General features: G+C 50.2%; 1 non-coding gene and 1 pseudogene across 1 annotated transcript; one reads left to right on the top strand and one right to left on the bottom strand.

Moving 5' to 3' along the window:
• Positions 1 to 16,463: 16,463 nt before the first annotated feature.
• On the bottom strand, positions 16,464 to 16,677 carry LOC123089028 (small nucleolar RNA U3). Its single transcript, XR_006442220.1, has one exon. It is a non-coding gene; the product is annotated as a small nucleolar RNA U3 (small nucleolar RNA).
• A 25,640-nt stretch (positions 16,678 to 42,317) lies between these two features.
• Positions 42,318 to 47,128, top strand: LOC123081674 (polyamine oxidase 1-like; annotated as a pseudogene).
• Positions 47,129 to 72,089: the final 24,961 nt, after the last annotated feature.

Raw genomic sequence — 72,089 nt, forward strand, 5'->3', positions numbered from 1 at the left:
CGGTCAGGACTCAGGACTTAAACCATAGCTTTATGGGCATTTACAACACTTTACTGCAGACGTTACCAGTAACGCCCCTCCTTTATGAGCATTGAACCTTGTGTAACGAAGGAGAGCTGGGGTCATGGCACACTCTATATAAGCCACCCCCCCCTCCTCTAGGATAGTGGTTCTCACTTTCTGTAATTCACACACATATATTCAGTCAACCGCCTCAGGGTTCCGAGACGTAGGGTTGTTACTTCCACCGAGAAGGGCCTGAACTCGTAAACTCGTGTGTACAACTCCTCCATAGCTAGGATCTTGCCTCTACATTCCTACTCCCCTATTCTACTATCAGTCTTAGAACCACGACAGTTGGCGCCCACCGTGGGGCAGGTGTCTTAGCGACTTGTTGGAGAAGTTGCAATTTTTCCGATCCCCTTCATCATGGTTCCAGGTGGAGGTTTGGCTGAGGGTCGCGAGATCCGTCTCGGCGCGCTCATGTTTGTCGCCGACGACTCCGCTTGGCTTCAGGAGGCACCACTCGATGCCGACGCGCTCCCCGCCCGCGGGGCGACTCACTTTCGCGCGTGCGTCCGCGGCGTCCTCCTGCGGCAACCGTCGACCCAGTACCAGTCAACTCCAGCAGCTTTCCCCCTTCCTGCGACCCGCCGGAGCAAACGCACCGGTCGGTCGAGGCTTCAGCGGTGGATGAAGCATGCGGTGGCCCGCCAGTCGGCCACCCCTCAAGTCGCGGCGATCGAGCCCGACAAAACTCTCTATGGCCTGTTCGATCTGTCGACTAGCTCCGTAGAGACCGCATCCGAGTGCGACAGCAGCGACCCGGCGACGGAAGTTTTGATGGTCAACGGACCACGCAGCCCTTCTGGCTTCAACCGCGAAGACGGAGGCAACGGGAACGGCGATCCATCGCGCGTTCACGAGGAGTACCGCCCTGAACCCCTTTCCTCGCAGCAGAGGGAGGAACTTCGCCGCTGGAACATGGATGCATTGCATACTCCTATAGTTGGAGAAACGCCTGAAGCCCAGGCCTTGGAGCAGGCGCGCTTGGCCAACCTGGCTGAGCGCACTCGACAGGAGAACCTCCAGCGCGCACTCGACGGTCGCGCTCGACAACGTGCTCCTGAGTCCAGTCGACGCCATCTTTTTCCACCTTCGACTCAGGTATACCGAACACCGATCCAGAATCTAGCAGCTGCTACCCGGATAGCAGAGTCGATCCAACCTTCCCAATCAGAAGCTGGCCGAGGTCTGGTGCAGATCAGAGCCTTGCTCCGGGCAGCGGGAGAGAAGAATACGGTCGTGTCTCAGTCGCGGAATAGGATCCATAGCAGATCCGTGGCCGTAGACACAGTTCAGTCGGCCCATAGCCCGAGATCTCCCCCGAGGTGTGAGGGATGTGGAGATCGGCATGATCAGTACAGAAACCAAGAGTAGTATGATCGCCGTGACGATCGCGATGATCACTGTCGAGTGCCCACGCCTCCTCCAAGGAGTGGGTCATACGTGCCTCGGCCACATGAAGACAGACGCCCTCACAGTGTCGGAAGAGGTATTCCAGTCAACCCCAGGGAGCCAGGCTTTGATGCGAGATCTATTCTCGTGCAGGGCTTGGTCGACAGAAACAGAGCTCACCGAGATGGCCATGACAGAGATCTGCAAACCAGCAACAGGGTGCATGTCTCTAGTCCAGAGTGCTTCAGCAGAGCTATCAGAGCTGCGGTGATTCCCCCCAACTTCAGGTTGGCGTCTGGAGTTAGTAAGTTCACCGGAGAGTCCAAGCCTGACACTTGGCTTGAAGACTACCGAGTGGCTGTCCAGATTGGTGGCGGCAATGATGAAGTGGCCATGAAACACCTTCCTCTGATGTTGGAGGGCTCGGCTAGTGCATGGCTGAATCAGTTAGCGCCTGGCAGCATCTATACTTGGGAAGATCTCGCCCGAGTGTTTGTCAGAACATTTGAGGGCACTTGCAAACGGCCGGCAGGTTTGACAGAATTACAGTGTTGTGTTCAGAAACCGAATGAAACTTTGAGGGATTATATCCAGAGATGGATCACCCTACACCACATGGTAGAAGATGTGTCAGATCATCAGGCAATTTGTGCCTTTAAGGAAGGCGTCAGGTATCGGGAGTTTAATATGAAATTCGGCCGGACAGGAAATATGACTCTGGCTCGGATGATGGAAATTGCCACCAAGTATGCCAATGGTGAAGAAGAAGAGCGACTCCAGAGTGGCAAGCACAAAGCAGTCGCCCATGAAGCCGGAGGAGGAAACTCCGGTCGGAAACAGAAGCGCAAGGCCGAGCCAGCTGCTCCGGGTGAAGCCTTGGCTGTGGTTCAAGGAAAGTTCAAGGGGAAGCCCAAAGGGTCGTGGAACCCCAAGAAAGTAAAAGATCAAGATGGAAATGACGTGTTGGATCTGCTGTGCCATATCCACACCAAAAAAGATGAAGAAGGTAATTTCATTTACCCGAAGCACACCACTCGGCAGTGTTGGCTCCTAATCCAGCAGTTCCGACAGAAACAGCCCAAGGAAAAGGAGAAGGAGGCGGACAAGGCTGAGGATGAGGGAGAGGATGATGATGGTTATCCCCACGTGAATTCCAGTCTGATGATTTTTGCTGACGTTGAGAGCAAAAGTCGATCGAAAGTCATCAACAGGGAAGTGAACATGGTCGCTCCGGTGACACCCAATTACTTAAAGTGGTCGCAGACTGCCATTACATTCGACTAGTCTGATCATCCAGCGCACATCGCCACCCCTGGGAGGCAAGCACTGGTGGTCGACCCGGTGATCGAAGGCACTCGACTGACAAAGGTCCTGATGGACGGTGGCAGTGGCCTGAACATATTGTATGTAGAAACGTTGAAAGGAATGGGCATTCCAATGTCCAGACTCAGCGAAAGCCATATGAGTTTCCATGGGGTCATTCCAGGCAAGAAGGTTGCATCCCTCGGTCAGATTGCACTCGACGTGGTTTTCGGTGATTCCAAAAATTACCGCAAAGAAAAGTTGACGTTTGAAGTTGTGGATTTCCAGAGTGCTTATTATGCAATTCTAGGCAAGCCAGCTTATGCACGATTTATGGCTCGACCATGTTACGTGTACCTCAAACTGAAGATGCCTGGTCCCAGAGGAGTGATCACTATCTCTGGTAACCGGAAGAAGGCAGAAGAATGCTTCCAGAAGGGCTCAAAGATCGCCGATGCCCAGATGGTCGTGGTAGAATTGCAAGAATACCAAAAAAGTGCAGATCCGAGTGACTTGCTGCGAGCCAAGAAGCCAGCCACAGATTGAGCATTCCAGTCGTCTGGTGAAACAAACTCGATTCACATTCACCCGACGGATCCCAATGCAGCTCCGACTCACATTTCAACCACACTCGACTCCAAATAGGAAGAAGTGCTCATCCAGTTCCTCCGTGAGAACTGGGACATCTTTGCATGGAAGCCTTCTGACATGCCGGGTGTTCCCACGGGACTGGTTGAGCATCGTTTGTGAGTCGACCCGAAGGTGAAACCAGTCAAAGAGCATCTTCGACGGTCCGTCGTCTAGAAAAGAAAGGCAATCGGTGAAGAGGTGGCTCGGCTTTTGGCAGCTGAGTTTATTCGAGAGATTTATCACTCCGAGTGGTTAGCCAATGTTGTCATGGTCCCAAAGAAAGACGACTCACTTCGCATGTGTATTGATTTCAAGCATATCAATCGGGCCTGCCCGAAAGATCAATTCCCTCTCCCTCGCATCGATCAGATAGTCGACTCGACTGTAGGGTGCGAGCGTTTGTCCTTTTTGGACGCCTACTCCGGGTACCACCAGATCCGTCTGTACGGACCCGACGAAATAAAGACAGCTTTTATCACCCCATTTGGGTGCTTCTGTTATGTCACAATGCCATTCAGCTTGAAGAATGTCGGAGCCATATTCATGCGGATGATTCAGAAGTGCCTGCTCACTCAGATCAGTCGGAATGTGGAAGCATACATGGATGACATTGTGGTCAAGTCATGTAAAGGTTCCGACCTATTGACTGGCCTTGCTAAAACCTTTGCCAACCTTAGAAGGTATGATATCAAGCTCAATCAATCAAAGTGCACGTTTGGAGTTCCAGGCGGAAAGTTACTCGGTTTTCTTGTTTCCGAATGAGGAATCGATGCTAACACAGAGAAAGTAGGCGCTATACTCCAAATGAAACGCCCTGTGAGTGTGCATGATGTCCAGAAGCTTACTAGTTGCTTGGCCGCCCTAAGTCGATTCATTTCTTGCCTCGGTGAAAAGGCGCTGCCTCTTTACCGATTGATGAAGAAATTAGACAAGTTCGAGTGGACCCCAGAAGCTGATGCAGCGTTTGCAGAGCTAAAAGCCCTACTTTCCACCCAGTCGGTGCTTGCTGCTCCAATCAGCAAAGAGCCTCTACTGCTTTATATAGTAGCCACTGGACAAGTCGTCAGTACAGTACTTACGGTTGAGCGGGAAGAAGAAGGAAAAGCTTATAAGGTTCAACGCCCAGTTTATTATATTTCTGAAGTCCTGACCCCATCAAAGCAGAGATATCCTCATTATCAGAAGCTTGTCTATGGGATTTACATGACCACGAAGAAGGTTGCACACTATTTCTCAGATCACTCTGTTACAGTCGTCAGCGACGCTCCATTGTCAGAGATTCTGCACAACAGAGATGCAACTGGTTGAGTGGCCAAATGGGCGATTGAACTCCTTCCCTTGGATATCAAGTTTGAGGCAAAGAAAGCTATCAAGTCCCAAGCAATAGCAGATTTCCTCGCCGAGTGGATCGAACAGCAACTGCCGACTCAAGTTCACTCTGAGCACTGGACCATGTTCTTTGATGGATCCAAGATGCTGAACGGTTCTGGTGCTGGAGTAGTTCTGGTATCCCCCCGAGGAGACAGGCTCAGATATGTCCTCCAGATTCACTTTGATTCCTCCAACAATGAAGCAGAATATGAAGCACTCATGTATGGGTTGCGCATGGCCATCTCACTCGGCGTCCGTCGCCTCATGGTCTATGGCGACTCAGATTTGGTAGTTAATCAAGTGATGAAGGAGTGGGACGTCAGAAGTCCAGCCATGTCTGGTTATTGCAACGCGGTGAGAAAGCTTGAGAAGAAGTTTGAGGGGTTAGAACTCCACCACATACCCCGACTAAAAAATCAAGCAGTCGACGATTTGGCAAAGATAGGTTACAAGAGAGAAGCCATTCCCAGCAATGTGTTTTTGGAGCATATTCACTTGCCGACAGTTCAGGAAGATCCTTTTACTGAAGAGCCCCCGCAACCTAAGAGCGCCACAGATCCGACTGAAGTCGAGGTCCCAGCCGTGGTCGACCTGATCATGGAGGTTCTAGCCATTACTCCCGACTGGACGGTGCCCTACATTGCATACATCCTCAGGAAAGAACTCCCAGAGGATGAAGAAGAGGCTCGACAGATCGTCCATTGATCCAAGGCCTTTACTGTGATAAGAGGGCAGCTGTTCAAGGAAAGCGTGACTGGACTCAGTCAGAAATGCATAACACCAAAAGAAGGTCGAATGATCCTCAATGACATCCACTCGGGGACCTGTGGTCATCATGCGTCCTCTCGGGCCATCGTGGCTAAAGCATACCGAGCTGGATTCTATTGGCCACGAGCAAATGAAATGGCGAAAGATATAGTCGACAGATGTGAAGGCTGCCAGTTTTACTCCAACATGTCTCACAAGCCAGCGTCAGCCCTGAAGACCATCCCCCTCATCTGGCCCTTTGTTGTTTGGGGACTGGATATGGTTGGACCACTGAGAACTGGCAGGAGCGGCTTCACTCATGTGCTCGTTGCAGTCGACAGGTTTACCAAATGGAACGAAGCTAAACCTATCAAGAACCTTGATGCTAGCACCACTGTCAGTTTTATCAGAGAATTGACATTCAGATATGGAGTCCCACACAGCATCATCACAGACAACGGATCGAACTTCGATTCCGATGAGTTCAGAGCTTTCTGCGCCTCTCAGGGCACTCGAGTCGACTATGCTTCTGTCGCTCACCCGCAGTCGAACGGACAAGCAAAAAGAGCCAATGGCCTAATTCTCAAAGGACTGAAACCCCAACTGATGCGTGATTTCAAACACGCAGCAGGCGCTTGGGTTGATGAACTTTCGTCAGTTCTGTGGGGTTTAAGGAAAACTCCTAATCGGTCAACCGGACGAACTCCTTTCTTCTTAGTCTATGGAGCCGAAGCTGTTCTGCCAAGTGACCTGCTCCACAATGCACCCTGAGTTGAGCTCTTCTCCGAAGAGGAAGCAGAGCAGGCCCGGCAAGATTCAGTCGATCTCTTAGAGGAGGAAAGAGAGATGGCCTTGATCCGCTCAACCATTTATCTGAAGGAAATATGCCCTAGAGGCAATAATAAAGTTATTATTTATTTCCTTATATCATGATAAATGTTTATTATTCATGCTAGAATTGTATTAACCGGAAACATAATACATGTGTGAATACATAGACAAACAGAGTGTCACTAGTATGCGTCTACTTGACTAGCTCGTTAATCAAAGATGGTTATGTTTCCTAACCATGAACAAAGAGTTGTTATTTGATTAACGGGATCACATCATTAGGTGAATGATCTGATTGACATGACCCATTCCATTAGCTTAGCACCCGATCGTTTATTATGTTGCTATTGCTTTCTTCATGACTTATACATGTTCCTATGACTATGAGATTATGCAACTCCCGTTTACCGGAGGAACACTTTGTGTGCTACCAAACGTCACAACGTAACTGGGTGATTATAAAGGAGCTCTACAGGTGTCTCCAAAGGTGAATGTTGGGTTGGCGTATTTCGAGATTATGATTTGTCACTCCGATTGTCGGAGAGGTATCTCTGGGCCCTCTCGGTAATGCACATCACATAAGCCTTGCAAGCATTGCAACTAATGAGTTAGTTGTGAGATGATGTATTACGGAACGAGTAAAGAGACTTGCCGGTAACGAGATTGAACTAGGTATTGAGATACTGACGATCAAATCTCGGGCAAGTAACATACCGATGACAAAGGGAACAACGTATGTTGTTATGCGGTCTGACCGGTAAAGATCTTCGTAGAATATGTAGGAGCCAATATGAGCATCCAGGTTCCGCTATTGGTTATTGACCGGAGACGTGTCTCAGTCATGTCTACATTGTTATCGAACCCGTAGGATCCGCACGCTTAAGGTTTCGATGACAGTTATATTATGAGTTTATGAGTTTTGATGTACCGAAGTTAGTTCGGAGTCCCGGATGTGATCACGGACATGACGAGGAGTCTCGAAATGGTCGAGACATAAAGATTGATATATTGGACGGCTATATTCGGACACCGGAAGTGTTCCGGGTAATTTCGGAGAAAACCGGAGAGCCGGAGGGTTACCGGAACCCCCCTGGGAGAAGTAATGGGCCATATGGGCCTTAGTGGAGAGAGAGGGGCAGCCAAATGTGGGCCGCGCGCCTCCTCCCCCTGGTCCGAATTGGACTAGGAGAGGAGGGGGCGGCGCCCCCCTTTCCTTCTCCCTCCCCACTTCTTTCCCCCTCCTAGTAGGAGTCCTACTCCTACTAGGAGGAGGACTCCTCCTTGGCGCGCCATAGGGGCCGGCCGGCCTCCTTCCCTTGATCCTTTATATACGGGGGCAGGGGGCACCCCTAGACACACAAGTTGATCCACGTGATCATATTCTTAGCCGTGTGCGGTGCCTCCTTCCACCATAATCCTCGATAATATTGTAGCGGTGCTTAGGCGAAGCCCTGCGACGGTAGTACATCAAGATCGTCACCATGCCGTCGTGCTGACGGAACTCTTCCCCGACACTTTGCTGGATCGGAGTCCGGGGATCGTCATCGAGCTGAACGTGTGCTAAAACTCGGAGGTGCCGTAGTTTCGGTGCTTGATCGGTCGGGCCGTGAAGACGTACGACTACATCAACCGTGTTGTGCTAACGCTTCCGCTGTCGGTCTACAAGGGTACGTAGATCACACTCTCCCCTCTTGTTGCTATGCATCACCATGATCTTGCGTGTGCATAGGAATTTTTTTGAAATTACTACGTTCCCCAACAGTGGCATCCGAGCCTAGGTTTTATATGTTGATGTTATATGCACGAGTAGAACACAAGTGAGTTGTGGGTGATATAAGTCATAATGCTTACCAGCATGTCATACTTTGGTTCGGCGGTATTGTTGAACGAAGCGGCCCGGACCGACATTACGCGTACGCTTACGCGAGACCGGTTCTCCTGACGTGCTTTGCACATAGGTGGCTTGTGGGTGACAGTTTCTCCAACTTTAGTTGAACCGAGTGTGGCTACGCCCGGTCCTTGCGAAGGTTAAAAAAGCACCAACTTGACAAACTATCGTTGTGGTTTTGATGCGTAGGTAAGATTGGTTCTTGCTTAAGCCCATAGCAGCCATGTAAAACTTGCAACAACAAAGTAGAGGACGTCTAACTTGTTTTTGCAGGGCATGTTGTGATGTGATATGGTCAAGACATGATGCTAAATTTTATTTTATGAGATGATCATGTTTTGTAACCGAGTTATCGGCAACTGGCAGGAGCCATATGGTTGTCGCTTTATTGTATGCAATGCAATCGCCTGTAATGCTTTACTTTATTAAGCGGTAGCGATAGTCGTGGAAGCATAAGATTGGCGAGACGACAACGGTGCTACGATGGAGATCAAGGTGTCGCGCCGGTGACGATGGTGATTACGATGGTGCTTCGAAGATGGAGATCACAAGCACAAGATGATGATGGCCATATCATATCACTTATATTGATTGCATGTGATGTTTATCTTTTATGCATCTTATCTTGCTTTGATTGACGGTAGCATTATAAGATGATCTCTCACTAATTATCAAGAAGTGTTCTCCCTGAGTATGCACCGTTGCGAAAGTTCTTCGTGCTAAGACACCACGTGATGATCGGGTGTGATAGGCTCTACGTTCAAATACAACGGGTGCAAAACAGTTGCACACGCGGAATACTCAGGTTATACTTGACGAGCCAAGCATATACAGATATGGCCTCGGAACACGGAGACCGAAAGGTCGAGCGTGAATCATATAGTAGATATGATCAACATAGTGATGTTCACCAATGAAACTACTCCATCTCACGTGATGATCGGACATGGTTTAGTTGATTTGGATCACGTAATCACTTAGAGGATTAGAGGGATGTCTATCTAAGTGGGAGTTCTTTAAGTAAATTAATTGAACCTAAATTTATCATGAAACTTAGTACCTGATAGTATCTTGCTTGTTTATGCTTGATTGTAGATAGATGGCTCGTGCTGTTGTTCCGTTGAATTTTAATGCGTTCCTTGAGAAAGCAAAGTTGAAAGATGATGGTAGCAATTACACGGACTGGGTCCGTAACTTGAGGATTATCCTCATTGCTGCACAGAAGAATTACGTCCTGGAAGCACCGCTGGGTGCCAGGCCTGCTGCTGGAGCAACACCAGATGTTATGAACGTCTGGCAGAGCAAAGCTGATGACTACTCGATAGTTCAGTGTGCCATGCTTTACGGCTTAGAATCGGGACTTCAACGACGTTTTGAACGTCATGGAGCATATGAGATGTTCCAGGAGTTGAAGTTAATATTTCAAGCAAATGCCCGGATTGAGAGATATGAAGTCTCCAATAAGTTCTATAGCTGCAAGATGGAGGAGAACAGTTCTGTCAGTGAGCATATACTCAAAATGTCTGGGTATAATAATCACTTGATTCAATTGGGAGTTAATCTTCCAGATGATTGCGTCATTGACAGAATTCTCCAATCACTGCCACCAAGCTACAAGAGCTTCGTGATGAACTATAATATGCAAGGGATGAATAAGACTATTCCCGAGCTCTTCGCAATGCTGAAAGCTGTGGAGGTAGAAATCAAGAAGGAGCATCAAGTGTTGATGGTCAACAAGACCACTAGTTTCAAGAAAAAGGGCAAAGGGAAGAAGAAGGGGAACTTCAAAAAGAACAGCAAGCAAGTTGCTACTCAAGAGAAGAAACCCAAACCTGGACCTAAGCCTGAAACTGAGTGCTTCTACTGCAAGCAGACTGGTCACTGGAAGCGGAACTGCCCCAAGTATTTGGCGGATAAGAAGGATGGCAAGGTGAACAAAGGTATATGTGATATACATGTTATTGATGTGTACCTTACTAATGCTCGCAGTAGCACCTGGGTATTTGATACTGGTTCTGTTGCTAATATTTGCAACTCGAAACAGGGACTACGGATTAAGCGAAGATTGGCTAAGGACGAGGTGACGATGCGCGTGGGAAACGGTTCCAAAGTCGATGTGATCGCAGTCGGCACGCTACCTCTACATCTACCTTCGGGATTAATATTAGACCTAAATAATTGTTATTTGGTGCCAGCGTTAAGCATGAACATTATATCTGGATCTTGTTTGATGCGAGACGGTTATTCATTTAAATCTGAGAATAATGGTTGTTCTATTTATATGAGTAATATCTTTTATGGTCATGCACCCTTAAAGAGTGGTCTATTTTTATTGAATCTCGATAGTAGTGACACACATATTCATAGTGTTGAAGCCAAAAGATGCAGAGTTGATAATGATAGTGCAACTTATTTGTGGCACTGCCGTTTGGGTCATATCGGTATAAAGCGCATGAAGAAACTCCATACTGATGGGCTTTTGGAACCACTTGATTATGAATCACTTGGTACTTGCGAACCGTGCCTTATGGGTAAGATGACAAAAACACCGTTCTCCGGTACTATGGAGAGAGCAACAGATTTGTTGGAAATCATACATACAGATGTATGTGGTCCGATGAACGTTGAGGCTCGTGGCGGATATCGTTATTTTCTCACCTTCACAGATGACTTAAGCAGATATGGGTATATCTACTTAATGAAACACAAGTCTGAAACATTTGAAAAGTTCAAAGAATTTCAGAGTGAAGTTGAAAATCATCGTAACAAGAAAATAAAATTCCTACGATCTGATCGTGGAGGAGAATATTTGAGTTACGAGTTTGGTGTACATTTGAAAAATTGTGGAATAGTTTCGCAACTCACGCCACCCGAACACCACAGCGTAATGGTGTGTCCGAACGTCGTAATCGTACTTTACTAGATATGGTGCGATCTATGATGTCTCTTACTGATTTACCGCTATCGTTTTGGGGATACGCTCTAGAGACGGCCGCATTCACGTTAAATAGGGCACCATCAAAATCCGTTGAGACGACGCCTTATGAACTGTGGTTTGGCAAGAAACCAAAGTTGTCGTTTCTGAAAGTTTGGGGCTGCGATGCTTATGTGAAAAAGCTTCAACCTGATAAGCTCGAACCCAAATCGGAGAAATGTGTCTTCATAGGATATCCAAAGGAAACTATTGGATACACCTTCTATCACAGATCCGAAGGCAAGACTTTTGTTGCTAAATTCGGAAACTTTCTGGAGAAGGAGTTTCTCTCGAAAGAAGTGAGTGGGAGGAAAGTAGAACTTGACGAGGTAACTGTACCTACTCCCTTATTGGAAAGTAGTACATCACAAAAACCTGTTTCTGTGACACCTACACCAGTTAGTGAGGAAGCTAATGATGATGATCATGAAACTTCAGAACAAGATACTACTGAACCTCGTAGATCAACCAGAGTGAGATCCGCGCCAGAGTGGTACGGTAATCCTGTTCTGGAAGTCATGCTACTAGATCATGATGAACCTACGAACTATGAAGAAGCGATGGTGAGCCCAGATTCCGCAAAATGGCTTGAAGCCATGAAATCTGAGATGGGATCCATGTATGAGAACAAAGTATGGACTTTGGTTGACTTGCCCGATGATCGGCAAGCAATTGAGAATAAATGGATCTTCAAGAAGAAGACTGACGCTGACGGTAATATTACTGTCTACAAAGCTCGACTTGTCGCAAAAGGTTTTCGGCAAGTTCAAGGGATTGACTACGATGAGACCTTCTCACCCGTAGCGATGCTTAAGTCTGTCCGAATCATGTTAGCAATTGCCGCATTTTATGATTATGAAATTTGGCAATGGATGTCAAAACTGCATTCCTGAATGGATTTCTGGAAGAAGAGTTGTATATGATGCAACCAGAAGGTTTTGTCGATCCAAAGGGAGCTAACAAAGTGTGCAAGCTCCAGCGATCCATTTATGGACTGGTGCAAGCCTCTCGGAGTTGGAATAAACGCTTTGATAGTGTGATCAAAGCATTTGGTTTTATACAGACTTTTGGAGAAGCCTGTATTTACAAGAAAGTGAGTGGGAGCTCTGTAGCATTTCTGATATTATATGTGGATGACATATTACTAATTGGAAATGATATAGAATTTCTGGATAGCATAAAGGGATACTTGAATAAGAGTTTTTCAATGAAAGACCTCGGTGAAGCTGCTTACATATTAGGCATTAAGATCTATAGAGATAGATCAAGACGCTTAATTGGACTTTCACAAAGCACATACCTTGACAAAGTTTTGAAGAAGTTCAAAATGGATCAAGCAAAGAAAGGGTTCTTGCCTGTGTTACAAGGTGTGAAGTTGAGTAAGACTCAATGCCCGACCACTGCAGAAGATAGAGAGAAAATGAAAGATGTTCCCTATGCTTCAGCCATAGGCTCTATCATGTATGCAATGCTGTGTACCAGACCTGATGTGTGCCTTGCTATAAGTCTAGCAGGGAGGTACCAAAGTGATCCAGGAGTGGATCACTGGACAACGGTCAAGAACATCCTGAAATACCTGAAAAGGACTAAGGATATGTTTCTCATATATGGAGGTGACAAAGAGCTCATCGTAAAAGGTTACGTTGATGCAAGCTTTGACACTGATCCGGACGATTCTAAATCGCAAACCAGATACGTGTTTACATTAAACGGTGGAGCTGTCAGTTGGTGCAGTTCTAAACAAAGCGTTGTAGCGGGATCTACATGTGAAGCGGAGTACATAGCTGCTTCGGAAGCAGCAAATGAAGGAGTCTGGATGAAGGAGTTCATATCCGATCTAGGTGTCATACCTAGTGCATCGGGTCCAATGAAAATCTTTTGTGACAATACTGGTGCAATTGCCTTGGCAAAGGAATCCAGATTTCACAAGAGAACCAAGCACATCAAGAGATGCTTCAATTCCATCCGGGATCTAGTCCAGGTGGGAGACATAGAGATTTGCAAGATACATACGGATCTGAATGTTGCAGACCCGTTGACTAAGCCTCTTCCACGAGCAAAACATGATCAGCACCAAGGCTCCATGGGTGTTAGAATCATTACTGTGTAATCTAGATTATTGACTCTAGTGCAAGTGGGAGACTGGAGGAAATATGCCCTAGAGGCAATAATAAAGTTATTATTTATTTCCTTATATCATGATAAATGTTTATTATTCATGCTAGAATTGTATTAACCGGAAACATAATACATGTGTGAATACATAGACAAACAGAGTATCACTAGTATGCCTCTACTTGACTAGCTCGTTAATCAAAGATAGTTATGTTTCCTAACCATGAAGAAAGAGTTGTTATTTGATTAACGGGATCACATCATTAGGTGAATGATCTGATTGACATGACCCATTCCAGTAGCTTAGCACCCGATTGTTTAGTATGTTGCTATTGCTTTCTTCATGACTTATACATGTTCCTATGACTATGAGATTATGCAACTCCCGTTTACCGGAGGAACACTTTGTGTGCTACCAAACGTCACAACATAACTGGGTGATTATAAAGGAGCTCTACAGGTGTCTCCAAAGGTGAATGTTGGGTTGGCGTATTTCGAGATTAGGATTTGTCACTCCGATTGTCGGAGAGGTATCTCTGGGCCCTCTCAGTAATGCACATCACATAAGCCTTGCAAGCATTGCAACTAATGAGTTAGTTGCGAGATGATGTATTACGGAACGAGTAAAGAGACTTGCCGGTAACGAGATTGAACTAGGTATTGAGATACCGATGATCGAATCTCGGGCAAGTAACATACCGATGACAAAGGGAACAACGTATGTTGTTATGCGGTCTGACCGATAAAGATCTTCATAGAATATGTAGGAGCCAATATGAGCATCCAGGTTCCGCTATTGGTTATTGACCGAAGACGTGTCTCGGTCATGTCTACATTGTTCTCGAACCCGTAGGGTCCGCACGCTTAAGGTTTCGATGACAGTTATATTATGAGTTTATGAGTTTTGATGTACCGAAGTTAGTTCGGAGTCCCGGATGTGATTACGGACATGACGAGGAGTCTCGAAATGGTCAAGACATAAAGATTGATATATTGGACGGCTATATTCGGACACCGGAAGTGTTCCGAGTAATTTCGGAGAAACCGGAGAGCCGGAGGGTTACCGGAACCCTCCCCCCCCCCCCGGGAGAAGTAATGGACCATATGGGCCTTAGTGGAGAGAGAGAGGGGCAGCCAAAGGTGGGCCGCGTGCCTCCTCCCCCCTGGTCCAAATTGGACTAGGAGAGGGGGGCGGCGCCCCCCTTCCTTCTCCCTCCCCACTTCTTTCCCCCTCCTAGTAGGAGTCCTACTCCTACTAGGAGGAGGACTCCTCCTTGGCGCGCCATATGGGCCGGTCGGCCTCCTCTCCTTGATCCTTTATATACGGGGGCAGGGGGGCACCCCTAGACACACAAGTTGATCCACGTGATCATATTCTTAGCCGTGTGCGGTGCCCCCTTCCACCATAATCCTCGATAATATTGTAGAGGTGCTTAGGCGAAGCCCTGCAACGGTAGTACATCAAGATCGTCACCACGCCGTCGTGCTGACGGAACTCTTCCCCGACACTTTGCTGGATTGGAGTCCGGGGATCGTCATCGAGCTGAACGTGTGCTAAAACTCGAAGGTGCCGTAGTTTCGGTGCTTGATCGATCGGGCCGTGAAGACGTACGACTACATCAACCGCGTTGTGCTAACGCTTCCGCTATCGGTCTACAAGGGTACGTAGATCACACTCTCCCCTCTCGTTGCTATGCATCACCATGATCTTGCGTGTGCGTAGGAATTTTTTTGAAATTACTACGTTCCCCAACATTATCAGCAAGACTTGTGTCGATTCCATGCCAGAAATGTGAGGGGTCGAGCCTTTCAAGAAGGAGACCTAGTTCTTCAAGTGGATCAACAGAAACCACACAAGCTTGCCCCGACTTGGGAGGGCCCCTTCATCATCACCAAAGTTCTCCACAATGGAGCATACCATCTTTATAGTATTGAGAATCAAAAAGACGAGCCACAGGCTTGGAACGCAGAGCTGCTCCGCCCCTTTTATACTTAAGCACTCGTTCGAATAAAATGTAATAAGAAACACCTTTGTAATTTGTTTATCAAAGACAAGAGCTTATGGTCCTATCATTCGATTCTTGTGTCCTTATTTACTTCTGAAATCCCCCAGTGGGTGGGCTTAGTTGCGAATCCATTTTGCCTAAGTTCGAAAGAAAATCCTACCGAGTGGAGAGCAATCCTCCCACTCGGGAGCTTAGCGGCAGTCTAGTACTCGCCTAAGTTCTCTCACTAGGAGACTTAGCTGCAGTCCAGTACTCGCCTAAGTTTGAAAAAATCCTACCGAGTGGAGAGCAATCCTCCCACTCGGGGGCTTAGCTGCAGTCCAGTACTCGCCTAAGTTCTCTCACTAGGAGACTTAGCTGCAGTCCAGTACTCGCGTAAGTTTGAAAAAATCCTACCGAGTGGAGAGCAATCCTCCCACTCAGGGGCTTAGCTGCAGTCTAGTACTCTCCTAAGTTCTCTCACTAGGAGACTTAGCTGCAGTCCAGTACTCGCCTAAGTTTGAAAAAATCCTACCGAGTGGAGAGCAATCCTCCCACTCGGGGGCTTAGCTGCAGTCCAGTACTCGCCTAAGTTCTCTCACTAGGAGACTTAGCTGCAGTCCAGTACTCGCCTAAGTTTGAAAAAATCCTACCGAGTGGAGAGCAATCCTCCCACTCGGGGGCTTAGCTGCAGTCCAGTACTCGCCTAAGTTCTCTCACTAGGAGACTTAGCTGCAGTCCAGTACTCGCCTAAGTTTGAAAAAATCCTACCGAGTGGAGAGCAATCCTCCCACTCGGGGGCTTAGCTACAGTCCAGTACTCGCCTAAGTTCTCTCACTAGGAGACTTAGCTGCAGTCCAGTACTCGCGTAAGTTTGAAAAAATCCTACCGAGTGGAGAGCAATCCTCCCACTCGGGGCTTAGCTGCAGTCCAGCACTCGCCTAAGTTCTCTCACTAGGAGACTTAGCTGCAGTCCAGTACTCGCCTAAGTTTGAAAAAATCCTACTGAGTGGAGAGCAATCCTCCCACTCGGGGCTTAGCTGCAGTCCAGTACTCGCCTAAGTTCTCTCACTAGGAGATTAGCTGTAGTCCAGTACTCGCCTAAGTTTGAAAAAATCCTACCGAGTGGAGAGAAATCCTCCCACTCGGGGGAAGATTTTGGAGTCTGTCAGACAACCTCTAGGCCACCCTGCATAGGCTAAGCCAGGCAGGAACGATCGTCTACAGCCGTCGGATACATCAGATGAATCCTGGTCGTTAATCCCGCTTTGGCCCAGAGGTCAGAGGTCATCAACCAGACTTGAGTGCTTGCCTCCTTATTGGTAAAGGATGCATCGGTATGAGCCTATAGAACAGATCATGTTCAAGTAAGTACTGGACTGCAGCTAAGTCTCCTTATTTACTTCTGAAATCCCCCAGTGGGTGGGCTTAGTCGCGAATCCGTTTTGCCTAAGTTCGAAAGAAAATCCTACCGAGTGGAGAGCAATCCTCCCACTCGGGGGCTTAGCGGCAGTCCAGTACTCGCCTAAGTTCTCTCACTAGGAGACTTAGCTGCAGTCCAGTACTCGCCTAAGTTTGAAAAAATCCTACCGAGTGGAGAGCAGTCCTCCCACTCGGGAGTCTTAGCTGCAGTCCAGTGCTCGCCTAAGTTCTCTCACTAGGAGACTTAGCTACAGTCCAGTACCCGCGTAAGTTTGAAAAAATCCTACCGAGTGGAGAGCAATCCTCCCACTCGGGGGCTTAGCTGCAGTCCGGTACTCGCCTAAGTTCTCTCACTAGGAGACTTAGCTGCAGTCCAGTACTCGCCTAAGTTTGAAAAAAATCCTACCGAGTGGTGAGCAATCCTCCCACTCGGGGGCTTAGCTGCAGTCCAGTACTCGCCTAAGTTCTCTCACTAGGAGACTTAGCTGCAGTCCAGTACTCACCTAAGTTTGAAAAAATCCTACCGAGTGGAGAGCAATCCTCCCACTCGGGGGCTTAGCTGCAGTCCAGTACTCGCCTAAGTTCTCTCACTAGGCGAGTACTGGACTACAGCTAAGCCCCCGAGTGGGAGGATTGCTCTCCACTCAGTAGGATTTTTTCAAACTTAGGCGAGTACTGGACTGTAGCTAAGTCTCCTAGTGTGAGAGAACTTAGGCAAGTACTGGACTGCAGCTAAGCCCCCGAGTGGGAGGATTGCTCTCCACTTGGTAGGATTTTTTCAAACTTAGGCGAGTACTGGACTGCAGCTAAGTCTCCTAGTGAGAGAACTTAGGCGAGTACTGGACTGCAGCTAAGCCCGCGAGTGGGAGGATTGCTCTCCACTCGGTAGGATTTTTTCAAACTTAGGCGAGTACTGGACTACAGCTAAGTCTCCTAGTGAGAGAACTTAGGCGAGTACTGGACTGCAGCTAAGCCCCCGAGTGGGAGGATTGCTCTCCACTCGGTAGGATTTTTTCAAACTTAGGCAAGTACTGGACTGCAGCTAAGTCTCCTAGTGAGAGAACTTAGGCGAGTACTAGACTGCAGCTAAGCCCCCGAGTGGGAGGATTGCTCTCCACTTGGTAGGATTTTTTCAAACTTAGGCGAGTACTGGACTGCAGCTAAGTCTCCTAGTGAGAGAACTTAGGCGAGTACTGGACTACAGCTAAGCCCCCGAGTGGGAGGATTGCTCTCCACTCGGTAGGATTTTTTCAAACTTAGGCGAGTACTGGACTGCAGCTAAGTCTCCTAGTGAGAGAACTTAGGAGAGCACTGGACTGCAGCTAAGACTCCCGAGTGGGAGGACTGCTCTCCACTCGCTAGGATTTTTTCAAACTTAGGCGAGTACTGGACTGCAGCTAAGCCTCCTAGTGAGAGAACTCTGGACTGCAGCCAGAGTTCTCTCACTAGGAGAAAATCCTACCGAGTGGAGAGCAGTCCTCCCACTCGGGAGTCTTAGCTGCAGTCCAGTGCTCGCCTAAGTCCGAAACATACCCCTATACGCGAGGATGACAAGGTGCGGGTTGACTGCAGCCTTCTCCTTCGGAGCTATGGCACAAGTACAACGTCCACTCCATCCCTATCCGCAAGGACGATGAGGTGCAGGTCGACTGCAACCTTCTCCTTCGGAGCTATGGCACAAGTACAACGTCCGCTCCATCCCCATCCGCGAGAACGACAAGGTGCAGGTCGACTGCAACCTTCTCCTTCGGAGCTACGGCACAAGTACAACGTCCGCTCCATCCCTATCCGCAAGGACGACGAGGTGCAGGTCAACTGCAACCTTTTCCTTCGAAGCTACGGCACAAGTACAACGTCCGCTCCATCCCTATCCGCAAGGACGACGAGGTGCAGGTCGACTGCAACCTTCTCCTTCGGAGCTATGGCACAAGTACAACATCCTCTCCATCCCTATCCGCAAGGACGACGAGGTGCAGGTCGACTGTAACCTTCTCCTTCGGAGCTACAACACAAGTACAACGTCAGCTCCATCCCTATCCGCAAGGACGACGAAGCGCAGGTCGACTGGAGCCGCCACCTTCGGAGGCAAACGCAAGCACATTCGGAGATAAACCAAATTCAGATAAATCCTAAAAGTTCCAAGCAGCAAATCAAAAGTACTCGGGCATCAAGCCCGAAGGAGTTCAACGGTTACAGAAATCACTCGGCATTCCGAGGCAAATTTAAAGCAGATTCAAGTTTCATAAGTTTGTTCACTCAGCCGGAGGAGGGCTGGCAGGCTCCACGAATAAGTCCAGGTCGATCCCATCAGCGATCCGAGTGGCGGCAGCAATGAAAGTCTCCATGAAGGACTGGAAGCCATGATTTTTGGTGTTAGCGACTTTGATGGCAGACAGCTTGTCCTCACGAGCCTCCTTTCAATGGACTCGTACCAAGGACAGCGCCACGTCAGCACCACACCGGGCGGAGGATTTATTCAATTCTTGCACTCGGTCAGGGATCTCGTTCAGTCGAGTCATCAGGGATTCCAGGTCATTCTGAAGCGTCGCCCCCGGCCAAAGCGTTGAGTCGATTCGAGAGACTACCTCCTTCAGGCGCACGAGGTAGCTTGTGGCGCTGGTGATACGGGACTCCAGTCGGAGCACGTTCATCGCAGTTTCGTCGCAGACTGGAGAAGCGATAGGGTCCAGACCCGTCTCGACCCTTCCAGTTTCCTCTTCAAAGTCTTGGCAGAATTCCGCAGCTAAAAATTAGTCAATCGACCGAGCAAGATCCGATCGCAACCATCAACACAGTCGGATTAAAAGAAATACCTTCCAGCATGAGATAAAGCTTCTTGGCAAGAGTCCTCAAATAAGCTTCCGTGTCATTCCTCTTGCGGATCGCAGACTCCAACTTTTCATTTAGGACGACCTTGTCCTTCTTCAGACTGGTCACTTCGCGGTTAGCTTCATTAAGACAAGATTTTAGTTTGTTCACCTCTCCTTCCAACGTTCCGATTAAAGCAAGCTTCTGGTCTGCGAGAGCAGTTTTATCTTGGGCTGCTTTTTGCACGGCGGTGAGGTCCGAGTCCTTCTTCTCCAGAGCCAACATCATTTTCTCTGCAAAAGAAACAATCGAATCAAAGAAGAGATCAAAGAAATATATTGAAAGTCAGTCGACTGTCAGTTACCTTCCATACCAGCGGCTTCGTCTTGAGCTTTCTTCAGATTCTGCTGGGCTAATTCCAAGTCGAGGTTGAGTTGCCTCTACTTCTCCTCAAGTTCAGCAAACTTAGAAATAAGAGTACAAGACTTCTGCAGAAGGCAAAAGACGGATCAATCGATAAGATCAAAGGTTGTTTACTTCCGAGTGAATAAAACCTAAAGAAGTTCGCTTATACCCCAGCCGACTGCACACAGTCGACTGCGGTCTCAGGGGCTACCCCCAGCGGGTGCACTTGGCGTGCCCCCGCTGACTAAGACTCAACTCGACCGGTCCGCACGGACCAGAAAAAAAAGGTGTTCAGACCCCAGTCGACTGCGGTCTCGGGGACTACACCCAGTGGGTGCACTTGGCGTGCCCCCACCGGTTCAGATCCTACTCGACCGGCCTGCCTGAGTCGAGTTTAAGGAGTAAAAAAGAAAAGAAAGAAGAACTCAAACCCCAGTCGACCGCAGTCTCGGGGACTACACCCAGTGGGTGCACTTAGCATGCCCCCACCGGTTCAGATCCCACTCGCCCAGACCGAGTGGAAGATAGAAACTACCAAAAACAACAAAACACCCAGTGGGTGCTCTAATTCGACGCAAACAACAGCAGATTATGTAGAAGAAGATTTTTTCGAGTAACACTTCCTCACAGAGCAAAAACAGTCGGAAAGTCTATTCACCTGGACATTGGCCCGAAGGGTAGCACTGGCGTCGTAAGCAGCCTGGCTGTTCTCATGCACCGTCTTCACCCGCTCCATCATCATGTCAGCCTGTCGGATGGCTTCCGCGGCCGCTTCCGACTGGTTGTCCGGGACGGGATAGCTGGTGAAAAAGTGAGCAGTCGACCCAGGTGCGGCGGCTTGGAGCTCCGTGGTGTGGAGTTGGACGACTGAAGGAATCACACGCGCAGTCGATGGTGTGGGGTGCTCACTCGACAAGGGTGCAGCGAAGGTCACAGAGGCCCTGCCCGCGTCTTCGGGTTGACGGACGGGAGGTGTCGTAGTGGGTTCTTGCCGAGACATCCTACCAGCTGCTACCTTCTTGCTCTTCCTGGGCTTAAGAGCCACATCTTCATCGTCATCTAGAAGATCGATGACGTTGGGGGGAGCTGCAAGGCAGATCATTCGACCCCAAGTGAACCACTCGAACGCAGTCAACCAAAGAATCAAGAACAAAATCGCAAGAGTTTATACCTGGGTTGGAGGTTACCGCATCTTTCATTTCCTCGTCCCGGTACTGGAAAGAAGAGGTTCCTGACGTAGCAGCACTGCAAAGACCCGCATTCAATCGGTTACATTCGGTTAATCGAGTCAACAAAAAGGACAAGTCAGATGGTTACCCGGAGATAGTAGGAACGGTCACTTTGATCCTGGGCAAAGCTTTTGAAAGTTTGGAGGAGGTGGCTTTCGGCACTTTCGGCGCTGGAGACGGCACAACTTTGGACTTATTTGGAGCCTTCTCAGTCGGTGTTGGGGAAGATGTCCTGGGACGCTTCAAAGACTGACCAATCGGCGCGGCCACCAAGTCCGGAGCGCTCGCCGGGTCGTGAGCGTGTTTGGATCTCCTCTCCATGCGAGGAGGCGATTCGACTTCTTCATCATCAGTCGATTCGTCGCTCTCCTCGTCCTCCTCGGCATCCAAATGCTCCTCGCTACTCTCGCCCCCGCTCGCTTCTTCCTCGGCGTCTTGGTCCTGCACTCCGTTGGGCATTGAGTACATGTCGATGAGGGCCTGAAAGGACAATGATCAAAGGAAATTCAGTCGACCATAAACAAGATATCACACGGTGAATCGGAAAGATACCTGATAAAACAAAATTATACCTGCTCCGGCTGGTGCGAGTTGTCGAATGGAATCACCCTCCTAGACCCCCGAGGGTTGTCTTTGTTGCTGGTGATCCCATCAACCACTTCTTCAAGGTATCCTCGCTGACATCCTCCGGGTGGAATCCTCAAGCCCAGAGTACATCCACATCGGATGATCACACGCCTGAAGCGGTTGGATGCTTCGACCAAGAAAGACCTCCAGCAGGTCCATCCCGGTCACCCCGTCGCGGACAAGTTGGACGACCCGCTCGACCAGCACCTTGACCCGCGCCTTCTCTTCTGGAACTACCTTCAAGGGGCGGGCTTCTCCACTCGAGCCAAGGAAAAGGGAGGAAGTCCAGTCGACTGACCCGGGGTCGGCTGATCCTTGTAGTAGAACCAAGTCGACTGCCAGCCCCGGACCGACTCGGGAAGGATCATGGCTGGGAAGGTACTCTTACTCCTCATCTGGATCCCCAGACCCCCGCACATCTGGATCACTTGTGTCTTCTCGTCACTCGATTTGGCCTTTTTAACCGACTGGGAGCGGCAGGTGAAGATGTGTTTGAAAAGACCCCAGTGCGGTCGACAGCCCAAGAAATTTTCACACATCGACACGAAAGCAGTCAGATAGACTATGGTGTTTGGAGTGAAATGGTGAAGTTGAGCCCCAAAGAAGTTCAAAAAACCCCGGAAGAAATGATGGGGAGGCAGTGAGAATACGCGATCTACGTGGGTGGCAAGGAGAACACACTCACCCTCCCTTGGCTGCGGCTCGGTTTCGTTCCCCGCGAGTCGTGCTGACTTGTGGGGGATCAGTCCCCCCTCCACCAGGTCATCAAGGCCGTCCTGGGTGATTGTCGAGCGGATCCAGTCGCCCTGGATCCAGCCCGGCCGCAGGCCGGATTCGACGAGGATCCGCCCCGGCAGGTCCGCTTGCCCTTCGCCTTTGCGGTCGCCTTCTTCGCGCGCTCCAGCGGCACCGTCTTCTCATTCCCCATGGCAACGGGTTGAGCGAGAGTCCGGCAACGAGAGCGGAAGCGAGCGTGGCGGAGAGATCGGGAGAAGAAGAAGAGAGAATGGGAGCGCACGGGGCAGAGGCCTGGTCCAGGGCCTTTTATAAGGTCGTTACCCGAGTGACTGGCTGGTGGACCCAGGCGATCTAAACAAATCCCGCAACCGTCATGCGCGCAGTACGTGGCGAAAAAGGTGGCGCGGGGATCGAGGAGACTTGCCTAATCCGTCCCGATAACCTCAGTTCCGTCCGTCTGGAGCGTTTCCCAAAATTCGAATCCCGCAAAATCCGCGGAGAGCAGAGCGACCTGTCAGACTGAAGACAAACATCCTCTACATCATCATTCGGAATTCTACCGTGAAAATTCACTCGACAAAAAGTAAGAATGGACCAAGGCGACTGAGAAAGGAGTCGACGTCATCACCTCAACTCATTGTTCCAGAACAAGATATACTCATAGCACTAAGAATGGGTAGGAAGTGTTCCCAACTCCTTCCTCACTTAAACCCTGATCCATTCGGGGGCTAATGATGAAGCTATGTACTTAGGGTAGGGTTATGGATCTGTCCAACATACCCTCTCCAAAGACATCTCTACAAAGAATCAGAAGCAGTCGAAGAGAAACCATCATCCACTCGACCATGAAGATGTGCTCACTCGACCACCTTGAAGACACTCGACCACCAGAAGATGAGGAACCCTCCACTCTGCAACGGTCAGGACTTAAACCATAGCTTTATGGGCATTTACAACATTTTACTGCAGACGTTACCAGTAACGCCCCTCCTTTATGAGCATTGAACCTTGTGTAACGGAGGAGAGCTGGGGTCCTGGCGCACTCTATATAAGCCACCCCCCTCCTCTGGGACAGTGGTTCACACTTTCTGTAATTCACACACATATATTCAGTCGACCGCCTCTGGGCTCCGAGATGTAGGGTTGTTACTTTCACCGAGAAGGGCCTGAACTCGTAAACTCGTGTGTATAACTCCTCCATAGCTAGGATCTTGCCTCTACATTCCTACCCCCTATTCTACTGTCAGTCTTAGAACCACGACAGGTGGAAATTGGCTTCCTCGAGCATCAGAGGAAACCCTAGGTCCGAGCTCTTGGACCGGACGACGACGGCATCCTTGACGCCGTTCCCTTCATGAAGGCGTTGTCTTGATCACTCGTGGCATCCCCGATGGTGGAGTAGGATTTGTTGGTTGTCTTCATTAGGTTCAAGTTGCTTCTTAGGGATTGGAGAGTTATGTCGTGGTGTTTTTCTTTGTTTGGGCTGAGCACCCCATGTCCCTCTACTCCGGGCATCATGTCATGCCGTCTTGCGTTCGTGCATGTGTTGTCTCATACCTTGTATTATCTCTTCTTCTATCAATGAAATGATACGCAAGCTTTGCGTATTCGCGAAAAAAACTCTCATTCCCCTTCCCACTTAAACTCCCATTTCCTCTAATCAAACAGTGGACTTTTAATCTCCTCACCCCTCAACTCTTATTCCCCATCTCTAATTCCATTAAACCAAACACGCTGCCAGTGGAGGGGATCGAGTGTTCATTGGGCAGAGGCAGTGAAAAGACGGTGTTATTGTCCAAATGTGCGGACTCCGCTTTGGTTTTGGGTAAGTTTATGTTGTGTGAGTCCCCCCCCCCCCCCCCCCCCCCCCCCCCCCCCCCCGTTTGGAGATTTCGGACGTCTGGATGGGTGCAAGACAAATTCGATGACCGCTGTTGAATGGCCTAAAACGTTTGAACCGTTGTCTGGACATTTGCGAGTGATATGGTGGTTCCCATTGAAGTTGCCCCTAAATCTCAAATTGCACACCATGTCCTCGCTTATCCATCAGGTGGAATGGTCCTGAGACGAGTTTTCCATCGAGATACCTGGGTCGTTGTTGTTTCATCCCAAGGAACGTACACGCGACCGAGCTACCTGCCTGCATCATAACGCGGCAACGCTCCCATCTCAATCACAAGAAGACCCGCCCCAACTGTGCGCGTCACCTTCGTAAGAGTATCTCCAACAGACGTGCAACGCGTCGCGTGTTAAAAGTCACGATACAGCGCCGGGTTAGCCAGCTTTTGCGCCCGGCGGTGCGCTGGCTCCAGCGGCCGTCGCAAATTAAAGCGCGCCCACGCCGCTCCAGCGGGCGCGTTATATTTCAGTTTTTTTACTATGATTCGATACATATTTGGGTTCGTAGATAATTCTCCTACTACTACTACTCGTTCGACTCGGACTTTATCTCAGTGATGTCCTTCTCCGACGTCGGAGCGTAGGCATCAAGGAACCGCTCGTCGCCGGAGTTTCAGGAGGACGCATCTCCAAGCGCTTGGTTGTATTTAGCGACCGCCTTCCGCGTTCGCTTGTCCTCGCGATAGTCGGCTCGCTCCTCCCTTCTTTTCGCCCTTCTCTGGGTGAAAAACTGTTTCTCGTTGGTGTCTTCCGAGAAGCGATGGCTCCACAGCGCCATGGCTTGCTCGTCCATCTCGGCCAGTCTGAGACGATGCTCCCGCCTCTGGTGCTTGCGACGATCCTCGTCGGTGAGAAGCCGCGGGAAAGACGCCAACTCCTGTGCGCGCTCCCGCGTCGCCACGTCGGCGAAGTTCATGTCCTGACGGGACCGCAGGAGGCGCCACGCCGCAGCGTCGTACGCGCAGGCACCCTCCCGGGCGGTGTCGACGGTTCCGAGACGGAGCCGCATGCCGTCGCCCGACCGGATCTCGGCGGAGTAGGTGCCGGACGGACGCACGCGGACGCTGCGGTAGCCCATACCTCCCCGGCGGCGAGGCGGCATGGTGGCGTGTCGGTGGCAGAGCGCGGCAGAAGGCGATGAAGAGATGGAAAGAACGGCAGAGGGCGATGAAAAGATGGAAAGAGCGACAGAGGGCGCTGCAATTTATAGGCGCGCCGGACGCGGCGCGTCAAATGTAACGCGCGAGCGGCCGCCTTTTTCCGCGTGCGTGCAATCGTTTCCCGCGCTCTAATTTTTCACCACCGCTGGAGCGCGCGAAAACATTCCTCGCGCGCTAAAAAGTCAATTTATCCTGCACGCGCGTCTTTTGACGCGACAGTTGAAGATGCTCTAACAACCAGGCCTCGACAGTAGCTAGGCGCCACCTCCGATTCGAGCACGGCCTCGCGGTGAACATCGTCTCCGTTTGAAAACGCCACGAGAACGCGCATTGTGACTATCAAAACCGCCCTCCCGCTAGGAACATCATCTCGGATATTTATCAACGTGACTCCATCACGAGCATTGTCTCCGTCGCGAAAACGCCTTGACAGCATGCGTGTTGGGCCTTCACCAAGGACACGTCGCCCATCTACGAGCATCATCCCCCAGCACGAGCTCGTCTCTCGCTCTCTGCCACGAGCGTCGTCGTTCGTCGTCGTCGTCCGCCAACATTGTGTGCCAGGCTGCCAGGAATCAACTGAGGTGTACGTTCAGCCTACCTACCGAGGAGCGACGTGAGCATACATGCAAACTGCATGCAATCATGAAGCGTTACTGGCATCGTTACCGTGCTCGCTGTGACAGCGAAAAGCCCTGGCACATTACTAGCAATACGTATCAATCATCCGCACCGAATGCACAGGAATGTGCGTATCCAATACGCGTGCAGTGTGCCGGAGTACTAGTACATGACAGATCAATGTGACACGTCGCCGTCGTGCCACTGCCACATGAGATGAGCAGCCCTAGTGATGGAGCACATGCACGCACGAACGCGAGGTCTCGCGGCAACGGTGAGATTATGGGGTGCGTGGGCCGGGGCTTTGCCGTGCGGTCTATCGGGCCATTGCCAGTGCTACTGATGATCTTGAACGCTTGATGCCAAAGCATCTATATCTATCCAAGAGGAAATGACCCACATGCACACGTACCATCCTGTGCTGGGTATGCATATGCATGTCGTGCGTGCCAGTTTCAGTAACCCAGCCACTGTTTTCAGAAAAGACACGAAGACGTGAGAATCTAGCGACTGCACACGCTGACACGGACATGTGTGTCAATTGTTGCTTACACCTACCTGACTGGCTAGCTGAGGCCTAAGCTGCGAACGCGAAGCGCATGGCAGCTGGCACGCCGTGCCGTGCAGACTCCCTCTCCCCCCTGATACCCTCTCTGTTTGGCGACCATGACGGCGCCGGTCGAGGTAGTCGGGCACGCATGTATATGTCCGACGCGGACTATCGTTGTGTCATTTCTGGAGTTGGAACTGTGGTCGAGGATCGCAGATGGTGACGATGACAAGAGAGCAAATCCTTAGTCTTTTGTGCGCCGTGTGGGCCTATTCTTGGCATGTGTTGCCGCGGTTGCGTGGTTGCTTTGTCGTTGGATCCTACGGTGAGGTTGGGGTCGCTAGTTCGGAAACGGAAAATGACAACGACATTGATCAAGTGTGTCGCATCTGTGTTACTAGCAACCAAATTTGGCCGGCGGTGCCGTTTATGCTGTCAAGTTCCATAATGGTGGCGCACGGGGCTGTGCAAGGGCATCTTGCATGGCATCTCTAGCAAGTACTCTACCATATAAAATGTACTACATTTTATTTTACATTTTATATTTCTTAAGAGATTATGCGTTTCTTTACCTATCAAATCCTTTGAAACTTAATCCCTCAACAACAACAAAATCGAACACGGATTTTTCACACAAACGCATTTCAAACACTAACTTAAACTAGTTAATTGCAAAATTTGACAATGGTATCACATAGTATAATTATAGAGTGCATGCCTACTAATCGACATCGAACTAGCCCAAGCATCGATCTCAAACATATGAAACTACATACTATCTAGGTCTACTTGAGTCGGGGATCACCCTTCCCCTCCAACCCGGGTGAGGGGGTGCTTGTTGGTGGTGGCGGTGGGCCGGCTGCACGACATCTCCTCCTCCTCGAGGAGCTCGTCGAGTTCACCGAACAAATGCTTGTTCTCAACTTTGTGGTGGGCGAACTCAGCGTGCTCTACGTTGACGGTGAGAACGTCTGACTCACCCTTGATCATCTTGGCCACCAACTCGTCGTTGCATCATTCTCCTTTGCCCGAGATGTGTCCGAACGGCGGTAGGGGCGAGAGTAGTCATGGCATCTGCCGGGAAATTAAGTCTCGCCCGCTGCTCGAAGAAGCAAACTACGGTGACGTCGTAGGAACACGATGTCTCATTTGTCGTGCCGAAGAACCCAACCACCGTGCAACCAACATCGGCGTGGCGGATTTCCGCCGCAAATTTCCCCCACGGTGGCACCGAACGCCTCAATACTTCGGGGATGGCACCAGCGACGACGACTACAACATCGACTTAGGGCCTAGGGGGTGCCGATGGCGAGCGAAGCCGGTCGAAGAGGATGACAAGAGGCTGAGGGGAGGCGGCAATAAGGCTCGGGAGAGGCGGTGCCTGGGTTGAGGAAGTCGGCGCTTGGGCTGCGGGAGGTAGCGCAGAGCAGTAGCAGCGCAGGGTAGGCGACACAGGGCTGCTTGAGGCGTCGGAGCTCGATTGGCGGCTGCGACCTCGACCCCGAGGAAAAGCGACAATGGTGGGTCGAATCAACAATGGGAGAGGGCCGAATCGAGGGTGGAGGTAAGAAAAATGGAAGCATGGCTGGGGTGATCTAGGGTTTCGGGGCGCCGATGCCAGGCTTTATAGCCGGATTCAGGACAAACGGTCGTTGTGCCGGTCAGCATGCCATGAATATGAAAGGTGAGCAACCTCCCATCAGGCCCGGGCCCAGGGGTGTACAACACGTGCTGGCCGCACAAGCCCCCAAATTTGTAGGGCCCACTTTGTGAGTACTATGTAGATAGGCCTAGTTAAGCCCAGCTAACCTTTTTTTAGAATGAAGGCTCAAGAAGAGCCCGGCTTTGAATTAACAAAGCCATCAACCAGCCAGGATTACAAGATCACCAAATTACAAGGAAAAGCAAATAGAAGCAAAGCGGCTGATACAAGGAGCAAAGCGAAGCACACTCGAAGGCAGAAGCGATAGCAAGCAGAGGCAACGCCATGCTACGGCCATCACCCTACAGGACGACCTGCACCAACAGGACTAACTACGGACTTGAAAGGATGGACCACTGCACAAAGCTTCGTGCTCGTAGCCAAACTTGAAGACAATAATGGACCCAACCTCCTCTGAAACTGCCGCTGCAAAGGACCTGAGGGAGTCCTGGATTAGGGGGTGTCCGGATGGTCGGACTATACCTTCAGCCGGACTCCTGGACTATGAAGATACAAGATTGAAGACTTCGTCCCGTGTCCGGAAGAGACTTTCCTTGGCGTGGAAGGCAAGCTTGGCGATACGGATATGTAGATCTCCTACCATTGTAATCGACTTTGTGTAACCCTAACCCTCTCCGGTGTCTATATAAACCGGAGGGTTTTAGTCCGTAGGACAATATACAGAAGAACAATCATACCATAGGCTAGCTTCTAGGGTTTAGCCTCTCCGATCTCGTGGTAGATCTACTCTTGTATTACCCATATCATCAATATTAATCAAGCAGGACGTAGGGTTTTACCTCCATCAAGAGGGCCCGAACCTAGGTAAAACTTCGTGTCCCTTGCCTCCTGTTACCATCCGGCCTAGACGCACAGTTCGGGACCCCCTACCCGAGATCTGCCGGTTTTGACACCGACATTGGTGCTTTCATTGAGAGTTCCTCTGTGTCATCTCCATCAGGAAGGATGCCTCGCCCCGTCTTTAAAGACGGCACCGTTGCTAAGGGAGCTTTGGCTGTCGACCAAACCCTCCGGCTAGGTGGTTTTCTTATGACCGCCTGTTCGACTTCTGCGCCGACGATGACCTCTCGAGCCATCGAAAACAATCTTCATGTCAGCTCGGAACTCGCCGAGCAGTTAGATCCAATGGAGCTCTCCTCCATAAACGAGCTCTTGGATCGCATCGCCGCCCTGGGAGTCGCTACGGATTACGACCAGATTGGGCCTAAACCCGATCTGAGAGAGATTAACTCTCACCAAGTCACCCATCACGTTGCCGTGGTAGAGGGACAGTGCGGCGACCCTTCATCTATCTTAAGGACTAGCTACGTCCGGATTCCCGATCCCTCCAAGCCGGATACCCGCGGAGGGGAGGATATCACTCAAGACCTGAACTTAGAGTCAGGCGACGGGCTGGATTCATTGGACAACATCCAGGAATCCAAATTTTCGAGTTCGGAAATTCCTCGGCCTCTGAGCCTCAGATTGGGTGAGGCTTCGGATTTAATTCCACCCACCCACCCGAACATAAGCGATCTATCCCAAATCAGGCAAGAGCCCGATGAAACAGTACATCATTACCGGGCCAGATTCCTCCTGGTTAGGAATAGGATAAGGGACTACCGCGAGGAAGACGCAATCTCAATCTTCTGCAATAATTGCACAGACAAGGGTATCCTCAACGCCACAAGTTGCCGTGATATTACATGCTTCGCTGACTTAGCGTCCATTGTACGAAAGTACTGTGCGATGGAAAGCGCCTGGAAAACCGAAATAAAATTTGGGGACGATCCGGCCCTGAATACAAACCCAGTCCGAAATAAAAGGGTGCATCATCGCCAGACACCTGGGTCAAACACCCAAAAGCAAAACCCTCTACAGGGCATGGAACCGTACTAGAAGGATGGCTTAATGGACCCTGTAAAATTCACAGTACAGAGGACGCCACACCAACTCACAACCTTAGAGCATGTTGGATACTCCGGAAGGTGGCCAAAATTGGCGAAGATCTCCTAATTCCGGAGGCCACAGAAAGCCACCCCAGAGACACCAATACAGTATTAACAGTCTTCGAGACTTTCGCATCAAATAATATGCGAAAAAGGACACTCCGCAGCCTTCCCGAAGTCTACCAAGTAGCAACAATAAACCCATGGAGTGACACGGCTATTACCTTTAACGCCAGTGATGAACCTAAATTCCGAACAGCCCGAGCACCAGCCGCATTGGTCCTCAGTCCAATAGTGGACGGCTTTCGTCTTACCAAGGTACTCATGGACGGCGGCAGCGGATTGAACCTCATTTATGAGGAAACCCTTCAAAAAATGGAAATAGACTGGAACCACATTGAGCGAAGCAGCACAACCTTTAGAGGAATAATCCCCAGTCGGGAAGCGTGCTGTACAGGAAAAATCACACTAGATGTGGTGTTCGGCACGCCGGATAATTACAGGTCCGAAGAGGTCATGTTCCATGTGGCTCCGTTCAGCAGCGGTTATCACGCTCTGCTAGGGCGGGAAGCGTTTACAATCTTCCAAGCAATACCCCATTACGGGTACATGAAGCTCAAGATGCCCGGGCCTAACGGGATCATCACTCTCGCTAGTGATCCGGACATAGCACTCCGCGCCGAAAACAAGACAGCCGCACTGGCCCTCGAGGCACTATCCGAAGCCCTAGCGGCTGAGGAACTGACTGCGCTGCGCTCCATGGTGAATAGGGACGATGTGGTACTCGACAAAAGATCCAAGTCCACCTCCTTTAAACCGGCGGACGAAATAGTCAAATTTCAGGTCCATCCAACGGACCCCAATAAAACAGCTTCCATCGGGGCACAGTTAAACCCTGATGTAGACGCCGCACTGCGAGAGTTCCTATGAGAGAACTGGGACATTTTCGCTTGGCACCCTTCAGACATGCCAGGAATCCCACGCGGGCTGGCTGAGCACAGCTTAAATATCCTAAAAGGATTCAAACCTGTCAAACAAGCTCTTCGGCATTTTTCCGAACCTAAGAGACAGGCCATGGGAGAGGAGCTAGCAAAGCTATTGGAGGCCGGATTCATCAGAGATATAAAACATCCGGACTGGCTAGCAAACCTGGTGATGGTACCAAAGAAGGACAAATCCTGACGCCTGTGCGTTGATTTTAAAGACCTTAACAAGGCTTGCCCAAAGGATCCCTTCCCCCTCCCCCGCATCGATCAAATTATCGACGCTACTGCAGGACACGATTCGTTGTGTTTCCTTGACGCATATTCCGGCTACCATCAAATCAAGATGGCAGAATCAGACCAAGCCGCAACGGCATTTATCACACCATACGGCCCATTCTGCTTCAACACAATGCCCTTCGGGCTCAAAAACGCCGGCGCAACATATCAGCGCATGATTCAGACATGTCTGGCAAACCAGATCGACAAAACAGTGGAGGCATATGTAGATGATGTGGTTGTCAAAACAAGACATGTCGAATCTCTAGTAGACGACTTGAGACTCACATTTGATAACCTCCGAACATACGACATCAAGCTCAACCCGGAAAAATGCGTTTTCGGCGTCCCAACCGGAAAGCTCTTGGGCTTCATTGTATCCGGTAGAGGAATTGAAGCAAATCCAGCCAAGATCCGAGCTCTGTCACAATTGGATATCCCAAAGGACCTCAAACAAATATAAAAGTTAACCGGATGCATGGCGGCTCTAAGCCGCTTTATCTCCCGCTTGGGAGAAAAGGCCCTACCCCTTTACTGCCTCCTTCGGCGCACCGAACACTTCGAATGGACGGATGCAGCCACGACCATACTCGACGAAATAAAAGCCATATTGGCAACAAACCCAGTCCTGGCCGCGCCAAACATTGGCGAACCAATGCTATTGTACATTGCAGCAACACATCAGGTTGTAAGCGCAGTGCTCGTCGTCGAACGAGAAACGGACGGACACAAATTCCCCCTTAAAAAGCCGGTCTATTATGTGTCCACTGTCCTCACTCCGTGCAAATAACGGTACCCGCATTATCAAAAGATTGCTTACGCGGTATTCATGGCATCCCGGAAGCTACGACACTACTTTCAAGAGTGTTCAATAACAGTAGTCTTGGAAGTACCACTTAACGATATTATAAACAACCGTGACGCAATGGGCCGGATTGCAAAATGGGCCATTGAGCTCCTCCCGTTCGACATAACTTATAAGCCACGGCGAGCCATCAAGTCGCAAGTTTTGGCCGACTTCGTCGCAGAATGGACGGAGGCTGAACTCCCTAAAGAGTACGTCACATATTCAAATTGGATCATGCATTTCGACGGCTCCAAGATGTTGGCCGGACTAGGGGCTAGCATCGTTTTGACGTCCCCCACAGGAGACACAGTTCAATACATACTCCAGATTATGTACACAGACTCCAACAATGCAGCCAAATATGAGGCCCTTTTACATGGTCTCCGGATGGCAGTATCCATGGGCATTCAACGCCTAGAGGTGCGCGGGGACTCGAACCTCGCAATATCCCAAATAAATGGAGACTTTGATGACAAGGATCCAAAAATGGTAGCTTACTGCAACGCCGTCCTAAAAATGTCAGCTCGGTTCGAAGGGCTTGAATTTCACCATATAGCCCGGGAAAATAATCAGGCGGCAGATGTCCTGGCACGCATCGGCGTAAAACGCGATGTAGTCCCCCCCCAACATCTTCTTGGAAAGGCTGTTCAAGCCATCCGTAGTATGGGAAGGGAAGCGAACAATAACAGCCCGGACCCAACCGCACTGCCCGACACCGAACATTCTGACACAATCGGAGGCTCTGCCAATGAAATAACACCTTCAGCCCACGTAATAATGGCCGTCATCGCCCCGTAGACAGAACCATTCCTCGCCTACCTTACTAGGAAGGAACTCCCCGAGGACCAAAATGAGGCACGCTGCATAGTGCGGCGATCCAAAGCCTACAAAGTCCACGAGGGAGAGCTTTATAAGAAAAGCACTATCGGAGTCCTTCAAAGGTGCATCTCCGAAGAGGAAGGGCGGAACCTCCTGGCTGAAATTCATGCCGGACTTGGCGGTCATCACGCTGCAGCTCGGTCCCTTGTAAGCAAGGCCTTCCGTACAGGCTTCTATTGGCCGACGGCCCGGGCAGACGCCCAGGACTTAGTCCAACGATGCGTCAGTTGCCAGCTCTTGGCAAACCAAAGCCATATGCCACCCAGCACCCTCCAAACTATCCCCATCACTTGGCCCTTCGCGGTCTGGGGGCTTGACATGGTTGGAACCCTTAAAGGCAGAACCCACAAGCAAAAATACTTACTGGTCATGGTGGATAAGTTCACCAAATGGATAGAATCCAAGCCTTTTAAGACGGCCGAATCCGGACCGGTGATAGACTTTATATCCGGGGTTGTACATCATTATGGCGTCCCTCACAGCATCATCACTGATAACGGCACGAACTTTACGGCCGACGAGGTAAAACTCTGGTGCAAAAACATGGGCATCAAGCTCGATTATGCTTCCATCTATCACCCATAAACTAACGGCCAGGTCGAACGTGCAAATGGTCTTATCATGAGCGGCATCAAACCCAGATTAGTGCGGTCCCTCAAGGAATCTAACACGCATTGGGTAGAGGAGCTCGACTCCGTACTTTGGGGGCTGCGGACCACGCCGAATCGCACCACCGGATACACACCATTCTTTATGGTGTACGGCGCAGAGGCGGTTTTGCCTTGCGACATAATTCATGACTCACCTCGAGTGCGCATGTACGAAGAAAGAGAAGCCGAGCTCGATCGGCAGGACAGTTTGGACGCATTGGAGGAGGAGCGTGATGTGGCAAAAGCCCGTTCCACATTCTATCAACAGCAGGCTCGAAGATACCAAAGCAGAGAAGTACGGGCCAAAAATTACAATGTTGGCGAATTAGTTCTACGCCTGCCGGACAAGAAAAATGACAAACTCAAGCCCAAGTGGGAAGGTCCCTTCATAATTGACCAAGTCCTGACTGGTGGAGCGTACCGCCTGCGAGATGCATCGGATAACCGACTCGAGCCGAACCCATGAAACGCAACCCGTCTCCAAAGAATCTATGCCTAGCGCCAGACTCTGTGTTCGTCTCCTTCCTCTGTCCATTTTTTATATACTGTCTGTCTTACGTTTCTCTTCTTCTCCCCTTCCTTTCTCTTATAGCCTTTAAAGGCTCATCAAATGACGTGCTATTCGCACTTATTAAATCTGGGGGCTTCTTTTAACAGAAGCTTATTTATACGGGCTTCATGCCCAACACATGTGTTACACTTCCGCATGTACCTTTTATTTCACCATTATATGCATCGATATGACTTAAGTTTTGGCCAAGCTGGGTTGCCTGACTCCTGTGCTTACCCCTACGTTCCCGATTATTCGGCTAGGCGGTAAAGGGAGCACCTTTGCGATTGTTACTGCCGGATCAGCCGGATGTGTACCTCAGACTGGATGAAGCCGAAAGATAGCGTTCTTAAGGGAATATTCGGTCGGTGACCTAAAAGATGATCTTTTCACTTATTTATTTATGCGCCCCCAGATGCTTTTTCCCGTGTCTTTTTCGCGGAATGGGCATGCACTTTAGGGTATGCCTCCCAGGGAAAGGAACCCCTAACGGAACTATTCTCCCTGAAAAATATTTCTTACTAACCATGTAATATAACATAACTAGTCGGGCACTTGTCTGTTCACGCACTAATGACCCCTACGCCTGGTCTCCATGCATTCCCCGGTTCTTATATAACCGCATGGGAATTCGGACACACTCCGGAGCGTCAGGTCCCAAGGCTGAAGCGAAAAGGTCGGCCATGACAAACGATCTACAATCCGGCTAGAAGGCATTATAAATGTCAATTAAATTACATAATCATTCTGACTGATTGTATTCCTCTTCAATACCATCTAACAGGCTGTCTAATTTACAGTCCTGCTGGAAATACTTTGCGGCCAATTCTACTTGGCCGTATACTAAGCTTACAGGGATCTCCTTCCCATCGGGCCCCACAGGACCGACCTCGGCCATGTGGTTGGGGTCAGCCTTTGTGTATCGCGTCTTCACCATGGCCCAGGCCTCCCTAGCGCCTTGACGGCAGGCCGATATCTTTCACAATCGGAAGCGCCGCCGTGCTCCCTTTAGCTTCTCCGCAAGCTCTCCAAGACCTTCGGGCATGGAGATGGATGGCCACAAGGCCTGGGCGACGCCTTGCATCGCCTGCCGAACTCGCTCGAGCAGTTGCGAGAGCTCGGGAAGAAGGTCACCCGTAGAACCGGGCATCTCCTCTACAGGGTGACCTGTTAGCACACCTACAGACATTACTCTGTTAGTCGACTTCCCCGCCGAACTTTTTTTCAAAAGTTCGCTCAAGCACTTACTAAATATGTCGCGCCGAAGCCGCTGATTCTCCTTAACGGAGTCTGACAGCTGGGCACGAACATCTTTCAGGTCGACGCCCAGCTTGGTGTTGGCATCTTGGAGATTGTTCTTCTCCCGCCTCACCTTTGTCAGCACCTTCTCACCAGCCTTGAGCTGGCGTAGGAGTTGTTGCCTTTTCGGACTCAATCCGGCGCCATCTGCAATTTCATTTGTCAGATTCGCACCCATGCCGTGCTTCACAAAATACTTATCTTTTAAAGTGTATATTACCAGAGGGGGTCTCCTTGGGCTCCCCTGCCGCGGCTAGTGCGGCCTCAAGTTGGGCTTTGCACTCTTCCAGCTCCTGGGACAGTAGGGAATTCTTTTCTGTAAGAACCTGCATAACAAATGATTCTTAAATCAGTTATTCTAACTGTTTCAAGTCTCGGGGGCTACTGGTATATATATATATATATAATTACCAAAATTTTCTTACCCGCATGTATTTTACATATTGCTCTGTGGCTCTGGCTAGACCATTTTGAGCGGCACGGAGGTACGCATCTCCCGAATTGAAGGCATCTAATGCCTCTCGGGAGAAACAAGCATTGCGAAGAATTGTTCGGTGACGCCTGTGGTTCATGGCACTCTCCACCTCAGAGTTGGTGGCAGACAACCTGTCCACATCCTCCGTCGGAGGAGCGTCCGGTGCGCGCCTTGTGTTCGCCTCCGCCTCCGGACCAGGCTTTGGAGCCTGGCTGGTGGAGGCGCGATTGGCAGCCTCTCCGAATATAGTCCGGCGAGGTCTCTTTGTCCTGAAGAGAGCACGAGTGTTAATATGCCTTGAAGGTATAACACCTGGGATAAGGGGGCGCGCCATACCTTTGCGCTGACGTTGTTGGAAATATGCCCTAGAGGCAATAATAAATTAGTTATTATTATATTTCCTTGTTCATGATAATCGTTTATTATCCATGCTAGAATTGTATTGATAGGAAACTCAGATACATGTGTGGATACATAGACAACACCATGTCCCTAGTAAGCCTCTAGTTGACTAGCTCGTTGATCAATAGATGGTTACGGTTTCCTGACCATGGACATTGGATGTCGTTGATAACGGGATCATATCATTAGGAGAATGATGTGATGGACAAGACCCAATCCTAAGCCTAGCACAAGATCATGTAGTTCGTATGCTAAAGCTTTCTAATGTCAAGTATCATTTCCTTAGACCATGAGATTGTGCAACTCTCGGATACCGTAGGAATACTTTGGGTGTGCCAAACGTCACAACGTAACTGGGTGGCTATAAAGGTACACTACAGGTATCTTCGAAAGTGTCTGTTGGGTTGGCATGAATCGAGACTGGGATTTGTCACTCCGTGTAAACGGAGAGGTATCTCTGGGCCCACTCGGTAGGACATCATCATAATGTGCACAATGTGATCAAGGAGTTGATCACGGGATGATGTGTTACGAAATGAGTAAAGAGACTTGTCGGTAACGAGATTGAACAAGGTATCGGGATACCGACGATCGAATCTCGGGCAAGTATCGTACCGCTAGACAAAGGGAATTGTATACGGGATTGATTAAGTCCTTGACATCGTGGTTCATCCGATGAGATCATCGTGGAACATGTGGGAGCCAACATGGGTATCCAGATCCCGCTGATGGTTATTGACCGGAGAGTCATCTCGGTCATGTCTGCATGTCTCCCGAACCCGTAGGGTCTGCACACTTAAGGTTCGGTGACGCTAGGGTTATAGAGATATTAGTATGCGGTAACCCGAGAGTTGTTCGGAGTCCCGGATGAGATCCCGGACATCACGAGGAGTTCCGGAATGGTCCGGAGGTAAAGATTTATATATGGGAAGTCTTGTTTTGGTCGCCGGAAAAGTTTCGCGCATTATCGGTATTGTACCAGGAGTGCCGGAAGGGGTCCGGGGGTCCACCAAAGGGGTCCACCTGCCCCGGGGGGCCACATGGGCTGTAGAGGTGTGCGCCTTGGCCTATATGGGCCAAGGGCACCAGCCCCAAGAGGCCCATGCGCCAAGAGATAAGGGAAAGGAAGAGTCCTAAAGGGGGAAGGCACCTCCTAGGTGCCTTGGGAAGGATGGACTCCTCCCTGGCCGCACCCTTCCTTGGAGGAAGGGACAAGGCTGCCCCCCCTCTCCCTTGGCCCTATATATAGTGGGGGGAAGGGAGGGCAGCCACACCTAAGCCCTGGCGCCTCCCTCTCCCTCCCATGACACATCTCCCTCCTCCCGCAGCGCTTGGCGAAGCCCTGTTGGAATCCCGCTACTTCCACCATCACGCCATCGTGCTACTGGATCTCCATCAACCTCTCCTCCCCCTTGCTAGATCAAGAAGGAGGAGACGTCGCTGCTCCGTACGTGTGTTGAACGCGGAGGTGCCGTCCGTTCGGCGCTAGGATCATCGGTGATTTGGATCACGACGAGTACGACTCCATCAACCCCGTTCTCTTGAACGCTTCCGCGCGCGATCTACAATGGTATGTAGATTCACTCCTCCCTCATTGCTAGATGACTCCATAGATTGATCTTGGTGATACGTAGAAAATTTTGAATTATTGCTACGTTCCCCAACAGACGCCTCGGTCCGGACCGCACCTCTTTTCTGCCCACGGGGCCCTGCGGCCCCTCGTTGGCTTGTCGCCGCAGGTTCGGCCTCCCGTCTCAAAAACCTCCCCTGCAAAGCTCGGTTGTAATCAGGAAACTGAAAACACGAGAGGGCGGACCCCTATTCGGGGTAGTGGGACTTCGATCTCAGTTACCTGGGAGGCCGGGATTAGCCCTGGGTAATCGGCCGTAATGGCCACCAAGGCGTTGTCCTTGCTCAATTGATGAAACACTCCATCAATCAGCTCCACAGATAAGTCTGGATCCTCTTGAGAGGCCGGGTCGAGGGACCGTCCTGGGTCCTCGGGTTGTGGAGGAGGGCTGTTTATTTCTTTAACAGCCTGGCGCAGTTCCTGCGTTGAAGTCATTAGACTGAATATTTAACAATGGGAATATAAAACGGATGGGCAAGTAAATGTGACCACTTACCCAGCTTGGGGGATTGTACATAGAAAATCCATCCTGTGGGTTGACCGGAGAAATTCCTCCTCTTCTCCCTTGTACAAAGCGGACAAGGTCTTTGTTAGGGCCGCAGCCGAATCCGGTCCCTTACGGCCGTAGCGGGTGGCGTCGTCCTCCCCGTTGAAATCACACATGGGGTGGCCTCTATACTGTAGCGGCTACACCCCTCGCATGATGCATGTGACCATGACCCCGATCATGGTCAGTCCGGAATGAGCTAACAATCTTATCCGACCCATCAGGTAAAAGACGTCCTTGTCACTTTCCCTCTGAGGGCTCCATGGACGCCAACTTAGGGGCTTCTTTAGTGGAGCACTGTCGAACTTAGGGAGGCCGATCCGGACAGGATCCGGCAGCGGGACGTCCTCTATGTAAAACCATTCCGAAGGTCAGTCCTCGGACGCCTTCTTTGGGGTTCCAGATAGATATCCGGTCCCGGTGATATGCCACACTTCGGCTCCGCCCACTTGATATATTGACCCCTTCTAAGAACGAGGCACAAGGCAGAATAGCTCTTTCCACAGCCCGAAATGAGCCTCAACACCCAAAAACAGCTCACAGAGGGCTACGAAGCCCGCGATATGCAATACGGAGGCAGGCGTAAGATTGTGTAGCTGAAGGCCATAGAACTCCAGGAGCCCCCGGAGAAACGGATGGATTGGAAATCCGAGCCCTCTTATTAAATAAGGGACGAGGCATACCCGCTCTCCTTTGGAGGGATTAGGGGCACTCTCCGCTTGCTCTCCACCATTATAGATGGCAAGACCGGCTCGAACCGGGACCATATAGGCCGGGGGGAGAAATCCCTTGGTCTGGAGCGTCACTAGCTCGCTATGCGGGATGGAGCATCTCTCCCAATATCCAGGCTGAGGGCTGGAAGGGCGAAAGGAGGAGTTGCGACGGCTGGCCATGGTGGTATGGACCTTTGTCGGATGCGCTCTGATGAACACTCGCGAGGGGGAGAAGGTGTGGTTTGGATCTAAATCCTTGTCCCCTTAAATGGGCGGCTCATTTACGCGGCTAGGGGTGTGGATGTAAAAACACTCAGACTTTTCATATTTGTTTGACACGTGGGAGACGGCCGTTATTGGGCGTAGAAGCCAAGGAGCGCAACATTTACAAGAAGCCGGACTTTATTCAACAGGTACACGGAATTTGGAGGAGAACCCGCCTTGCAATGCCGAAGACAATCTGCGCGTCGGACTCATCGTCATTGAAGCCTGGTTCGGGGGCTACTGAGGGAGTCCTGGATTAGGGGGTGTCCGGATGGCCGGACTATACCTTCAGCCGGACTCCTGGACTATGAAGATACAAGATTGAAGACTTCGTCCCATGTCCGGAAGGGACTTTCCTTGGCGTGGAAGGCAAGCTTGGCGATACAGATATGTAGATCTCCTACCATTGTAATCGACTTTGTGTAACCCTAACCCTCTCCGGTGTCTATATAAACCGGAGGGTTTTAGTCCCTAGGACAACATACAGAACAACAATCATACCATAGGCTAGCTTCTAGGGTTTAGCCTCTCTGATCTCGTGGTAGATCTACTCTTGTACTACCCATATCATCAATATTAATCAAGCAGGACGTAGGGTTTTACCTCCATCAAGAGGGCCCGAACCTGGGTAAAACTTCGTGTCTCTTGCCTCATGTTACCATCCGGCCTAGACGCACAGTTCAGGACCCCCTACCCGAGATCCGCCGGTTTTGACACCGACAGGACCCCTGCCCTCTCATCCTGCACCCACAGCCGACAGCTCGGCTCACCCTAGAACCCATATGGAAGATGTCCTAGCTGGGTATGAAGAAGAAACTAGGAGCAGACCCGCAAGCTCAGAACACACCACTCCGAGCACCGTCATCGTCCGCGGTTAAGCCACACTGAAGGACAAGAGCTATCGACCACAGTCACAAAAAACAAGGGTAACAATGACGAGCAACTAAAGAGAAGGCATTGAAGTGCAGAGCCTAGCTGTCACCCGCCACCATCACATCCACAACCAGACTCTCTCGCCGCCCCTACGATCCCCGGACTGCGCCTCCAAGAAGGAACACGACACGGATGTGTCGTCCCCACCCGAATCAAGGGACCTAGGCTTTCACCTATCAGGGGACGGAAGGAGGGGGAGAAGGATCCACACCACAGCCTCCAAGGAAGGGAACGTCACCTAGGACATCGCCTGGCTGTAGTGTCGGCCAGGGGTTCCCCGCGGATCCAACCCCGCTCGACGAGATCCATGCTGCCAACGCCTGAGAAGAATGGCCTAAACCACTGGGACCCGGATCCGGTAATGGAAGGAGCAGATCGGGGCGGAGGGGGTGGGTTGCATCTGGCGACGGCAACCGTGTGGGGAAGGTTGCACACCAGCGACCGGGGACCGACGCCTCCTCGTCACCCTCGAGACCAAGGGAGGCGCCTCACTAGCTCTAGCAGGAATGGCCCGCCGCCAGGGCCACCCCGCGCTGTCCGCCCGGTGCCGCCGCCCCAGATGCCGAGGCCCTCCATGCTACGTGGAGCCGCCGGATCACCCGCCGCCACCTTCATCGGTGTCGAGCGCACACCGACGGACACCTCTAGTGGCGGTGGAGGGGAAGGAGGGGGGGCGGGTGCGGCGGCGGCGGTTAGGGTTTCCCCCGGGTCGCCTCGAAGGAGACGACGCGCGGGGAGAGGGAGGGGGGGGGGGAGGGGGGTACAGATCACTTCAACCTAGTCCAGAACCAATCTCGTTCCAAATCCAGAAAGATTAATCCCCAGCTAGCCTTTCCCTGGCGTTTTCTAAGAAAATGACCCTTTAGATCTAACTGCCCAGCTGAGTCAGCGTCTCCGGGTGTTTCTAAAAAAAAAGTTAGCGTCTCCGGGCTCGCAGGTAAGATCGTTAACTCGCTGGCCAGAGAGAGAATACCAATCGATCACAGATTCATGGGTCGCAGAAATCCGGATCTATAGTACAGCCCTAGCGACGCCGCGGCAGGTAGAGCGGCGGCGCAGAAGAGAGCCGGCGGCCGCCAGCCGCCCAACCGAAGCCGACGCCGGCAGGAAAGCACCGCAGCAGTGCAACAGCGAGCAAGTGATCGGCAAGCACACGACCGTGCACCGGCGCCGCGCAAATCATCAACCTTTAAATCACTAATCAAGGGCATTTCACCATTCATGACAGGTGCTACCACTTACCACTTTTCTTTTAATCCTCGCAGTTTTGATAAGCAGTACAACAAGCGTTCAGGTACTTCCTCCAATCCTTTAGATTTATGTCAAGTTAAATTTTGTAAACTTTGACTAAATTTATATTAAAAAATATCAACATCTACAATATCGAATATACATACAATGAAACTACACTTCATAATTAGTCTAACAATATTGATTTGGCATTGTGAATGTTGATAATTTTTTCTATAAGTTTGATCAAAATAAAGATACTTTGACTTCGGATAAAACTTATATGCAAATTAAAAAGAACCAGCGGGAGTACTAATGTATGCAAATTTCAATCATACTTCCTTCGTCCGAAAATACTTGTCATCAAAATGGAGAAAAGGGTTTTGATGACAAGTATTTCCGGACGGAGGGAGTAATAATTAAATTTGTACGGTGAGGCTCTGTCAATCTATTCAGCAGTTCTGCCAATAGCTTATTGCTAACTTGCTAAATATTTGATGCATATCGTTTATTTTTTCTTCTTTTCACCCTTCGTACATTTGTGTATCATCAATTGGTCTAGACGTCAGGTGCTCAAAGATCCAAGTCATGTCTTTTACAAATTAGTCTAGATAATAATCTGGCTACTAAAAGCATAAGAAGAAACAAAGAATACATGAATTAAGTCAATCTAATTAAAGATAGGCTAGAGAGAACTTTTAAGGGATGGAAAGTTCTTTTTGAACCGAGGCAAAAATTTTGCCTTTTTGTTAATTAACAAGAAAATTGTTGCTTGTTTAAGTGCGAAAAACTGTGCAAAAATCGAACGATAGGGCAAAGCCCACTCACACTGATGGCACGTCGAGCTCAACAAAAAGACCTCAAACTCTCACACACAAACTATGGGAAACCTGTTCCACCGAACAAGTCGGCCTTCCACCACCATTGAAGAGAAGAATCCGAGGCTGCTATGGGAGGAGCAGACTCGGGACTCTCTGTCACCAGGGAAAAACAAGCAGTCCACGAGACCATGTGCCAGCTGCATCACCCAAAGTGCCAGCGACCAACATCTACGTTTCTAACAAAAAACTAGCAAGATGCTCGTGCATTGCACGGAATATCAAATTTTCTTTTTTACAAAACACCTGTTGTGATTGACTCATTCGGGAGTAATCACATGTGTAAAAAGTAATCATATCTCGAGAAAGATGAGAGATAAGGTGAGGAGGAGTGGGTCGTGGTGGTGATTGGTGGTCGAACTAAGCGGAGACATGGGGATGGACGACATCGGCAGCGGCCACCATGCCAGATTGTTCCAGAGGCTTCCTTTTTTAATTTCTTAACAATGAGGTTGTGGGAGATAAGAATGAACGGGGGAGATAAGGATGAATGAGAAAAACCTTATATGCAAATGTGAAGAGAGGTGCAGATATCTTTTCTGCAAAATTGTCATAGTTTGCTTTCTATCCGTCAGATTTAGATCGGACGATCTATATTGCAAGTTGGCAGGCACACCTCATCACCAACTCGTTTTTTTTATAAAAGTAGAGAGATGCTAGATGGGTCTTAAACTCTTAATCCCATAAAACAGAAAAATATGTCTCGAACATAACTTACAAGGAATCTGGTAAAGATGCCCGACTTGTTATTATCTGATCTTTACATTTTCTTTTGCGGGTAATTATCTGATTTTACATGAATTAACTGGGAGTTCTTACTCTCTCTTCCGGTCACTAATTTTCTTATATAAACTTACTAATATAAAATAGAAATATGTTGCCTTGCGTCAAGAAAAACAAGTGCCTTGCACATAGAAGAAGACCGAACTCTCTGCCAACTCCTCGACCTAGCAGTATATAAACAGGCCTGTGAGGCGGAGAGGAAGCTGTGAGTCCGGCCGCCCTGTATCCACGAGAGACATGACGCCCACCATAGCCACTGCTCTGGTGCTCGCACTGACCCTTGCACACCATGCCTCCCTTGCCTCCGCCGCCGGCCACAGGGTCATCATCGTCGGCGCCGGCATGTCCGGTACATTTGCACACACCACCACTCACATGATTAACTAGCTCTAGCTAGCCAGCGCACGTAACCTTACACGTTGTGCGTGTGGTTGCAGGGATCTCGGCGGGGAAGCGGCTGTCGGAGGCCGGGATAACGGACCTGCTGATCCTGGAGGCGACGGACCACGTCGGCGGGAGGATGCGCAAGCGGAATTTCGGGGGCGTCAACGTGGAGATGGGCGCCAACTGGGTGGAGGGCGTCAACGGCGGCAAGATGAACCCCATCTGGCCCCTCGTCAACTCCACGCTCAAGCTCAGGAACTTCCGCTCCGACTTCGACGGCCTCGCCGAGAACGTCTACAAGGAGCGGTACGTAGTACGTCAGATCAGCCGAATGAATTACCACGAAAACGCGCGCGCTAACCGACGATCTATCCATGCCTGCATGGGAAATAACGTATCGGTAACATATGCTTGTTGGATGCTAGCTTTATGAAGGAAAAGAAACAGAACTGAACGGCACTAGCTAGTACTCCCTCCGTTTCTTTTTACTCTGCATATAAAGATTTGGTCAAAGTCAAACTACACAAAGTTTGATCAAATTTATATAAAAAAATATGAACATCTACAATACTAAAACTATAGAGTATGAAAATACGTTTCATGGTGCATCTGATAATATTGATTTCATATTGTGAATGTTTATATTTTTAATATAAAGTTAGTCAAACTCTACATAGCTTGATTTTGACCAAACCTTATATGCGGACTAAAAAGAAACGGAGAGAGTAGCTAATTAATTAGTCTGAAAGGTCCCTTTTAACCTCGAAAACGGGGGATGAAATTAGTGCTCTCTCAAGGTTTAAGTTTCACGCACCATGTTTCTTAAAAAAAATTGAACTTCAAAACGAACCAGGCCAATTTGTTTGAGTAATTTGCAGACATTTCCAAGTATAACAATGGATGGAGTCTCAATTAAATTGGTAGCAGCGAAAATGGTAGGAGCTGAGCTGATTCAAATACCACGTCTACAAAAAGAGCGGTTGATTCAAATACCACTTGGTTTGAATCTAATTAGTTTTTCCTCAAGATTCTACTACCGGCACACACACTTGAAAGTTTTAAGTTGCGAAAAAAATGGAGGTGACAAAAGCTGTGATGTTTTTTTATTTTCATGTCAGAAATGTTGTGATGTTGGTACGTATGTGTAAACTTCACAGGGGCGGCGTCTACGACAGAGCGTACGTGCAGAAGAGACTCCATCGGTCGAACGAGGTGGAAGAGGGCGGCGCGAAGCTCTCCGCCAAGCTGCGCCCCAGCGGCCAGGACGACATGTCCATCCTCACCATGCAACGCCTCAACAACCAGTACGTCTCCATGAGTTTTGAGCCTGCGAGAGAAGGCCGAGAACTGGCTTGTTTCAGTTAGTCTACTACTGAACTTTCATAGTCTCGGACGTGTTTGCATATCAGCTTGCCCAACGGGCCGGCGTCGCCGGTGGACATGATCCTGGACTACTTCAAGCACGACTACGAGTTCGCGGAGCCGCCGCGGGTGACCAGCCTGCAGAACGTGGTCCCTCTCGCCACCTTCAGGGACTACGTGTACTTCGTCGCCGACCGGCGCGGCTATGAGGCCATCGTGCACCACCTCGCCGGACAGTACCTCGAGGCCGACAAGTCCGGCAACATCGTCGACCCCCGCCTCCAGCTCAACAAGGCACGAATATATAGCCAACGTCCAACGAACCTGCATTGCATCTCCCCTTCAGTTATTACTTATTAGGCATTGATGAGATAATCCATTGTTTGTAGGTGGTGAGAGAGATCTCCCACTCCGGGAGCGGCGTCGCCGTCAAGACGGAGGACGACAAGGTGTACAAGGCAGACTACGTCATGGTCTCTACCAGCGTGGGGGTCCTGCAATCCGATCTCATACAGTTTAAGCCACGGCTTCCTGTCAGTCTCTGTCCTGCTTATACATGCTTCTTGACTGATGATCTGTTGGTTGGTGCTGAGCCGAATTCTGAGCTTCTCGTTCTTGATGTATCAGGCGTGGAAGATCCTCTCGATCTACCAGTTCGACATGGCTGTGTACACCAAGATCTTCGTCAAGTTCCCCCGGAAGTTCTGGCCTGAAGGGAAAGGGAGGGAGTTCTTCCTCTACGCGAGCAGCAGGAGAGGCTACTACGGGGTGTGGAGGTAATCACAATCTACAAACGATATTGATGTCCAGTTTAACTTTGCAACTTAAAACTTCATCGGTGATCTTGAATTGTTGTCTGTTCAGGAGCTTGAGGCGCAGTACCCAGGCGCCAACGTTCTCCTGGTGACCGTCACCGACGAGGAGTCGAGGCGGACCGAGCAGCAGCCCGACAACCAGACCAAGGCGGAGATCGTGGAGTCCTCGGCGAGGACGTCCCCGACGCGACGGACATACTCGTGCCGCGGTGGTGGTCCGACAGGTTCTACAGGGGCACCTTCTCCAACTGGCCCATCGGCGTCAACCGCTACGAATACGACCAGCTCAGGGTGCGTGGTACCCCAAACCTGTCGATCGGCATTCCAAAAAATTCTCATTTGACACTTTTGTGATTGCAACTTTTGTTGTTTTCCCCCTGTGTTACATAGGCACCGGTCGGGAGGGTTTACTTCAGTGGGGAGCACACCAGCGAGCACTACAACGGTTATGTCCATGGAGCTTATCTTTCAGGTATATATGACGACGTCTTATGCCTAATGTTGAGTTCCAGATGACTTACTTGGCACCGTGGCCATAGAACATTTTTATGCTATTGCTATTTTTGTGCTTATGTGTACTAGTTGCTTCTTTTTGTCAGGTATTGACTCTGCGGATATTCTGATCAAGTGTGCTCATAAGAGAATGTGCAAACACCACATCCCGGGCAAGTTTGAGTAGAGATTTAAGAGGTAATAACTTCTGCATAAACTGGTATCATGTTACGCGATGGCAAATCCTGGACACCCAATCGATCATTATGCTGTTTTTATTTCTCACATTCTTTGGGCCGTCCATGACGGAAAAAACCGTGGTAGAAGCGAGGGGGGGGGGATTTCGGGGAGTTCCCGGTTACGGTGGGAGGTCGGGGGCCGAGCGATGCGCGTTTCTCTCGTACACGTACGCGCGTGTGTGCGAGGTGTTGGCTCTAACCGAACCCGGGCGAGGCGTTGGGCTCTAACGGAACCCGAGCGATTGCACTGCAGGCTACGCGTTACTGAACCCGAGCGATCGATCGATGGCTGTTAACTGAACCCGATCGAGCGATTCCTTCGCTATTGCTGCTAACTGAAGCCGATCGATGCTGCCTCTCGGATGAACAGTGAGCGTTGCCGGGGGCGTGGATGAACAGTGAGTGGTGGCATTGCCTCTGGATGAACAGGACCCCGTGGTGTGGTGGAGGGCTGGATGAATAGTAGACGGTGGGGGGGGTGCCCGTGGAGGGGTGGTTGAACAGGACCCCGTGGTGTGGAGGGATGGATGAACAGTAGACGGTGGAGGGGTGCCCGTGGAGGGGTGGTTGAACAGTAGCCGGCGGAGTAGCGCGCGGTGGAGGCTAGATGAACAGGAGCCCGTGGAGGCCGAGGAGGTCGACGGTAGCCCGTGGAGGCTGGAGGAGGTCGACGGTGGAGATGAACAGTATCCCGTGGAGTCCTGTTTTGCGGTACGCCACACCCCTCCTGATGAACAGGACCCTCGTTTCGACCGTAGGAGGTCCGTTTCGTCCGTTTTGCGGTACGCCACACCCCTCCCGATCAACAGGACCCCGTTTCGACCGTAGGAGGTCCGTTTCATCTGTTTTGCGGTATGTCACACCCCTCCCGATCAACAGGACCCTCGTTTCGACCGTAGGAGGTCCGTTTCCTCCGTTTTGCGGTACACCAGACCACTCCCGATCAACAGGACCCTGCTCCGAACGTAGAAGGTCCGTTTCCTTCGTTGTGCGGTACGCCAGGCCTCGTTTCCATCGCCTGTTCCGTCCAAGCCCTCCCGATGAACACGACCACGCATTCCGTTCCGACCCAGCCGGTTGGCTCCTACGCGTTCCGTTGCCTCCTGATGAACACGACGTATTCCGTTGCCTCCCCATGAACACGACGCGTTCCGTTGCCTCTCCATGAACACGACGACGATGCTGTTTCTCCGTTCCGACCCAGCCATGTACACGAGCCCTGGCCGTACGTATGCGCGAGTAGGCGTTCGAGACCCCGCCCGTATGTACACATACGTGGCCATATTTTCTTTCTTGCACCCTGGCCGCTGTACGTACGTGCACATGCTACGTGCGCGCCTCTACTACGACACGTGCGCGCCTCTACATCCACCAGTATATATGTACGTACACGTTCACGACCAGAACGACAACGCTACGTACGCTTCGACCAGGTGGGTCCCGACTGTCAGGCACTTCCTTGCCTGCGAAGATGTAGCTGGTGGGTCCCAGCAGTCAAGGGGGCGAATTGTTTTTTTTTTGCCCGGACGCACTTCCTTGCGTGCGAAGATGTAGCTGACGGGTCCCAGCAGTCAGGGGGAAACATTTTTTTCGCGAAATACAGTGGCCCGTCCGGTGGGTCCCAACTGTCAGGTGGAGGAATCATTATTTTCCACGTAATAAGGAGGCACTTCCTTGCTGCGGACGTGGACCCAGCTGTCAGCCTCTCCACGTACAGTCCACGTCCAATGGAAGTCGTTCCTAGACCACGTTGACCACGCCGCACCGAGAGCACCAGGGCGGTGGACAACGACGAGGCCTAGGAAGGGGACGACAGGGAGCTGGGGAAGATGCGACAGTGGAAGCCCGCGCGGAGAGGAGTACGAGGGTTCACTGGTTCGGCTGCGGTGTGAGGCTGCCGTCGCCACAGGGTCTGGCCAGCGGTGGGAATAGTAGGGGGCGGTGATGCCTCCGTGGCAGCACAGCCGGCCACGGGAGGCAGGAGCATGCGGCACGACCGGCGCTGCTTTGAGCGGCTAGAGCAAGAAGATCAGAGGTTGAAGAAGCACTACGACCGTTGGATGGACATCGTATGGTCACTGGAGCTAGAATCGTTCATATTGACTAAAGTTGACAAAGGCCCCCGTCCCAGTCAACTTAGTAGGCCCACAAGTCACCCTCCCACCATGGTGGGTCCCAGCTAGCAGGGGGTATTCATTTTTTTTTGTAATAAGGAGGCACTTCTGGTGGGTCCGAGCTGACAGCGGGGGGAACATTTTTTTCGCGAAATACGCTGGCCCGTCCGGTTGGTCCCAACAGTCAGGGAGAAACATTTTTTTTCACGAAATAAGGTGGCCCATCCGGTGGGTCCCTGCTGTCAGGTGGAGGAATAATTATTTTGCGCGTAATAAGGAGGCACTTCCTTGCGGCCGCCTGGACCCAGCTGTCAGCCTCTCCACGTACAGTATTTTTCCGATGAAAGTCGGTCGTTGACCACATTGACCATGCCGCGCGGAGACAACCAGGGTGGTGTTCTGGATGACGGCGAAGCCTGGGAAGGGGACGACGCGAAGCCGGGGAAGACGTAGCAGTGGAAGCCCGCGCGGAGAGAAGTACGAGGGTTCACTGGTTCGGCTGCGGTGTGAGGCTGCCATCGCCGCAGAATAACAGGGGGTGTGGGTGAGTAGAGGGATGGTCTGGCTAGCGGCGGGAGTATTATGGGGCGGTGAGGTCTCCGCGGCATCACAGCCGGCCACGGGAGGCAGGAGCACGCGACATGACCAGCGCTGCTTTGGGCGGCTGGAGCAAGAAGACCAGAGGTTGAAGAAGCACTACGGCCGTTGGATGGACATCGTACGATCACTGCAGCTAGAATCGTTTATATTGACTAAGTTGAGAAAGCCCTTGGTACGCGTCAACTTAGTAGGCCCACAGCTCGGATTTGGCAGAGAACATATAGCCCATTTGCGATTTGTAAGAATGTACATCCCATTTTTTAATTCTAATGAAATTTACTACAACCCATTTACAGTTTGTTAAAAGTACAGCCCAACTTTTAGCTAGGAAAACGATTAATAATTTCAAACAACTGCTCAAAACAGAATTCAAAAAAAATTCCCACATTTTGATGGGATCCGAAATATTTGTATCTGAAATTTCTAGTCAGGTTAAATATAATTTCAAAATAAAGTTATATTACATTAAAATCCAACGAAATATTGCGCGCGCAACAAGTAATGAAATTAAAATTTTCAAATTCTAAAAATAATATATTGTTCAAACTAATTATGTGTTTGGTGCATAGTAACTGTCCAGTTATTATAATTACATCCCATTTATTATTTCTTAAAGTCCATTTTCTTGTTAAGCCTAATACATACCTCCTAGAAAAGTTTGCAGCCCAGCGGGGCGGAGAATAACAAGTTGACCTCGATATTGTGTACAACTGTCGACCCAGTTGCATTGCTGATGTTGAAAAAAAGGCTCGTGTAGTACAGTACAACCTAATATGGTTACTCAACTCACATTCAGCGACACAGAAAAGGTCCAAACAAAGCTTCTATTCAACTTTTTGAAGTCACTGAGTTCAATTAATAACTTAAAAAAAAGTTAGATTACGGTGGAACCTAATTAAAAGCTGTCACGAGCAAATAAATAATTCAACGGGTCCCACTTGTGTGCGCGCGCGCGCGTGTGTGTGTGTGTGAGAGAGAGAGAGAGAGATAGAGACCCATCGGTCGATGCTCGTAAATACATCTTTCAGCCATATGCATTGCTGATGCTCAGTAAAACTTATATAGTTGACACAATCATATAGAACATCATAGCACACTGAACTTGCATACAAAAATTTCACGCAGGCGGCACAATCAGAATGGAAGCAGTGGATCGTTACGGGAAGGGCTATGTTGAAACCAACGAAGTCGTACATAATGGTTCATCGTCTTTATCAATGACGGGGAAATATCTTGAATGTTGTGCAAAGAAAACAGACAAACAACACAATAAGTTCTGCTAGCACATTAAGTTGACGTACAACCTTTCTAAAAAAAGTTCAGGTACAAAATTAGAACAGGTCACAATCAAATGTACTGGCATATCAATGCTTCACACCCATAGCTCGGATTTAACTAGTATCTGACAAGATTCAGTTGTTACCTCAAATTAGAGCACATCCAGGCAGCCAGCCCTGCCTCTTCTCCCAAAGAAGTAGTGGCCTCCGCCGCGCGATGGAGTAGGCCCTGTGCCATCCATCGTTCCAAGCAACACGGGGAAAGTCTGACGTTGACTCCTGTAATGGACATCGTCGACGGACCCTGGCACCAGCGACAGCGGCAGGACTTCGATTGATGGATTGACCACTTCTTCGACATGCACGAACACTCGATACAGGTACATCCCTAACGTGGTCCGCGGCGGCCTTGGTGGTGACGAATAGTACAACCCCGGTTCCTGCACCGGTATCTCAACACCAATCACCTTCGGTATGGTGGACAACTTCTTCATCCATGCCATAACCATCATAGCCCAGATGTCTGGAGGAACAAACATACTTACGAGCTCACCTCCATGGTCGTTGATAAGCTCGTTCATGGACTCGCTGTTTCAAGCACGTCGAGGCATGCCGTGGAAGTTAAGCTTCGTTAAAAACTCAAGCTCAGAGGGCACCAAGCCCCATCCTGGGTGCCACCGATCAAAGCTCACTAGCGCGCCATTGTAGAACAAACACCAGGAAGATTCGAACACACGACTGCAGTCAAAAGTTGTCCGGAACCTGACGAAGAAATCAGCCGGTGGCAGACAGACTTCGACGAGCAAATCACTTATTTGGATGCCGTGCGCAATGCCAAGAGCTTTGACAAGGTCGTCCAGTGAGACGGGAGGCCGGTCGCCATTGATGGTTACCATCAGCACTTTGCCGGCAAACTGGTCGTCAAGCGTCGCCATGCCACTGTTGAGCGACAACACGCAGCGACCGAAGGCAGGACGGACCTCAGGATCTCCGGCTCGGAGATCCGCGTTGACCAGCGACATGACAGTGCGCTTGAGTACAGGGAGTACAGGAGGGGGATTTGGGGGGAACTAGAGTAGGAATCGAGATTCCAGAGGTGGGGGAGGGGCGGGAGACTGGGGATGAAAAGGTAGCATGAATTTTGAGCACGCGCCAATATGCTCTCGGCGCGCAAGTGCACGAAAACACCGGTGGCGCCCACATGTCGGCCTAAGAGTCCTTATTCTTTCTTTTTTGGAGAGCCCGACCTTTTTTCAGGATCTTTTGAGAGCACGGCCTAAGAGTCGTAATTGACCTGTTTGGCATTGCGTTACTACTCGGCCCATATTCAACGACACCTCACTGGCCCAAACAAGTGTACATCATCGAAAAGACACTGAGCTCAAATTATATAACTTGAAAAAAGGAGATATACCCTGAACACTGGAGAATGGTGATGCCCTCATTTAGCCCACCAGTAGTTCGAGACAATAAACAGTTTGAAACAACGATATATACAACATTCAAACACTGACTAGTGACTAGTACTGACATAAACAACAAGACATGATAGTTCATAAAAAGTCTTGCTACACCACCAAAACGCACCCATTTGCAGCATTCAGACTCTTGTGATCCAGACGAGAATGACATTCTAAACAGAAGCAACTATTACATAGTAAGAGTGACATAGACGAGGATGACCAAATGACAAGGAATATGCATAACAAAAGAAAGAACTACCCATCTACACGTTTATTAAAATCAGAGACATCAAAGGATTTTGTTTATTAAAATATAGTGAACCAGCAGCCCAAGTGCACCACAGTATCCATCTAAGCTTTGTTCCAACAATCGACGACAAATGAACAAATTTCACAATACCAAATTAGTTTATTTACACAGAATAGGTTTGCATCTGCTCCATCTACACAAAATTACTCCATTTACATGAACAACGTGGTGACCCGGAAGAACAAGTGCCTGGTGAACGTGAGCTCGCTCCTCATCCTCGCAACCGCCCCGGCCTCGACGTCCAGATCAATGGCGGTCCTTGCTCTTCCGGGGCGCCTCGATGACAAGCTAGAGGCTAGCGTGGCAGGAGTCGTCATTGACGGCCACGAAGGCCATGGTGCCACCGCACTGGACGCGGCCGGCCCGGACCCAGCCGCCCACGACCACACGCTCGCCGGCGAGGGCATCCGTGGCGACCTGGATTGCGCGGATGGGCGTGCAGGACGCGGCCTTCAGGGGCTACAGGTGGTCGGCGGCCATCGGGAGCTCAGCCGTCGGTGCTGCTGCTGACATCGGGGGCGACGGGGCACGGATTCCGCTGGGGGCGACGGGGCGACGGGGCACGGAGGCCGCCGGGGGGACGAGCGAGGGGGACGGGCCGGGGCCGGCGGGCGAGATGGCGGCCAGCGAGGCCGGGACCGATCGGCGAGATGGCGGCCAGCAAGGTGGGGGCCGGCCGGTGAGGTGGTGGCGAGTGTCGGCGGGCCTACGGGGGCGACGGGGGAAGTGGTCGGGGGCGACGGAGCTGGGGGTGAAGGTGGAAGTGGCCGCGGCCGGCAGGCGATGTGGTGGCCGGCGAGGACGGGGCCGGGGCGGTGGCGGGTGGTGGCGGGTAGGTGAGATCGGGAGCAGGGAGAGAGATGAGAGAGAGAGACGTGGTGGGGTGGGTGAGATCGGGAGCAGGAAGAGAGATGAGAGAGAAGTGGTGGGTGGGTGAGACCGATGGATAAGGCAGGCAGTGGGGGCATGGGGCGCGCAGGTGTTGCCTTGGGGGCGCGTGCATCGTGGGTGTGTGGGGTATGCATCCGACAGAACGTGTGTCTGAGATCTTGCCAACTCATCGATCCAGGTGATTGATCCGCGAGCTGTGCTTTCTCTTTGCCGTGAGTGTTTCTTTGCCGTGTGCCTTTGGAACCTTTGCCGTCCACTTCAGCCAGCCTGTCTAGATTAACCAGCCGCAGGGTCCAGTGGGGCCCAGTTGGGCTCTTTGCCGTCTGCCTTCTGAAGCTCTGCCGTCCGCTAGCTGACGGCAAAGAAATGGCAAATGGCAAATAATATATTTGCCATCAGCCAGTTTTTTGCCGTCTGCTTTTTAAAAGCAGACGACAAAGACCCTCTTTGCCGTCTGCTAGCAGACGACAAAGAATAAGCTGATGGCAAATTCCCTGATTCCTGTAGTGCCATGTGATTAACACCCAAAGGGTTTACTAGATTCAATAATCTAGTTCACATTGCTATGTGATTAATGCCCAAAGAGTACTAAGGTGTGATCATGTTTTGCTTGTGAGAGAAGTTTAGTCAACGGGTCTGCCACATTCAGATCCGTAAGTATTTTGCAAATTTCTATGTCAACAATGCTCTGCACTAAGCTACTCTAGCTAATTGCTCCCACTTTTAATATGTATCCAGATTGAGACTTTGAGTCATCTGGATCAGTGTCAAAACTTGCATCGATGTAACCTTTTACGACGAACCTTTTGTCACCTCCATAATCGAGAAACATATCCTTATTCCACTAAGGATAATTTTGACCAATGTCCAGTGATCTACTCCTAGATCACTATTGTACTCCCTTGCCAAACTCAGGGCAGGGTATACAATAGGTCTGGTACACAGCATGGCATACTTTATAGAACCTATGGCTGAGGCATAGGGAATGACTTTCATTCTCTCTCTATCTTCTGCCGTGGTCGGGTTTTGAGTCTTACTCAACTTCACACCTTTGTAACACAGGCAAGAACTCCTTCTTTGACTGTTCCATTTTGAACTACTTCAAAATCTTGTCAAGGTATGTACTTATTGAAAAAACTTATCAAGCGTCTTGATCTATCTCTATGGATCTTGATGCTCGATATGTAAGCAGCTTCACCGAGGTCTTTCTTTGAAAAAACTCCTTTCAAACATTCCTTTATGCTTTGCAGAATAATTCTACATTATCTCCGATCAACAATATGTCATACACATATACTTATCAGAAATGTTGTAGTGCTCCCACTCACTTTCTTGTAAATACAGGCTTCACCGCAAGTCTGTATAAAACTATATGATTTGATCAACTTATCAAAGCGTATATTCCAACTCCGAGATGCTTGCACCAGTCCATAGATGGATCGCTGGAGCTTGCATATTTTGCTAGCACCTTTAGGATTGACAAAACCTTCTGGTTGCATCATATACAACTCTTCTTTAATAAATCCATTAAGGAATGCAGTTTTGTTTATCCATTTGCCAGATTTTATAAAATGTGGCAATTGCTAACATGATTTGGACAGACTTAAGCATAGATACGAGTGAGAAACTCTCATCGTAGTCAACACCTTGAACTTGTCGAAAACCTTTTTGCGACAATTCTAGCTTTGTAGATGGTAACACTACTATCAGCGTCTGTCTTCCTCTTGAAGATCCATTTAATCTCAATGGCTCGCCGATCATTGGGCAAGTCAATCAAAGTCCATACTTTGCTCTCATACATGGATCTCATCTCAGGTTTCATGGCCTCAAGCCATTTCGCGGAATCTGGGCTCATCATCGCTTCCTCATAGTTCGTAGGTTCGTCATGGTCAAGTAACATGATCTCTAGAACAGGATTACCATACCACTCTGGTGCGGATCTCACTCTAGTTTACCTACGAGGTTCGGTAGTAACTTGATATGAAGTTACATGATCATCATCATTAGCTTCCTCACTAATTGGTGTAGTAGTCACAGGAACAAATTTCTGTGATGAATTACTTTCCAATAAGGGAGCAGGTATAGTTACCTCATCAAGTTCTACTTTCCTCCCACTCACTTCTTTCAAGAGAAACTCCTTCTCTAGAAAGGACCCATTCTCAGCAATGAATATCTTGCCTTCGGATCTGTGATAGAAGGTGTACCCAACATTTTCTTTTGGGTATCCTATGAAGATTTACTTCTCCGATTTGGGTTCGAGCTTATCATGTTGAAACTTTTTTACATAAGCATCACAGTGCCAAACTTTAAGAAACGACATCTTAGGTTTCTCGCCAAACCACAGTCATACGGTGTCGTCTCAACGGATTTAGATGGTGCCCTATTTAACGTGAATGTAGTTGTCTCTAATGCATAACCCCAAAACAATAGTGGTAATCGGTAAGAGACATCATATATCGCACCATATCTAATAAAGCACGGTTATGACGTTCAGACACACCATTACACTGTGGTGTTCCAGGTGGCGTGAGTAGTGAAACTATTTCACATTGTTTTAACTGAAGGCCAAACTCGTAACTCAAATATTTTATTTCTGCGATCATATCGTAGAAACTTTTATTTTGTTACGATGATTCTCCACTTCACTCTGAAATTCTTTGAACTTTTCAAATGTTTCAGACTTGTGTTTCATCAAGTAGATATACTCATATCTGCTCAAATCATCTGTGAAGATCAAAAAATAATGATACCTGCCGCGAGCTTCAATATTCATCGGACCACATACATCAGTATGCATGATTTCCAACAAATCTGTTGCTTGCTACATTGTTCCGGAGAACGGAGTCTTAGTCATCTTGCCCATGAGGCATGGTTCGCAAGCATCAACTGATTCATAATCAAGTGATTCCAAAAGCCCATCAGCATGGATTTTCTTCATGCGCTTTACACCAATATGACCTAAACGGCAGTGCCACAAATAAGTTGCACTATCATTATTAACTTTGCATCTTTTGGTTTCAATATTATGAATATGTGTATCACTACGATCGAGATCCAACGGACCATTTTCATTGGGTGTGTAACCATATATGTAAACAGAACAACAATTTATTCTCTTACTTAAATGAATAACCGTATTGCAATAAACATGATCAAATCATATTCATGCTCAATGCAAACACCAAATAACACTTATTTAGGTTCAACACTAATCCCGAAAGTATAGGGAGTGTGCGATGATGATCATATCAATCTTGGAACCACTTCCAACACACATCGTCACCTCACCCTTAACTAGTCTCTGTTTATTTTGCAACTCCCATTTCGAGTTACTACTCTTAGCAACTGAACCAGTATCAAATATCGAGGGGTTGCTATAAACACTAGTGAAGTACACATCAATAATATGTATATCAAATATAGCTTTGTTCACTTTGCCATCCTTCTTATCCACCAAATACTTGTGGTAGTTCCGCTTCTAGTGACCAGTCCCTTTGCAGTAGAAGCACTTAGTCTCAGGCTTAGGTCTAGACTTGGGTTTCTTCACTTGTGCAGCAACTTGTTTGCCGTTCTTCTTGAAGTTCCCCTTCTTCCCTTTGCCCTTTCTCTTGAAACTAGTGGTCTTGTCAACCATTAACACTTGATGTTTTTCTTGATTTCTACCTTCGCTGATTTTTGCATCACGAAGAGCTTGGGAATCGTTTCCATTATCCCTTGCATATTATAGTTCATCATGAAGTTCTACTAACTTGGCGATGGTGACTAGAGAATTATGTCAATCACTATTTTATCTGGAAGATTAACTCCCACTTGATTCAAGCGATTGTAGTACCCAGACAATCTGAGCACATGCTCACTACTTGAGCTATTCTCCTCCATCTTTCAGCTATAGAACTTGTTGGAGACTTCATATCTCTCAACTTGGGTATTTACTTGAAATATTAACTTCCAACTCCTGGAACATCTCATATGGTCCATGACGTTCAAAACGTCTTTGAAGTCCCGATTCTAAGCTGTTTAAGCATGGTGCACTAAACTATCAAGTAGTCATCATATTGAGCTAGCCAAACGTTCATAACGTCTGTATCTGCTCCTGCAATAGGTCTGTCACCTAGCGGTGCATCAAGGACATAATTCTTCTATGCAGCAATGAGGATAAACCTCAGATCACGGATCCAATCCGCATCATTGCTACTAACATCTTTCAACTTAGTTTACTCTAGGAACATATAAAAATTAAACGGGGAGCAACACCGCGAGCTATTGATCTACACCATAGATATGCTAATACTACCAGGACTAAGTTCATGATAAATTAAAGTTCAAATAATCATATTACTTAAGAACTCCCACTTAGAAAGATATCCCTCTAACCCTCTAAGTGATCACGTGATCCAAATCAACTAAACCATGTCCGATCATCACGTGAGATGGAGTAGTATCAATGGTGAACATCAATATGTTGATCATATCTACTATATGATTCACACTCGACCTTTTGGTCTCCGTGTTCTGAGGCCATATCTGTTATATGCTAGGCTTGTCAAGTTTAACCTGAGTATTTCGCGTGTGCAACTATTTTGCACCCGTTGTATTTGAACATAGAGACTATCACACCCGATCATCACGTGGTGTCTCAACACGAAGAACTTTCGCAACGGTGCATACTCAGGAAGAACACTTATACCTTGATAATTTAGTGAGAGATTATCTTATAAAGCTACTGCCGAACTAAGCAAAATAAGATGTATAAAAGATAAACATCACATGCAATCATAATATGTGACATGATATGTCCATCATCATCTTGTGCATTTGATCTCCATCTTCAAAGCATCATCATGATCTCCTTCGTCACCGGCATGACACAATGATCTCCATCATCTTGATCTATATCAATGTGTCGTCACATGGTTGTCTCGCCGACAATTGCTCTTGCAACTATTGCTATCACATAGCGATAAAGTAAAGCAATTATTTGGCGCTTGCATCTTATGCAATAGAGAGATAACCATAAGGCTTTTGCCAGTTGCCGATAACTTCAACAAAACATGATCATCTCATACAACAACTTATATTTCATCACGACTTGACCATATCACATCACAACATGCTCTGCAAAAACAAGTTAGACGTCCTCTACTTTGTTGTTGCAAGTTTTACCTGGCTACTACGGGCTGAGCAAGAACCGTTCTTACCTACGCATCAAAACCACAATGATAGTTTGTCAAGCTGGTGTTGTTTTAACCTTGGCAAGGACCGGGCGTAGGCACACTCGGTTCAACTAAAGTTGGAGAAACTGACACCCGCCAGCCACCTGTGTGCAAAGCACGTCGGTAGAACCAGTCTCGCGTAAGCATACGCGTAATGTCGGTCCGGGCCACTTCATCCAACAATACTGCCGAACCAAAGTGTGACATGCTGGTAAGCAGTATGACTTATATCGCCCACAACTCACTAGTGTTCTACTCGTGCATATTACATCAACGCATAAAACCTAGGCTCGGATGCCACTGTTGGGTAACATAGTAATTTCAAAAAAATTCCTACGCACACGCAAGATCATGGTGATGCATAGCAACGAGAGGGGAGAGTGTTGTATACGTACCCTCGTAGACCGGCAACGGAAGCATTGACACAAGGTAGAGGAAGTAGTCGTACGTCTTCCCGATCCGACCGATCCAAGTACCGAACGTACGGCACCTCCGAGTTCAGCACACGCTCAGCCCGATGACGTCCCTCGAACTCCGATCCAGCCGAGTGTTGAGGGAGAGTTTCGTCAGCACGACGGCATGGTGACGATGTTGATGTTCTACCGACGCAGGGCTTCGCCTAAGCACCGCTACAGTATTATCAAGGTGGACTATGGTGGAGGGGGGTGATGAAGCTATGTACCTAGGGTAGGGTCATGGGCCTGTCCTAACTGCTCTACCCAAGGACATCTCTAGAAGAAACCACCGTTCAATCGACTTGGAGGTGTTCCACTCGACAGACTCGAAGACGCTCGACCAAGAAACAATCACTCAACCAAGATCCAACCACTCGACGGCCAGGAGACCTGAAGTCACTCCGCACGCTAACGGTTGGTCATTAAGTAGCTTTTATGGTCATCATAACACTTTATTACTAGCGTTACCAGTAACGCTCTGCCTTAATGTACATTGAACCCTTTGTAACATGGGCTGGCCGGGGTCCTGGCGCGCTCTATATAAGCCACCCCCCCTCCTCCGAGACAAGGGTTCGCACCTCTGTAACCCATATTCATATAATCCAGTCGACCGCCTCCGAGCTCCGAGACGTAGGGCTATTACTTCCTCCGAGAAGGGCTTGAACTCATAAACCTTGTGTGCTTACAACTTCCCCACAGCTAAGATCTTGCCTCTCCATACTTACCCCCCTACACTACTGTCAGACTTAGAACCACGACAGTTGGCGCCCACCTTGGGGCAGGTGTTTTAGCGTTTGTTGGAGAAGTTGCGACTTTTTCCCGACCCGAATCGTCATGGTTTTCGGCGGAGCGGTGGAGGGCCGCGAGATCCGTCTCGGCGCGCTCACGTTCATCGTCGATGACTCTGCTTGGCTCCAGGAGGCTCCGCTGGACGTGGACGCACTCCCTGCTCGCGGGGCAATGCACTTTAGCGCGTGCGTCCGCGGCGTTCTCCTGCGGCAATCGTCGACCCCCTATCGGTCGGCTCCTGTGTTGTCCTCACTCCCCATTTCCCGCCGGCGCAAGCGTTCCGGTCGGTCGAGACTTCAGCGGTGGGTGAGGCACGCGGTGGCGCGTCAGTCGGCCACCCCCCAGGTCGCGGCGATCGAGCCCGACGAATCCCTCTACGGCCTGTTCGACCTGTCGACTGGCTCCGCAGAGACCGCATCCGAGTGCGACAGAGGTTCTGATGGTCGATGGACCGCCCAGTCCTCCCGGTTTTCCCCGTACCGACGGAGGCGCGGGTGGAGGCGACCCGTCGCGTCTCCATGAGGAGTATCTTCCCGAGCCTCTCACATCGCTGCAGAGAGAAGAACTTCGCCGCCGGAACATGGATGCACTGCACACTCCTATCGTTGGAGAGACCCCCGAGGCTCGCGCCTTGGAGGACGCGCGCCTGGCAAACTTAGCCGAGCGCACTCGACTGGAGAACCTCCAGCGAGCACTCGACGAGCGTGCGCGACAACGGATTCCCGAATCCAGTCGACGTCAGCTCTTCCCGCCCCGCAGGTATATCAAACTCCGATTCAGAATTTAGCAGCTGCAGCTTGCATAGTAGAGTCGATTCAGCCTTCCCAGTCGGAGGCTGGCAGAGGCTTGCTGCAGATCAGAGCGTTACTCCGGGCAGTAGGAGATCAGAATTCCCCTATTTCTCAGTCGTGGAACAGGATTCACAGCAGATCCGTTGCCGCGGACACAGTCCAGTCGGCTCACAGCCCGAGATCGCCCCCAAGGCGTGAGGGACGTGGAGACCAGTGTGACCAGTATGGGAACCATGAGCAGTATGATCACCGAGTCGATCGTGACGGTCGATGTCGAGTGCCCACGCCTCCCCCGAGGAGCGGGTCGTATGTGCCTCGCCAGCAGGATGACAGGCGCCCTCATAGTGGTGGGCGAAGGATTCCAGTCGACCCCAGAGGGCCAGGCTTTGACACGAGATCCATTCTCGTCCAGGGTTTGGTCGACAGGAACAGGGCTCACCGAGAAGGTCATGACAGAGATGCACCTACCAGTAGCAGAGTGCATGTTTCGGGGCCAGAATGCTTTAGTAGGGCCATCAGGGCCGCTGTGATTCCTCCCAACTTCAGGTTGGTGACTGGAGTCAGTAAGTTCACTGGCGAGTCCAAGCCCGATACTTGGCTTGAAGATTACCGAGTGGCCGTCCAGATCGGCGGCGGCAATGATGAAGTGGCCATGAAGCACCTCCCTCTCATGTTGGAGGGCTCGGCCAGAGCGTGGCTGAACCAGTTAGCACCTAGCAGCATTTACACTTGGGAGGATCTCTCCCGAGTGTTCGTCACCACATTTGAAGGTACGTGCAAGCGGCCGGCAGGACTGACGGAACTGCGGTCTTGTGTACAGAAGCCAAATGAAACTTTGAGGGATTACATCCAGAGGTGGATCACGTTACATCACTCGGTGGAGAATGTGCCTGACCACCAAGCAGTTTGTGCCTTCAAGGAAGGCGTCAAGTACAGAGAACTGAATTTGAAATTCGGTCGAACTGGGGATATGTCCCTGAATCGGATGATGGAGATTGCCACCAAGTACGCTAATGGCGAAGATGAAGATCGGCTCAGGAGTGGCAAACTCAAGTCAGTCGCCCAAGAACCCGGGGGCAATTCCAATCGGAAACAGAAGCGGAAAGCCGAGCCAGCGGCTCCCAGGGAAGCCTTGGCTTTAACCCAAGGAAAGTTTAAAGGGAAACCTAAAGGGCCTTGGAACCCTAAAAAGGTTAAAGACCAGGACGGAAATGATGTGTTGGACTTGCCATGCCTCGTCCACACAAAGAAAGATGAAGAGGGTAATTTCATTTACCCGAAACATACCATTCGACAGTGTCGACTCTTGATCCAGCAGTTCCAGGGCAAGCAACCCAAAGATAAAGAAAAGGAGTCAAACAAAATTGAGGACAAAGAAGATAGTGACGATGGATGCCCCCAAGTCAATTCCACCCTGATGATTTTTGCTGATGTTGAGAGCAAAAGTCGACTGAAAGTCATCAACCGAGAGGTGAATATGGTTGCTCCGGCAACACCAAGTTATTTGAAATGGTCTCAGACTGCCATCACGTTCGACCAGTCCGATCACCCAATGCATATTGCCACCCCTGGGAGGCAAGCTCTCGTGGTCGACCCAGTGGTTGAAGGCACTCGACTGACCATGGATGGTGGCAGTGGTTTGAACATATTATATGCTGAGACGTTGAAAGGGATGGGCATTTCGATGTCCAGACTCAGTGCCAGCAACATGAGTTTCCATGGAGTCATTCCTAGGAAGAAGGCTGAATCACTCGGCCAGATTGCTCTTGATGTGGTTTTCGGTGATTCCAAGAATTACCGCAAGGAAAGGTTGACATTTGAAGTTGTAGACTTCCAGAGTGCCTACCATGCTATTTTGGGCAGGCCGGCTTATGCAAGCTTCATGGCCCGACCATGTTATGTATCTCAAATTGAAGATGCCTGGCCCTAAAGGTGTGATCACTATTACGGGCAATCGGAAAAAAGCGGAAGAATGTTTTTAGAAAGGTTCGAAGATCGCTGATGCTCAGATGGCAGTGGTGGAGTTGCAGGAATTCCAGAAGACTGCAGACCCGAGTGATTTGTTGCGAGCCAAGAAGCCCGCCACAGAATCGGCTTTCCAGTCGATTGGCGATACGAAGAAAGCTCACATCCACCCGACCGATCCCGGCGCTGCTCCGACTCATATCTCGACAACACTCGACTCCAAATAGGAAGAGGCACTCATCCAATTCCTCCGTGAGAACTGGGACATTTTCGCATGGAAGCCTTCTGACATGCCAGGTGTTCCCAGGGAGCTGGCTGAGCATCGCCTGAGAGTCGACTCAAAAATAAAACCTGTCAAGGAACATCTCCGACGGTCCGCCGTCCAGAAGAGAAAGGCCATTGGCGAAGAGGTAGTTCGGCTCTTAGCGGCAGAGTTCATCTGAGAAATCTACCACTCCGAGTGGCTCACCAATGTTGTCATGGTCCCCAAGAAGGACAAGTCACTTCGCATGTGCATTGAGTTTAAACATATCAATCGGGCCTGCCCGAAAGACCATTTTCCTCTCCCCCGCATTGACCAGATAGTCGACTCGACTGCGGGATGTGAGCGACTGTCTTTTTTAGACGCCTATTCCGGGTACCATCAGATCCGTCTGTATGGACCTGACGAGATCAAAACAGCTTTCATCACTCCATTCGGGTGCTTCTGTTATGTTACCATGCCATTCGGCCTCAAGAATGCCGGAGCCACATTCATGAGGATGATTCAGAAGTGTTTGCTCACCCAAATCAGTCGGAATGTGGAGGCGTACATGGATGATATTGTGGTCAAGTCACGGAAGGGTTCCGACCTGCTGACTGACCTTGCTGAAACCTTTGCCAACCTCAGAAGGTTTGATATCAAGCTTAATCCATCAAAATGCACATTCGGGGTTCCTGGCGGAAAGTTACTCGGTTTTCTCGTTTCCGAACGGGGAATCGACGCCAATCCAGAAAAAGTTGGTACTATACTCCGAATGAAAAGTCCTGTGCGAGTGCACGATGTTCAGAAGCTTACTGGTTGCTTGGCCGCCCTAAGTCGATTCATATCTCGTCTCGGTGAAAAGGCATTACCTCTTTACCGATTGATGAAGAAGTCTGACAAGTTCGAGTGGACTCCTGAAGCTGACGCAGCGTTCGCAGAACTCAAAGCTCTGCTCTCCACCCAGCCGGTGCTTGCTGCCCCAATCAGCAAGGAGCCTTTGCTGCTTTACATTGCAGCCACAGGACAAGTCGTCAGTACGGTACTCACGGTCGAGCGGGAAGAAGAAGGGAAAACCTTCAAAGTTCAGCGCCCAGTGTATTATATTTCTGAAGTCTTGACCCCATCGAAGCAAAGATATCCTCATTATCAGAAGCTCGTATATGGGATTTATATGACCACAAAGAAAGTTGCCCACTACTTCTCTGATCATTCCATTACAGTCGTCAGCGACGCTCCGTTGTCAGAGATCTTGCATAACAGGGACGCAACTGGTCGAGTGGCAAAATGGGCGATTGAACTCCTTCCTCTAGATATCAAGTTTGAGGCAAAGAAAGCTATCAAGTCCCAGGCAATCGCGGATTTCGTCGCCGAGTGGATTGAACAGCAACTGCCGACTCAGGTCCACTCGGAGCATTGGACCATGTTCTTTGACGGTTCCAAGATGATAAATGGTTCCGGAGCCGGAGTGGTGTTGGTCTCTCCCAGAGGAGATAAACTCAGATATGTTCTTCAAATCCACTTTGATTCCTCTAACAACGAGGCAGAATACGAAGCACTTTTATATGGGTTGCGCATGGCCATTTCACTCGGCGTCCGTCGCCTCATGGTCTATGGCGACTCAGATTTGGTGATCAATCAAGTGATGAAGGAATGGGATGTCAGAAGTCCAGCCATGACTGGTTATTGCAATGCAGTGAGAAAACTGGAGAAGAAATTCGAGGGGTTAGAGCTTCATCACATACCCCGACTGAAAAATCAAGCAGCTGATGATCTGGCAAAAATAGGTTCCAAAAGAGAAGCCATTCCCAGCAATGTGTTTCTGGAACACATCCACACACCATCAGTCCAGGAGGATCCCTTCACTGAAGAGGCCCCGCAGCCAAAAAGTGCCACGGATCCGACTGAAGTCGAAGTGCCAGCTGTGGTCGACTTGATCATGGAAGTCCTGGTTATCACTCCCGTCTGGACAGAACCGTACATCGCGTACATCCTAAGGAAAGAACTCCCAGAAGACGAAGAAGAAGCTCGACAGATCGTCCGTCGATCCAAGGCCTTTACAGTCATAAAGGGACAGTTATATAGAGAAAGCGCGACTGGGGTCGGCCAGAAGTGTATTACACCAGAAGAAGGTCAGATGATCCTTAACGATATCCACTCGGGGACCTGTGGCCATCATGCGTCCTCTCGGACCATTGTGGCTAAAGCATACCGAGCGGGGTTCTACTGGCCAAGAGCCAATGAGATGGCCAAAGAGATAGTCGACAAATGTGAAGGATGTCAGTATTACTCCAACATGCCACACAAGCCCGCGTCGGCCCTGAAAACCATTCCACTCGTCTGGCCCTTCGCTGTTTGGGGGTTGGACATGGTTGGACCACTGAGAACAGGCAGGAGCGGCTTCACTCATGTGCTGGTAGCAGTCGACAAGTTCACCAAATGGATTGAGGCCAAGCCTATCAAGAATCTTGATGCTTGCACCGCTATCAGTTTCATCAGAGAGTTGATATTCAGATATGGAGTTCCGCACAGCATCATCACCGACAACGGGTCAAACTTCGATTCCGACAAATTCAGGGCCTTTTGCGCCTCTCAGGGCACTCGGGTCGACTATGCTTCGGTCGCTCACCCTCAGTCGAATGGGCAAGCAGAAAGGGCAAACGGCCTAATTCTCAAAGGACTGAAACCCCGATTGATGCGCGATCTCAAGCACGCAGCAGGTGCATGGGTCGACGAGCTTCCATCAGTCCTTTGGGGATTGAGGACAACCCCGAATCGATCGACCGGAAGAACCCCATTCTTTCTGGTCTATGGAGCCGAGGCAGTCTTACCGAGTGACCTGCTTCACAACGCTCCCAGAGTCGAGCTCTACTCAGAAGATGAAGCAGAACAAGCCCGGCAGGACGCAGTCGACCTCCTAGAAGAAGAAAGAGAAATGGCCTTGATTCGATCGACCATCTATCAGCAAGACTTGCGTCGATTCCATGCCAGAAACGTGAAGAGCCGAGCCTTCCAAGAAGGAGACTTAGTCCTCCGAGTGGATCAGCAGAAACCACACAAGCTCGCTCCTACTTGGGAAGGCCCCTTCATAGTCACCAGAGTCCTCCACAATGGAGCATACCACCTCTACAATGTCGATCGCCAGATTGATGAGCCACGAGCCTGGAATGCGGAGCTACTCCGCCCCTTTTTTACTTAAATTCTCACTCGGATGAGATGTAATAAGAAAAACTCCCGTAGTTTATTTATCAAAGACAAGAGCATTATAATTTTCCCAGTGATTATTATTGTTTTTTGTTTGCGTAAGAAATCCCCCAGTGGGTGGCTTAGCTGCGAATCTGCTTCGCCTAAGTTTGTAAAAACAGTTTCCTACCGAGTGGCGAGCCAGCCTCCCACTCGGGGGCTTAGCTGCGAATCCATTTCGCCTAAGTTTGAATAAATCCTACCGAGTGGAGAGCAATCCTCCCACTCGGGGGCTTAGCTGCAGTCCAGTACTCACCTAAGTTCTCTCACTTAGAGACTTAGCTGCAGTCCGACACTCGCCTAAGTTTGAAAAAAAATCCTACCGAGTAGAGAGCAATCCTCCCACTCGGGGGCTTAGCTGCAGTCCAGTACTCGCCTAAGTTCTCTCACTTAGAGACTTAGCTGCAGTCCGGCACTCGCCTAAGTTTGAAAAAATCCTACCGAGTAGAAAGCAATCCTCCCACTCGGGGGCTTAGCTGCAGTCCAATACTCGCCTAAGTTCTCTCACTTAGAGACTTAGCTGCAGTCCGGCACTCGCCTAAGTTTGAAAAAATCCTACCGAGTGGAGAGCAATCCTCCCACTCGGGGGCTTAGCTGCAGTCCAGTACTCGCCTAAGTTCTCTCACTTAGAGACTTAGCTGCAGTCCGGCACTCGCCTAAGTTTGAAAAAATCCTACCGAGTGGAGAGCAATCCTCCCACTCGGGGGCTTAGCTGCAGTCCAGCACTCGCCTAAGTTCTCTCACTTAGAGACTTAGCTGCAGTCCGGCACTCGCCTAAGTTTGAAAAAATCCTACCGAGTGGAGAGCAATCCTCCCACTCGGGGGCTTAGCTGCAGTCCAGCACTCGCCTAAGTTCTCTCACTTAGAGACTTAGCTGCAGTCCGGCACTCGCCTAAGTTTGAAAAAATCCTACCGAGTGGAGAGCAATCCTCCCACTCGGGGGCTTAGCTGCAGTCCAGCACTCGCCTAAGTTCTCTCACTTAGAGACTTAGCTGCAGTCCGGCACTCGCCTAAGTTTGAAAAAATCCTACCGAGTGGAGAGCAATCCTCCCACTCGGGGGCTTAGCTGCAGTCCAGCACTCGCCTAAGTTCTCTCACTTAGAGACTTAGCTGCAGTCCGGCACTCGCCTAAGTTTGAAAAAATCCTACCGAGTGGAGAGCAATCCTCCCACTCGGAGGCTTAGCTGCAGTCCAATACTCGCCTAAGTACGAAACACATCTCATTCCTCAAGGACGACGAGGGGCAGGTCGACTGCCACCTTCTCCTGGGGAGCTTCGCCACAAATACAATGTGCGCTCCGTCCCACTCTGCGGTAATAGGGTGTGGGTCGACCGCCGCCTTCTCCTGGGGAGCTTCGCCACAAATACAAGACATAGGTCGACTGCTTCCCTCTCCTTCGGAGCTGCGCTGCGAATGCAAAAGTTGTCTCGAATGAAGAATGGGTTCACTCAGCAGGAGATTCATAAAGATATTCAACGGTAAACCAAGTTCGGGTAAATTCCAAAGGTTCCAAATCACAGATCGAAGTACTCGGACATGCAGCCCGAAAAAGTTTAACGGTTACAAAAACCACTCGGCATTCCGAGGCAAATTTAAGGTGGGACATAAGAGTTTGTTCACTCCGCGGGAGGAGGGCTGGCAGGCTCGACGAACTCATCCAGGTCGACGCCGTCGGCTATCCGAGTGGCTGCAGCGGTGAAAGTCTCCATAAAGGTTCGGAAGTCATGCTTCTGGGTGTTGGCGACCTTGATTGCTGCCAGTTTGTCCTGTCGCACCTCCTTGCAGTGGACACGAACCAAAGACAGAGCCACGTCAGCGCCACACCGAGCAGCAGACTTCTTCCACTCCTGCACTCGGTCGGGGATTTCATTTAGTCGAGTCATCAGGGACTCAATATCATTTTGGAGCTCAGCCTCTGGCCAAAGTGCCGGGTCAATCCGCGACATGGCGACCTTTAGTCGAGCCAAGTAGTCCACGGCACTGTCGATGCGAGATTCCAGACGGAGCAGATTCATGGCAGTTTCATCTTTCACGGGAGAGTTGATTGGATCCAAACCAGGCTCGATCCGCCCAGTCTCCTCTTCAAAGTTCTGGCAAAACTCTGCATTCACGATCCAAGGATAAGTCAATTTTCGTACACTGAGTCGACTCAAAAAAAAGTCAGTCGGAACAGAATGTGCACCTTCAAGCTTGATGAATAGCTTCTTGGCAAGACTTCTCAGATAACTCTCCAGATCATCCCTCCTGCGAGCAATGCCTTCCATTTTCTCGCCCTGGACGAGATTCGCCTTCTTCCAGCGCGAGCACTCCTTGTTGGAGTCATTCAGAGCGGTCTTCAGCCTGGTATTCTCTTCTTCCAACTGGCCGACCGAAGCCAGCTTCTGTTCGGCCAGAGCGGTCTTGTCGTCAGCCTCCTTACGAGCAGCGGCCAAATCCTGATCCTTCTTCGCCAGAGCTTCTCTCAGTTTTTCTGCAAAGAAATGATGATTGATTCAGAAATAGCGGAAGGGTACCCAAGCCTAAAACTGACCAGTCGACAAACTCGTCTTACCTGCGGCGCCGTCTCTGACCTTTTGCAGCTCTGTCCTGGCCAGCTCCAAGTCAAGGTTCAGTTGAATCTGCTGCTTCTCCAAGTCAGCAAAGCGAGCTCCAAGATCACAAGATTTCTGAAATCAAAGGGGAGAAGTTATTTTTACAGCAAAAAAACAACAAAGGCAATAAATACTAAGACTACGGTCGACTGCCCGCAGTCCACCATAGTCTCGGGGACTACACCCAGTGGGTGCACTTAGCGTGCCCCCACCGGTTCTGATCCCACTCGACCGGTCCGCCGGAGTCGAGTGGGGGAGTAAAAAAAAGAGAGAAAGTAGAACTCAGACCACAATCGACTGCCAGCAGTCGACCGCGGTCTCGGGGACTACACCCAGTGGGTGCACTTGGCGTGCCCCCACCGGTTCTGATCCCACTCGACCAGATCGAGTGGAAGAGATAAACTACCAGTTCGGTTTATACATTCGGCAAAATACAAAGACTACAGTCGACTGCCAGCAGTCCACCGTAGTCTCGGGGACTACACCCAGTGGGTGCACTCAGCGTGCCCCCACTAGTCCAAAAATTCAATCGACACACCCAGTGGGTGTACAGATGCAAAGGTTTTCGGAAAGAATCTTCAGGTAGCATATCCTAACAGAACAAGCGGCGACCAACTAACCTGAACGTTGCTCTGGAGAGCCGAGCTGGCATCATAGGCGGCTTGGCTGGCGTCCCGCACCGTCTTCATCTTCTCCATCATAATGCCCGCCTGGCGTATGGCTTCCTTAGCAGCATTCACCTCGTCCTCTGGGACATGATGGGTCGCAAAAACTGAAGGCGGGTCGACAGGGGCCTGAGCAGTCGACGAAGAAGGCAAGGCACTCGACAGTGGCTCAGCGAAGGTAACAGAACCCCGATTGACGTCGCCAGTGTCCTGAACAACTGGTTCCGCCCTCGGCGTCGTCTGTAGCGCCCCGCTTGCAGGAGCTCGCCTATTTTTCCTCGTCGAAGGCCTCTCGGGCTCTTCATCATCATCAGGGAGGTCAATAACGTTGGGAGCTATGCAAAGTTCAATCGTTAAAGTCACATCACCCAATGGTACGCGTTGCAGTTGAATCGACCAAAATAAAGACAGTATGGCAGGGATCATACCCGGATTAGAAGTGACCGCATCCTCCATCACCTCATCTTCGTCCCTGTAAGCTGAGGTCCCGGAGGTAGCAGCGCTGACAGTTCCAAAGTTCGTCCAGTTAAAACAAGAAAAACAAACAGCGCGGAGCATCGAGTGAATGCAAAGAGAGGCACTCACGCGGAGGCAACGGGGATATCAATCTTGATTTTCGGCAACGCCTTCCGAGTCTTCGGCTCTACAACTCTGGGGTGCTTTGGCGCCTTCTCAGTCGGGGTTGGTGAAGAGATCCGAGGGCGCTTCGAAGACTGACCAGCCGGAGCAGTTGCCTTGTCACGGGCACTCGGCCGTTCTTGGTCAAGCTTGGATCGCCTCTCCCTGCGAGGAGGCGACTCGACTTCTTCTCCACCGCTTGAGTCGTCGCTTCCTCCATCCCCTTCACCATCGGAAGTCCACTCGCCGCTTTCGCCGCCACTCGCCTCGCCTTCCAGAGCTTGCTCTTGCTCCCCGTTGGGCATTGAATACATTTCAATAATGGCCTGAAAGAAAGCAGGTAGATCAAAGTTAGTCGACGCAATATAGGCAGCTACGCGAGTGAATTCAGATTACAAGCAAAAACTCAGAATCAGACCTGCTCTGGTGCGTGGGACTGGTCGAATGGAGGGACTCTCCTGGCTCCCCTGGGATTGTCCTTATTCCCGGTAATGCCAGACAGCCACTTCTCCAGTGTGTCGTCGTCGACCTCCTCCGGGTGGATCCGAGTGGAGTCTTCAAGACCCGAATACATCCACATTGGATGGTCTCGGGCTTGGAGAGGCTGGATGCGCCGCTGAAGGAAGACCTCCAAGAGATCCATACCAGTGACCCCGTCACGAATAAGCTGGACCACTCGGTCGACCAGCACCTTCACGTGCGCCTTCTCCTCCGGGAGCACCTTCAAAGGGGAGGGTTTTTCCACTCGGTCCATGGTAAAGGGAGGGAGGCCAGTCGATTGCCCTGGCGTCGACTGGTCTTTACAGTAAAACCAGGTCGACTGCCATCCGCGAACTGAGTCGGGAAGAATCATGGCCGGGAAGGAGCTTTTCCCTCTCGTCTGGATGCCAAGACCCCCACACATCTGGATCACTTGGGTCCTCTCGTCACTCGGATTAGCCTTTTTCACTGTCTGGGAGCGACAAGTGAAAATATGCTTGAAGAGACCCCAGTGAGGCCGACAACCCAGGAAGTTCTCACACAAAGAAATGAAAGCGGCAAGATAAACGATTGAGTTGGGGGTAAAATGATGGAGTTGTGCCCCAAAGAAGTTCAGAAACCCTCGGAAGAAGGGGTGAGGGGGCAAGGAAAATCCACGGTCGACGTGGGTGGCAAGAAGGACACGCTCACCCTCCCGAGGCTGCGGCTCAGATTCCTTCCCCGGAAGCCGCGCCGAGTCGTAGGGGATCAGCCCCCCTTCGGCCAAGTCGTCGAGGTCTTCTTGGGAGATCCTCGAGTGGATCCAGTCGCCCTGGATCCAGCCCCTCGGCAGGCCGGACCGCGAGGAAGATCCGCCCCGGCTGGTCGCCTTCCCCTTCGACCTCGCTGTCGCCTTCTTTGCCCGCTCCAGAGCCGCTGTCTTCTCCTTCCCCATTGTCGCCGGCGAGACGCGTACGGTGCGGTGGCGCTGGGGCGAGAGCGAGCGCAGCGGAGGGGCGTGAGGAAGAGAAGAGGAAATGAGATGCATTGTTCGGGAGACTCCGGTCCGGCGCTTTATATCAGGCCGCTTCCGAGTGGCTGACGGGTAGGCCCAGGTGGCTCTGTCAAATCCCGTAACGACCGCGCGCGCGATACGTGGCGAAAAAGGTGGCGCGGGGATCGAGGCGGCTCCGCTCTATCCCATCCGATTACTGCGGCCTCCCCCGTCCCGCGCGCTTCCCAAAATTCGGATCCCGCGAAATCTGCGCGCAGCAAACAACTGGTCAGACCAAAGATCTCCTCCGCACCGTCACTCGGAGCCTTACAAGTAAAGAAACCCACTCGACGAAGAATTAAGA

This window comes from Triticum aestivum, chromosome 4A (assembly GCF_018294505.1).
Source record: "Triticum aestivum cultivar Chinese Spring chromosome 4A, IWGSC CS RefSeq v2.1, whole genome shotgun sequence".
In the NCBI taxonomy this organism is placed as follows: domain Eukaryota; kingdom Viridiplantae; phylum Streptophyta; class Magnoliopsida; order Poales; family Poaceae; genus Triticum; species Triticum aestivum.